Source organism: Triticum aestivum, chromosome 6A, assembly GCF_018294505.1.
Source record: "Triticum aestivum cultivar Chinese Spring chromosome 6A, IWGSC CS RefSeq v2.1, whole genome shotgun sequence".
Classification (NCBI taxonomy): Eukaryota; Viridiplantae; Streptophyta; class Magnoliopsida; order Poales; family Poaceae; genus Triticum; species Triticum aestivum.
In genome coordinates, this window is record NC_057809.1 from 24,038,966 (window position 1) to 24,111,054 (window position 72,089).

The window sequence follows — 72,089 nt, forward strand, 5'->3', positions numbered from 1 at the left end:
AACCTTCACAGACTTCGTTCACCGGCAATCCACAATTTCTCTTGGATGCTCAGAACGCGACGCCTAACCGTCTGGAGGATGCACAGTCCTCAAGTGTAATAAGTCTTCAGATCACTCAGACAAGAAGACTTAAGTGATGCCCAATTACTCTGGCTCTGGGTGGTTAGGGCTTTTCTCCTCCCTAGGGATTTTCTCTCAAAGGCTTCGAGGTGGGTTGCTCTCAAACGACAAAAGCCGTGCACTGAAATCTGAGCAGCCAACCGTTTATGGTTGTAGGGGTGGACTATTTATAGCCACTTGGCAACCCTGACCTGATTTGTCCGAAATGACCCTGGGTCACTAAGGAACTGACACGTGTACTAACGGTCGGATTTCGAACTCTCACGTCAACTTTACTTGGGCTGCAAGTAAAGCTGACTTGTCTGACTCTGGACAAGATTTTCTCTCATTGTCTTCACTCGAAGACATAGGATTTGAATTAGGCATCACTTTAGTCATCCTGACTGGTTCTCTTGGACCCCACTTAACAGTACGGTGGTTCCTATGACACAACATGAATAAAGTAAAACTACGAAGGATCTAAGTCTTCGAGTTCCATAGGCTTCATGGGGAGTCTTCATATGTCATTGTCTTCGACATGAATGTCTTCATGAACCACCATTGTCTTCAATGTCTTCGTACATTTTTAGGGGTCATCTCTGGTAACTAAACCGAATCAATGAGGGACTTCTACCTGTGTTATCCTGCAATTCTCACAAACACATTAGTCCCTCAACTAGGTTTGTCGTCAATACTCCAAAACCAACTGGGGTGGCACTAGATGCACTTACAATCTCCCCCTTTTTGGTGATTGATGACAAACCAGTTGAAGTTTTCAACGGGGAATATAATTTGTGAAATTGTAGAGGAATTGTCTTCATAAGCTGCAAGGGCTCCCCCTGAAGATGTGCATATAAGTGATTTGCTTCTGGAACGCAAATGCACATAGCAGGTTGTATTTGTGGGAATCCACTTCAACTTATGATGACAATCCATCATGCATGTAAAGATATATGAAGATAATGATATGCATAATGAAAAATGGACGTCTGCGAAATGATATAAGTGCGGAAATTATCGTCGTACATGCGGAATTTATCTTCGCAAAAACACAGTGGCAAACATAGTAGCAGACGACCATCAAGTTTAAGTGTTACAACTCAAAGAACCAAATGTAGCAAAACGAGAGTTGTAAGCACGAAGCAAAATGCAAAATATAAAGCACCCGCCCATATTATTGACCCGCTTGAAGACTATAAACATCATATGCTTCTCCCCCTTTTGTCAGTGATGACCAAAAAGGTTTGAAGACATAGAGTTTTCTACGCGTTCCCAGGCGCAGCAGGGTCGGTGGAGGCGTTTGGTGGTGCTGGCAAGCTTGGTGTAGTGACGACGCGCGCTGAAGACATTGGTGGTGATGTAGCGTCGTCTTCTTCCTCAATGATTTTTCCAGTCACTGTGGCAGCCGAGGAAGAGAACTCTGATTCTTCAAGCGGCGGAGTTCCGCACAGCACAGCTCTTCTGGGGGGTGTGGAGTCAAACTTAAATCTTTCTTTGAAGCCATCCTCTTGCAGTTCAGCTTCAGTGCACATCATGGTGAGGCCTTTCCAAGTTCGGCGACAGGTTTCATGTGCAACAAAACCATTCTTGGTGGCCAGATTCCTGATGCGATTGACGTCTTGCATGATACCGCGCATCTGCCTTTTGAGCCAGACGTGATGCCTATCTTGCTTTTGGTGCAGAGCAAGAAGAAGTTCACGATCAGTGAGCGTACGAGCGCATTTCTTGGGTCTCTGTGCAGCTGTGCTGTCAGTGGCTTCAGTTGATGCAGGGGCACGTGTGGTGCCAGCCATTGGATAGACTCTGGAAATGGCTTCGACACCTTCATCATGCTGAGTGAAGCTCTGGTGTTCTGCATTCTGAAGACTTAATGGCTGCTTGGTAGGCTCAGGATAAATCGCTTCAGCAGAGGTGTCTACATCAGGTAAGAAGATTCTGTGGTTGCGGGCAGAGGGTTGACAGGATATAGCTGAGTGGAGCTTGATGAGCCTCATAACCCATGGAGCATAAATCTTCAGACCAAAGAGATCTGAGCCAGACGCTGCAAATTGACGTATGAAGAGATCCTGGGTATTGAAGCATTTGCCATGCAGGATGCAGAAGATGAGAGTCTTCATGGCACCTTCAACCTTGGCATATCGAGAGTGCCCCTTAATGGGCCATAGAGTCCGCCTGACGATGTGATAGATAGTTCTGGGCAGGTACTCTAAGTCTTCAACGAAGAACTCGGTTGGGTACGGTGCATCAGGAAGCAATGGCTTCATCATTGAGAGCATCTGACTCATATTTGGCTCAGGTCGCTGAAATATGCTCTCAACTGCTTCAGCATGGAGTTGGCAGCCTTCTTCAAAGAGTTCGCCAGGAGTGGGTAGGCCGGTGAGCTCAATGATATCAAATGCATTGGCTTCATGATGGACATTGCCGGTCATCCACTCCAGGACCCAAGTCTTCGGATCTCTGTTGTAGCCTTTGATGTGCAGTGTGGCATAGAACTGGAGCAGAAGCTCTTCGTTCCAGTGCTCTTCATCTGTGACAAATGGCAGCAGGCCAACTTGCTTGAAGCAGTCCAGTGCTTCTTCCAGACCAGGCAGACCAGCAATAGCTTCAACCTCAAGGCGCTGGTGTGGAAAGATACAACCTTGGTTGTAGAGGACGCAGGAGTAGTAGCTGCACTACGGGTAGCTCCAGAACCTATCTGATACGATCCGTTCCCTTGAATAAGGGTTCTTGGAGCGGTTGAAGAAAGTGTTGTCTGCCTTGAAGCTATTGACATTAAAGGTGCCAGTAGCTGTTGCAGGACCTGGGAACCTAGGCAGTCGTGGGATTGGCTTCTGGACCTGGGGCCTGTGCGCAACATGATAGTTGAACTGTGGACCGGCAGCAGACTCAGGCACAGAAGGGTCGGAGGCAGTAGCTTCAGTATCTCTTGAAGCTGTTGGTTGGTTGGGCTCCACAAATGCTTCAGTATTGGGTGTGGCAGCCGCAATGGTGGCAGCCTCATCACGTGTAGTGAGAGGGATGGATTCAGGTACGTTCTCCTTGAGAACTTTTTCTTGTTAGTGCGGGGAGATGGAGCTTGAGGTTCTTCATCCTCTTCTTCATGGTCTTTGGCTGATGCAGCTGGAATGTCGTCAGCAGTCTGAGCCCTTGGCCCTTTGCGAAGCCTACGGAATGCAGGCGACGCTGGTGGAGTTGCAGTGGGCTGGGGCTCATTCTCTTCCTCCTGTGGGCGATCTGCCCATGATGCATCTTGGGTGATTGGCGTCAAGGGACGACCAATGCTGATCATTCCGCTCGTTTCGAGCTGAGGAAGGACTGCATCACCTTGCACATTGTCTTGGAGACCAATGTCTTCAGTAGCGTTGGGGTCGGCTGCTGGAATGTCTTCAGCGTGTGGAGCCTCTGTGAAAGCAGGCTCATGCACGGTCAGCTGACGATCTTCATTAGGAAAGCGAACGGAGAGGGGTTCGACTATCAGGGGCTCTGTGGGAGCAGCCCGAGACTTCTTGGTCTTGCGCTTCTTGATGGTGGGATCTGAAGGAGAGGCTTCAGGGTGTTTCCTCTTCCTTGCTTCAGCTTCGGCTGTCCTTGTCTTCTTAAGCTCTGAAGCAGTGGAGCGGTGCTTTGGCTTCGAGCCAGTCTTGGCAGTGGGGAAGACAATCGGAACAGCTTCTTGCCTTGGGGCCTCTTGTTCAGCCACAGTGGGCTTCTTCTTTTTCTGCTTCGGCTCCAGGGCAGCAGGAGCGTCATCAGACTCAGTGTCTACTGGAGGGTCGTTCACGGCAGTCCCCTGTACTAGAATGCGAGTGATGAGGCCTTCGAGATTGGCATACGGCCCGATGACATTGGGATTTGCGTCGCGTGTGCCATCTGCCCTTGGTTTGGAGGGACCAGGGTTGAAGTCCAACCCAAACGCCTTCTTGTTTTGCTTCGCAGAGTTCTGAGCAAATTGGAAGTTGCGCTTGAACAGAGTGTCATCGCGACACCAGAGAAGGGATGGCGGATGTGCGTCAGCTGGCTGTTGTCCCCTGACCATGCATGGAAAGAAGCCTTGAGCAATGGCTTCGTCTCTGGTTCGGGGTACAAGGTTTTTGTACAGTGCGTCTCCCCATGGTCTCTTGATGGCGCACTTTTCTGCATATTCCTTGGTTACGAAGCGGTATTGGAACCACTGTTCTGCCCAATATCTTCGAATCCATTGGATTCGTGTCTTGCGCTGACCATAGCTCTCTTCAGGATCAGTTTGGTACATTTCTGCCAAGTCTTCAGGCAGATCCTTAGACGTTTCACCACGTCTCTGTCTGCCTCCTGTTGGGGAACGCAGTAATTTCGAAAATTTTCCTACGCACACGCAAGATCATGGTGATGCACAGCAACGAGAGGGGAGAGTGTTGTCTACGTACCAACGCAGACCGACTGCGGAAGCGATCACACAACGTAGAGGAAGTAGTCGTACGTCTTCTTCCGATTCGACCGATCCAAGCACCGTTACTCCGGCACCTCCGAGTTCTTAGCACACGTTCAGCTCGATGACGTTCCTCAGGCTCCGATCCAGCAAAGCGTCGAGGAAGAGTTCCATCAGCACGACGGCGTGATGACGATCTTGATGTACTACCGACGCAGGGCTTCGCCTAAGCACTACAACGGTACGATCGAGGTGGAATTTGGTGGCAGGGGGCACCGCACACGGCTAAGGAACGATCACAAGGATCAAGTTGTGTGTCTTGGGGTGCCCCCTGCCCCCGTATATAAAGGCCAGGGGCAGGGGGTTCGGCCGGCTAGGAGGAGAGGGCGTAGGAGGAGTCCTACTCCCACCGGGAGTAGGACTCCCCCCCTCAATCCTATTCCAATTAGGACTCAAGGGGGGAAAGAGAAGAGAGGGGGCCAGCCCACTTCTCCTAGTCCTACTAGGACTTGGGGAAAGGGGGGGCGCCGGCCAGCTTGTGGGCTGCCTCTTTTCTCTTTTCCACTAAGGCCCATTAGGCCCATTAGCCTCCCGGGGGGTTCCGGTAACCCTCCCGGTAATCCGGTAAAATCCCGATTTCACCCGGAACACTTCCAGTGCCCAAACATAGGCTTCCAATATATCAATCTTTACGTCTCGACCATTTCGAGACTCCTCGTCATGTCCGTGATCTCATCCGGGACTCCGAACAACCTTCGGTACATCAAAATGCATAAACTCATAATAATTGTCATCGTAACGTTAAGCGTGCGGACCCTACGGTTCGAGAACAATGTAGACATGACCGAGACATGTCTCCGGTCAATAACCAATAGCGGGACCTGGATGCCCATATTGGCTCCTACATATTCTACGAAGATCTTTATCGGTCAGACCGCATAACAACATACGTTGTTCCCTTTGTCATCGGTATGTTACTTGCCCGAGATTCGATCGTCGGTATCCAATACCTAGTTCAATCTCGTTACCGGCAAGTCTCTTTACTCGTTCCGTAATACATCATCTCACAACTAACATATTAGCTGCAGTGCTTGCAAGGCTTATGTGATGTGCATTACCGAGAGGGCCCAGAGATACCTCTCCGACAATCGGAGTGACAAACCCTAATCTCGAAATACGCCAACCCAACATCTACCATTGGAGACATCTGTAGTACTCCTTTATAATCACCCAGTTACGTTGTGACGTTTGGTAGTACCCAAAGTGTTCCTCCGGTAAACGGGAGTTGCATAATCTCATAGTTATAGGAACATGTATAAGTCATGAAGAAAGCAATAGCAACATACTAAACGATCGGGTGCTAAGCTAATGGAATGGGTCATGTCAATCAGATCATTCTACTAATGATGTGACCTCGTTAACCAAATAACAACTCCTTGTTCATGGTTAGGAAACATAGCCATCTTTGATTAACGAGCTAGTCAAGTAGAGGCATACTAGTGACACTCTGTTGGTCTATGTATTCACACATGTATTATGTTTCCGGTTAATACACTTCTAGCATGAATAATAAACATTTATCATGATATAAGGAAATAAATAATAACTTTATTATTGCCTCTAGGGCATATTTCCTTCACCTCCCTTCCTTGCTGGTTTTTCTGTTGCCATGAAGCTTAACTTGGAAGGCTTCAAGAGATTCAAAGTCTTCAAAGACTTCCTTTTGCTTGACCAACAGGAACTTGCTTCGGGTGAATTGATGTGACGCTGTAGGAACTCTGCAAATGAATGCAGACTATGAGAACCAAAAGATTCTCCCACGGACATGTACCTGTGACAGCATTAAGGTGCGAGGGAAGGGGAAGAGGTCATATGCATTCTCAGAAGATTTTGAAGATAAATCAGTTTAGAAGATATTGACCTCATCATGCGAAGACATTCACTTTATAGAAAAGAAGTTGGTTCCAGATTTGTACGAACCCATAGATCAGTACAAGTGAGGAATCTAACTACTTCATGAAGAACAAGTGAATATACTAGGCAAGTTATGAGATGCAGATGAGAGGTATGAAACTTGTGCGAATGGAAACCTCTTTTGGCAGAAAGTGATGGAGCTATAGGATCAAAAGAGGCTGTAAAAAGACTTGTTATTTAACAGACTTGGAACTGCTAGACGAGGTGAGAGTTGAGGCCGAGCAGTTCGATCCTCCGTGCCCTAACTTGGCGATGAAAGACACCTACGGCGACGGCGGAGAGACTGATGTCTGCAGTCGGCGTGAGAACGGCGTCGGAGAGGTTGCGGCAGTGAAGCACTTCGTCGCCAGCGTTGTTGAGAGTTAGCGGTGGCGCTAGGGTTCGTGCGAGGGTGGAAGAAGAGATAATGACCGTAGTGAAACGTGTATTTATAGGGATATGGGCGGCACTGCGCTATTACTCAGGTGCCCCTGGCGATTCGCATCTGATCAGTACGTGGCCAGCATGCGGAATTGTGGGGGCAGTTTCACCCCACGCATGCCTTGTTTGTCGGGAGCCGTTCCTACTCCTCTGGATTTCTTGTTGATGGAAAAACATTGAAAGCTGTTTTAAAGTTTGTCTCTGTGTCTTCATCTGACAAGGATGCAGTGAAGACATTCGGCAGTTTCAATAGAATGCATATGACTTGGAGAGATAGAGTTTGAGGTAGGAAGCATGGAGAGGTTAGGGTCCGATCACATTCACTTAGTTCCAAAGATTCAATCAAGAAGACATAGCTATAAGTGAATGCTGTAGAGGACAGAACACCAGTACATATATAATCAACATAGTGAAGATAATCATGAAGACATGTTGAGATTGAAGCCAAACCAAATGTGAAGACATAGCAAATGTAATGCCATGAGTGAAACACTTCAAGCAGAAAATTTGGTGGTGGCGTTACCCACCGTACAGGAAGTATTAGACCCAGACACGGCGCACAATTATCGTGGCGCTCCGAAGTCAAATTCCACGTTAATGTATTCACACTTAGAATGTATGTCTTCATTACTTGAAGATATACGTTACTTCGTGTGTTGCACATCTAAGTCATCATCATGCATAAGTGTTAGGATGTGTGCCTGATCACAGGACATTTGAGGATTCCAAGATATTTAGCTCACACCGTAACTTGCAAAATCTCTTCTCATCCAAGGGCTTGGTGAAGATATCTGCCAATTGCTCTTCAGTGTTGACGTGTATGATATCAATGTCTTCCTTTGCAACATGATCTCTGAGAAAATGATGACGAATTTCAATGTGCTTTGTCTTCGAGTGCTGAATTGGGTTGTTGGCGATCTTGATGGCGCTTTCGTTTTCGCAGTAGAGTGGCACTTGCTTCAGATGAATGCCATAATCCTTGAGGGTTTGCTTCATCCATAGAAGCTGAGCGCAGCAGGATCCAGCAGCAATGTATTCAGATTCAGCAGTGGAGAGAGATACACAGTTCTGCTTCTTTGAAGACCAACAGACAAGTGATCGGCCCAGAAAGTGACATGTGCCTGATGTGGACTTCCGATCAACCTTGTCACCAGTGTAATCAGCATCCAAAAATCCAACCAGATCAAACTCTGAGCCCTTTGGATACCATAACCCTAGAGTTGGGGTGTGAGCCAAATATCGAAGAATTTGCTTCACAGCTAAGTGATGCGACTCCTTTGGTGCCGCTTGGAACCGAGCACACATGCAAATACTAAGCACAATATCTGGCCTAGATGCACATAAATAAAGCAAAGAACCAATTATGGAGCGCTATACCTTTTGATCGAACTCTTTACCATTGTCGTCAGGACCCAGATGATGTTTGGCTGGCATTGGTGTTGTGAAGCCTTTGCAGTCTTGCATACCGAACTTCTTCAGGCAATCTTTGAGATATTTCTCTTGAGATATGAAGATGCCATTGTGTTGTTGCCGTATCTGACGACCGAGGAAGAATTTCAGCTCTCCCATCATAGACATCTGATATTGCTCTTGCATCATATATCCGAACTCCTCACTGTACTTCTGATTAGTGCAGCCAAAGATAATGTCATCCACATATATTTGGCACACAAACAGTTCACCATCATATGTCTTCGTGAAGAGAGTGGGATCTAGGGAACCAGGTATGAAGCCTTTGCTCTTCAGGAAGTATTTGAGTGTATCATACCAGGCCCGAGGGGCTTGTTTGAGGCCATATAGTGCCTTATTGAGCTTGTAAACCATGTCAGGATGTTTTGGATCTTCAAACCCAGGTGGTTGTGCAACATACACTTCTTCTTCAATTTTGCCATTGAGGAAGGCACTTTTTACATCCATTTGATACAGAATGATGTTGTGATGATTTGCATAGGCCAGCAGTATACGGATGGCTTCAAGTCTGGCAACAGGAGCAAATGTTTCATCGAAGTCAATGCCTTCCACTTGAGTATATCCTTGAGCAACGAGACGAGCCTTGTTTCTGACGACTTGGCCATGCTCATCTTGCTTGTTGCGGTATATCCATTTGGTGCCTATTATGTTATGCTTTCGTGGATCAGGACGCTTAACCAACTCCCATACATTGTTCAGCTCAAACTGTCGAAGCTCTTCTTGCATAGCTTGAATCCATTCAGGTTCCATAAAGGCTTCATCAATTTTCTTGGGTTCAGTGATTGAAACGAATGTGAAGTGTCCACAGAAATTTGCCAGTTGAGTTGCCCTTGAACGAGTCAGTGGACCAGGTGCATTGATGCTATCAATGATTCTGTCAATCTGCACTTCATTGGCAACACGAGGATGTAGGGGTCGAAGACTTTGCTCTTGCTGATCTACGTTGTCATAGGGAGGAATGTCTTCAGGCTGAGCATTGTCTTCATGTGGATCAGGTGCTGAGATGATAAGTTCTTCTTCAGGATGAGCTTCAGAAGGTATAATTTCTCCAGTTCCCATTAGCTTGATTGATTCACTGGCTGGAACTTCATCTAGCACATCTGGTAGTTTCTCTCTTTGTGACCCATTGGTCTCATCGAACCGCACATCCACTGTTTCAACCACTTTGTAGTGAAAGAGATTGAAGACTCTGTAGGAGTGTGAATCCTTTCCATATCCAAGCATGAAGCCCTCATGTGCTTTTGGAGCAAATTTTGAGGTGTGGTGAGGGTCCTTGATCCAGCATCTTGATCCAAATACTCTGAAGTAACTGCCATTTGGCTTCTTGCCAGTCAGAAGTTCATAAGATGTCTTGTTCAGCAGCTTGTGAAGATATACACGGTTGATAGTATGGCATGCAGTGTCAATGGCTTCAGTCCAGAATTTTCTTGGTGTCTTGTACTCATCTAACATTGTTCTGGCCATCTCAATGAGTGTTCTGTTCTTGCGTTCGATGATGCCATTCTGTTGTGGCGTGTATGGAGCTGAGAATTCATGAGTAATGCCCAATGTATCAAGATATGTGTCAAGGCCAGTGTTCTTGAATTCTGTGCCATTGTCACTTCTGATGTGCTTAATCTTGGCGCCATAATTGTTCATAGCCCGATTTGCGAAGCGTCTGAAGACATCCTGCACTTCAGTCTTGTAAAGGATTATGTGCACCCAAGCATATCTAGAGTAATCATCAACAATAACGAAGCCATAAAGGCAAGCAGTAGTGGAAAAAGTTGAGTAGTGAGTGGGACCGAAGAGATCCATGTGAAGCAGTTCGAAGGGTTGAGTAGTGGTCATGATTGTCTTCGAAGGATGTTTTGCCCTTGTCATCTTCCCAGCTTCACAGGCACCGCATAAGTGATCTTTCTTGAACTTGACGCCCTCGATGCCTATGACATGCTTCTTCTTTGCAAGGGTGTGGAGGTTCCTCATGCCAGCATGCCCAAGTCTTCGATGCCAAAGCCAGCATTCTGAAGCCTTTGCGAGAAGACATACTGCAAGCTGTGGCCCTGCTGAGAAATCTACCACGTACAAATCATCTTTCCGATACCCTTCAAACACTAGAGACTTGTCAGATTCCATTAGTACCAGGAAACGATATTTTCCAAAGATTACAATCATGTTCAAATCGCAAAGCATTGAGACAGACATTAAGTTGAAGCCAAGGGATTCAACAAACATGACTTTATCCATGTGTTGATCCTTTGAGATTGCAACTCTACCTAAACCCAGTACCTTACTTTTACCAGTGTCAGCAAATGTGATGTGGCTCTTGTCAGATGGACGTAAGGTTGAGTCCATAAAGAGACTTCTTTTGCCAGTCATGTGATTTGTACACCCACTGTCAATAATCCATTCTGAAGACTCTGAATTCACTGGTGTCGTACCCTACAATGCAGTTAGGGGGATAGGCTTCACCAAGAGTAATGTGAAGCAAAAACATTTGACGAACCAGTGGGTTATGAAAACTTAAATCCATGTTAGGGTAAGTAGGGAGAGTAGCATGTGATTCAGGTATGAAATACATAGTGATGCCATTCGGGCATTTGATCTTGCGCCCCACAAGATTTTTAAGGTCCCCAGCAATAGCGTCAGAAGATTTTGGTTTTCTGCTGGAGACCTTTCCCTGCAAAAGAGAGTTAAGCTTTCTTAACCACCCACATCTTCAAGGGTGGCTTAGAAGCAATAAGTCTAAGTGCAGCATCTGAGAATTTTGGCTTTGGAGCCCTAGCAAACAATCTAGCAGGTGGGCAATAGTACTCATAAGAATAGGAAGAATAGTTCGCGGTCATATGAGAATGACGGTTTGAAGAACCGCTCTCATATGCCTGACCATGGTTTCCCTGCAAAACATTTATGTTAGTGCGACTCAAGTGAGTCCTCTGCCTGTATGAAGCCTTTGGTCTGAGGTTTGTCTTCTTCATGTGAGGTGTCCTGAAGACATTCACAGGAAGATTCTCAAGACACATTTTTGGAACCCAGATCTTCTTCATAGGCGGTCCATTCCTGCAGTTAGTACCAATGTACCTGGCAAATACTTCACCATTCTGATTCTTAAACAGTTTATAGTTTGCATCAAAGGATTCATCAATGATAATAGGATTAGCACAAGTGAAGCCAGATAGATTGGATGGATCTGCTGAGGATTTCTTTGCAGCAACCCATGTGGTTTTGGGGTACTGCTCAGGTTTCCAGTAAGAGCCATCTGCATTAATTTTCCTCACGAACCCAACACCCTCTTTCCTAGGGTTTCGGTTCAGAATCTGCTTCTTGAGGACATCACATAATGTCTGATGTCCTTTGAGACTTTTGTACATCCCTGTTTCAAGCAATGTCTTCAACCTAGCATTCTCATCAGTAATAGCAGTGGTATCCTCAGCAGAGGGGTTAGTTACCACTTCAACAGTTGAAGATATTGCAACAAGTAGCAGTGGAACATTCAGCAACAGAAGTAGCATTATCACGCCCAATGCATTTAAGGCATGGTGGTTCAAATCCTTCCTGAGCAGAACTGATCTGTTCGGCTCAAAGTGACTCGTTTTCCTTTTGAAGATCTTCATGATCCGCTCTCAACTTCTCAAGATCTTGCTTCTTTTGAAGATAATCATAGGAAAGCTTTTCATGAGTAGTTGAGAGAGTCTCAAGACGATCTTCGAGTTCCTAATACTTAACATGAAGATTTTTTATGTCTTCAATTAAGGAATCAGAACGAGTCATTTCAGCACCCAACAGATCATCGCTTCTGTCTAACAGTTTTTGAATATGTTCCATGGCCTTTTGTTGTTCAGTTGCAATTTTAGCAAGTGTTTTGTAGCTGGGTTTTGAATCACAATCAGAGTCATCGTCACTGGATGTTTGATAGTGAGTAGTGCGTGTGTTTACCTTGGCACCACGTGCCATGAAGCAGTAGGTAGGAGTAGAGTCGTCCTTGTCATTTGCATTGGTGTTGGTGATGGAGTCATTGTCTTCAGTGTTGAAGATGGACTTGGCGACGTAGGCTGTAGCCAGACTCGCAATGCCTGAATCAGACTCCTCCTCAGACTCCACCCCTGCCTCCTCAGAAGTGGACTCCTCCTCTGAATCCATTTCCTTGCCAACAAACGCACGAGCCTTGCCAGATGAACTCTTCTTGTGTGATGAAGACTTTGAGGAAGACTTGGACGAAGACTTTGAGTATTTCTTCGTCTTCTTATCGTTCTGTTCTCATTGTCCCACTGTGGACACTCAGAGATGAAGTGTCCAGTTTTCTTGCACTTGTGACATGTCTTCTTCTTGTAGTCATGAGCAGAAGCTTCATCATTCCTTGAGCTTGATCGTGAAGACTTTCTGAAGCCTTTCTTCTTGGTGAATTTCTGGAACTTCTTCACTAGCATTGCAAGTTCCCTTCCAATGTCTTCAGGATCATCAGAACTGCTGTCAGATTCTTCTTCAGATGAGGACACAGCTTTTGCCTTCAAGGCACGAGTTCGCCCATAGTTTGGACCGTAGATATCTCTTTTCTCAGAAAGCTGAAACTCATGTGTGTTGAGCCTCTCAAGTATGTCAGACGGATCGAGTGTCTTGAAGTCTGGACGTTCTTGAATCATCAGGGCTAGGATGTCAAATGAACTGTCAAGTGATCTCAGCAGCGTCTTGACGATTTCATGTTTGGTGATCTCAGTGGCGCCGAGGGCTTGAAGCTCATTTGTGATGTCAGTGAGCCGGTCAAATGTGTGCTGGATATTTCTCATTGTCATTTCGCTTGAAGCGGTTGAAGAGATTGCGAAGAACACTGATTCTCTGATCTCTCTGGGTTGAGATGCCCTCATTGACCTTGGAGAGCCAGTCCCAAACCAGCTTGGATGTCTTCAAGGCACTCACACGGCCGTACTGTCCCTTGGTCAGATGACCACAGATAATATTCTTGGCAGTGGAGTCCAGTTGAGTGAACTTCTTGACATCAGCAGCAGTGACACCTTCTCCAGCCTTGGGAACGCCGTTTTCGACGACATACCATAGGTGGACGTCAATGGCTTCAAGATGCATGCGCATCTTATTCTTCCAGTAGGGATATTCAGTTCCGTCGAAGACGGGGCACGCAGCGGAGACTTTAATTATCCCTGCAGTCGACATAGCTAAAACTCCAGGTGGTTAAACCGAATCACACAGAACAAGGGAGCACCTTGCTCTGATACCAATTGAAAGTGCGTTATATCGACTAGAGGGTGGGGGGTGAATAGGCGATTTTTATGAAAGTCTTCAAAACGTGGAAGTTATGAAGACAAACAGAGTGGACAAGCCTATCACTATGCAGCGGAAGTTAGATTACACAACGCAAGCCATAGTCAAGTATACAATATAGTGAAAGCACAGTGACAAACAGCTTCAGTGTAATGAGGATCAGGTTGGAAGAAGTTATGAAGCCAAACAGATCATACAGTCAAGTTGTGAAGACGGAAGATAAAGCAAGCATGCAATAGCTTCACAATGTATACTGGTAAGTAAAGGGAGGTGAAGATGAAACCAGTGACACGTTGAAGACAATGATATGTTGGACCAGTTCCAGTTGCTGTGACAACTGTACGTCTGGTTGGAGCAGCTAGGTATTTAAACCAAAGGACACACAGTCCTGAACACGCAGCTCAGGACACCCAGTCCTCACCGTTTTCTCCTTGAGCTAAGGTCACACAGACCTCGCCCAATCACTCTGGTAAGTCTTCAAGGTAGACTCCCAAACCTTCACAGACTTCGTTCATCGGCAATCCACAATTTCTCTTGGATGCTCAGAACGCGACGCCTAACCGTCTGGAGGATGCACAGTCCTCAAGTGTAATAAGTCTTCAGATCACTCAGACAAGAAGACTTAAGTGATGCCCAATTACTCTGGCTCTGGGTGGTTAGGGCTTTTCTCCTTGCTAGGGATTTTCTCTCAAAGGCTTCGAGGTGGGTTGCTCTCAAACGACAAAAGCCGTGCACTGAAATCTGAGTAGCCAACCGTTTATGGTTGTAGGGGTGGACTATTTATAGCCACTTGGCAACCCTGACCTGATTTGTCCGAAATGACCCTGGGTCACTAAGGAACTGACACGTGTACTAACGGTCGGATTTCGAACTCTCACGGCAACTTTACTTGGGCTGCAAGTAAAGCTGACTTGTCTGACTCTGGACAAGATTTTATCTCATTGTCTTCACTCGAAGACATAGGATTTGAATTAGGCATCACTTCAGTCATCCTGACTGGTTCTCTTGGACCCCACTTAACAGTACGGTGGTTCCTATGACACAACATGAATAAAGTAAAACTACGAAGGATCTAAGTCTTCGAGTTCCATAGGCTTCATGGGGAGTCGTCATATGTCATTGTCTTCGACATGAATGTCTTCATGAACCACCATTGTCTTCAATGTCTTCGTACATTTTTAGGGGTCATCTCTGGTAACTAAACCAAATCAATGAGGGACTTCTACCTGTGTTATCCTGCAATTCTCACAAACACATTAGTCCCTCAACTAGGTTTGTCGTCAATACTCCAAAACCAACTGGGGTGGCACTAGATGCACTTACATCAGCTTATTTCGGTTCAAGCAAACATGTCCGGTGCTTGGTAGACAGGACCTACTACTGCCCCGGGGCTCAACTAAACTGCGAGGAGATAAGTCATTATGTTTCATGGCTTGAGGATCTTAATACTGTCAAGACAAATTTTTTTCCTGAACTTAGAAATGTTAGTACTCAAAACGTGCGACCAATGGTGATCGTATTGAACTACGGTCACATCTATAATCGAAAGATGGTAAGATTTTAACTATTTGTCCTTAATTAGTGCATCTTTTGCATACATTATTTTTGAAGCTAAACTTTCATTGCTTAGTATATTAATTACTATACGATGTTCTTCAACAGGGACTTCCGATGATAGTTGTGTTGGGGAACATAGCAGAAATTCAAAATTTTCCTACGTGTCACCAAGATCTATCTATGGAGAAACCAGCAACGAGGGGAAGGAGAGTGCATCTACATACCCTTGTAGATCACTAAGCGGAAGCGTTCAAGTGAACGGGGTTGATGGAGTCGTACTCGTCGTGATCCAAATCACCGGAGATCCTAGTGCCAAACGGACGGCACCTCCGCGTTCAACACACGTACAGCCCGGTGACGTTTCCCATGCCTTGATCCAGCAAGGAGAGAGGGAGAGGTTGAGGAAGACTCCATCCAGCAGCAGCACAACGGCGTGGTGGTGGTGGAGGAGCATGGCAATCCTGCAGGGCTTCGCCAAGCACCACGGGAGAGGAGAAGGACTTGGGAGAAGGGAGAGGGCTGCGCCAGAACTTAGATGTTGCTGCCCTCCCTTCCCCCACTATATATAGGGCCAAGGGAGAGGGGGGCGCAGCCTTGGCCCTTCCTCCAAGGAAGGGTGCGGCCAAGGGAGGAGTCCCTCCTCCCCAAGGCACCTAGGAGGTGCCTTCCCCCTTTAGGACTCTTCCTTTCCCTCTTCTCTTGGCGCATGGGCCTCTTGGGGCTGGTGCCCTTGGCCCATATAGGCCAAGGTGCACCCCCTACAGCCCATATGACCCCCCGGGGCAGGTGGCCCCACCCGGTGGACCCCCGGGACCCTTCCGATGGTCCCGGTACAATACCGATGACCCCGAAACTTGTCCCGATGGCCGAAATAGGACTTCCTATATATAAATCTTTACCTCCGGACCATTGCGGAACTCCTCGTGACGTCGGGGATCTCATCCGGGACTCTGAACAACATTCGGTAACCACATACAAACTTCCTTTATAACCCTAGCATCATCGAACCTTAAGTGTGTAGACCCTACGGGTTCGGGAGACATGCAGACATGACCGAGACATTCTCCGGTCAATAACCAACAGCGGGGTCTGGATACCCATGTTGGCTCCCACATGTTCCACGATGATCTCATCGGATGAACCACGATGTCAAGGACTTAATCAATCCCGTATACAATTCCCTTTGTCCATCGGTACGATACTTTCCCGAGATTCGATCGTCGGTATCCCGATACCTTGTTCAATCTCGTTACCGGCAAGTCTCTTTACTCGTTCCGTAACACATCATCCTGTGATCAACTCCTTGATCACATTGTGCACATTATGATGATGTCCTACCGAGTGGGCCCAGAGATACCTCTCCGTCACACGGAGTGACAAATCCCAGTCTCGATTTGTGCCAACCCAACAGACACTTTCGGAGATACCCGTAGTGCACCTTTATAGTCACACAGTTACGTTGTGACGTTTGGCACACCCAAAGCACTCCTACGGTATCCGGGAGTTGCACAATCTCATGGTCTAAGGAAATGATACTTGACATTAGAGAAGCTTTAGCATATGAACTACATGATCTTTGTGCTAGGCTTAGGATTGGGTCTTGTCCATCACATCATTCTCCTAATGATGTGATCCCGTCATCAACGACATCCAATGTCAATGGTCAAGAAACTGTAACCATCTATTGATCAACGAGCTAGTCAACTAGAGGCTTACTAGGGACATGGTGTTGTCTATGTATCCACACATGTATCTGAGTTTCCTATCAATACAATTCTAGCATGGATAATAAACGATTATCATGAACAAGGAAATATAATAATAACCAGTTTATTATTGCCTCTAGGGCATATTTCCAACAGTCTCCCACTTGCACTAGAGTCAATAATCTAGTTCACATCGCCATGTGATTAACACTCACAGGTCACATCGCCATGTGACCAACATCCAAAGAGTTTACTAGAGTCAATAATCTAGTTCACATCACTATGTGATTAACACTCAATGAGTTCTGGGTTTGATCATGTTGCTTGTGAGAGAGGTTTTAGTCAACGGGTCTGAACCTTTCAGATCCGTGTGTACTTTGCAAATTTCTATGTCATCTTGTAGATGCAACTACTACGCTACATTTGGAGCCATTTCAAATAACTGTTCTACTATACGAATCCAGTTTACTACTCATAATAATCTGGATTAGTGTCAAAGTTTGCATCGGCGTAACCCTTTACGACGAACTCTTTTACCACCTCCATAATCGAGAAAATTCCTTAGTACACTAGTTACTAAGGACAACTTTGACCGCTGTCCTGTGATCCATTCTTGGATCACTCTTGTACCCCTTGACTGACTCATGGCAAGGCATGCTTCAGGTGCGGTACACAACATAGCATACTGTAGAGCCTAGGTCTTAAGCATAGGGGACGACCTTTGTAACACCCTCGATGCGACTATATCTCCCACGTGTCGAGGCACGACTTAGAGGCATAATCGCATTGAAGGCATATGTTGCAAGTGAGGTAATCTTCACACAACCCATGTAATATAATAAGGAATAAGAGATACATAGTTGGCTTACACTCGCCACTTCACACAATTACATGAATAAACATTACATCAATCAAATGCACCCATGGTCCGACTACGGAACCAAAATAAAAGAAGAACCCCAAATGCGACAAAGGTCCCCGATCGACCCCAACTGGGCTCCACTACTGATCAACTAGCATGAAACAACATAAAGGACAAGATCTTCATCGAGCTCCTCCTGAGCTTGGTTGCGTCATCTGCTCAGACTCATCGGCACCTGCAATCTGGTTTTGGAAGTATCTGTGAGCCACGGGGACTCAGCAATCTCGCACCCTCACGATCAAGACTATTTAAGCTTATGGGTAAGGTAAATGTATGAGGTGGAGCTGCAGCAAGCGACTAGCATATATGGTGGCTAACATACGCAAATGAGAGCGAGAAGAGAAGGCAAAGCACGGTCGATAAAAGTATGATCAAGAAGCCATCCTAGACTACCTACGTCAAGCATAACTCCAACAACCGTGTTCACTTCCCGGACTCCGCCGGAAAGAGACCATCACGGTTACACACGCGGTTGGTTCATTTTAATTAAGGTCAAGTTTAGGTTATCTACAACCGGACGTTAACAAATTCCCATCTGCCCATAACCGCGGGCACGGCTTTCGAAAGATCAAATCCCTGCAGGGTGTCCCAACTTAGCCCATGAAAAGCTCTCACGGTCAACGAAGGAATAGACCTCCACCCGAGACGTTCCGATCAGACTCGGTATCCCGGTACAACAAGACATTTCGACAGGGTAAAACTAAACCAGCAACACCGCCCGAATGTGCCGACAAATCCCGATAGGAGCTGCACATATCTCTTTCTCAGGGCACACTCAGATTGTCTTAGGTACGGGCAAGCCAGCCCAGAGTTGCCCCTGGTGGCCACCGGCAGCTGACAGGTGGACCAACACTCAAAGGAGCACTGGCCCGGGGGGGGGGGTAAAATAATGATGACCCTTGAGCCGGCCGACTCAAGGGAAGAAAAAGGCTAGGTGGCAAATGGTAAAACCAATGTTGGGCATTGCTGGAGAAGCTTTACTTAAGGCGAACTGTCAAGGGGTTCCCATTATAGCCCAACCGCGTAAGGGACGCAAAATCCGGGAACATAACACCGATATGACGGAAACTAGGGCGGCAAGAGTGGAACAAAACACCAGGCATTGGGCCGAGCCTTCCACCCTTTACCAAGTATATAGATGCATTAAGATAACATAGCAATATAGTGATATCCCAACAAGTAAATAAATGTTCCAACAAGGAACGGTATCTCCATGTTCCAACAAGGAACAAACTTCAAACTTCACCTGCAACTAACAACGCTATAAGAGGGGCTGAGCAAAGCGGAAACATAGCCAATCAACGGTCTGCTAGGACAATGGTGGTTAGAGGCTGAACATGGCAATTTGGGAGGCTGTCAAGCAAGTGGTAGGCATCGTAGCAATGGCATAGCAAAAGAGCGAGCAAACTAGCATAGCAAAGATAGTAGTGATTTCGAGGGTATGATCATCTTGCCTCAAATCCCGCAAGGATGAAGAACGAGTCCATGAGGAAGACAAACGAACGTAGTCGAACGGATCCTCACAACACGACGTTATCGGAACCAACCCGAAGAAGCAACACCGGAAAAGAAGCACACAACATAGTAAACAACCAACACATCAACATGGCATGATGCACAACCAAATATGATGCATGTCCGGTTTAAGTATGCATGGCATGGCAAAGGGCACAAACAAGACTGCAAAATTAAGTGGAGCTCAATATGCAACGAGTTGCATATTGATGAAACACCACATCAATTATTTAGTTCGATCTCGTTTATGTACCCAACAATATTAAATGTTGTTAAGCATGGCAAGAGATGAAACATAAAGGGATTATCTATCTAAACAATTTAAATGGGGCCGGATATAGCAAACAACAAATCCGGTAATTCCCCATAAGCATGAGTAATTTGGTGCAACAACAAATTAAACATCTTAATGTTGTTAACATGATGCAGATGACATGATCAAGTTTATGCAATTTTTATGAAAAAATGTTGATATGAGAATGTGAAGCATATGTCACCGTGGTGGAAGGAATAAGGGGTGCCACGGCAACGAATCCGAAAATGATGCCACGGCAACATATCGGTTCCGGTAACCCGATTGAGATCCCGGTGCAAACGGAAGTGCGGCGGGAGCGTGACAAGCGATAGAAGGTGGGGTGATCCCGGATACCGGGTTCCCACAAGATGGTGGCAAGGCAAAAGAGGGGCAACGTGCACCGAACAACTCCGACACGGAGCAAACACGAGCATCTCGTACAACATGCATTCATTCACGGGCATCGTTCCGGCGGTTATACCTTTGAAGCGAGCATTATCAAAACGGATCGAGTTCGGCGGTAGGGGTACACGTGTCGACGGGGAATTAGTTGTTCACGGGGTCGTCGTGGGAAGTAGGGGTACATGACGACGTAGAGGTACTCGCGACGGTAGTCGTTCATGTTCACGTTACACGGGTCTTCGGCGACGGTCGTCGTACATGGTTCGGAGTGGTACTTGCGACGGTAGTGGTACACGTTTCGTAGACGTTCGAGCCATATCGGTAGCGGTACTTGATGAATCCCGAAACGGACTTGGCGTCGTTGTGCATAGGGGTACTTGGCGTTTCCGGAGACGACGGTAGAGGAACACGTTTCGAAGGGGTACTTGGGGCCCTCGAACTTGCCGATCTCGTCATCTCGAAGGGGTACTTCACGTCCAAAGCGTTCATCGGTAGTATAACTTGGCGGTCTCGACGGTCGTCGTGGTACTTGACGTAATCCACGCAAACGGTGCCTGTCCAAGCATCGATCTTGACGAAGATGTACTTGACGAGTTACCCGAACGCGTTAGTCCTCGGACTTGGACTCCAGAGATGGTGTCGTGGTGGTCCTGCAGCCATAGTCTCCGCAAGGGCGTTGGGGAAGGAGATGGTCGTGACAGAGGACGAAAACAAGGAGCAGTAGTGCGAGGAGGGCCTTGGCGGGCGTCGTGGTTGAAGGCCCGAGGTGGGTGCAGCTAGAGCAGCGTCGAGTCATGGTGCTGGATTCACCCGAGTCAACATGGCCGCATGGTGGCGAAGCAGCAGCTGCAAGGGCAGAGCGAGGTCGGCGCTGCGGCGCAGCTCGACGGCGGCAAGGCGGCAGGGGGAACTGCGCAGGAGGAAGGAGAGGCCGGCGACTGCGGTACAAGAAGCAACCGAGGCGCGGCTTCGGGCCATGGCGACAGCGAGGCGGTGGCGAACTTGGAGGCGGGGCGGCGTCGGGGCACGCAGGAAGATGGCGATGTCCTTCGGGACCTGGACGGCTTGTCACCGAGGAGGGGGCGCCATGGCGGCCAGGCAACGAGGATCCGGGCAAGGTCTCCACAGCAGAGGCGCAGTGCAGGTCGCAGGGGAAGGAGAGGCCGACGCGGGGTCCTGCATGTGGGGTCGAACGAGAGGAGGAAGGAGATCGGGAAGAGGAGGTGGATCGAGCAAGTCTCCCTGGCTCGATGCGTGCGTTGTGCGGCGGCGCCGTACAGGAACGAGAGGGAGAGATGGGGATCGAGTGGAGGCCTAGGGTTACGGGGGAAGAGGACTGGGCCTTACGGAGGCCGGCCCAGGGAGATGGAAGGCTGCGCCTAGGGAGGTTTGGGCCTGCTGGGCTCTCTCTCTCTCTCTCTTAATCTCTCTTTAACAGAAAGCAAAGAGAGGAGAGAAGAAAAAAAAGGAGGGGTTAGAGAAACAATTTGGGCATGCGGTTAAATATCCCGGACTCATAAAAATGAGCTTGACCCAAGAAAAATGAAGTGGGCAAGATTGCAAGAATTAAATTCAAAGTCATTTGAATTTAATTAAAAAGGTTTGCACAAGGACTAGGATTTAGAAGAGTCCAAAAATGTTGAGAATTTAGGAGGAGCCTCGATAAATGGGAAAAGAAATGTTGGCAAAGTTTGGGGACCAAACTTGAAGTAGAAAGGGAGTGGGGATTTTTGCAAGTGTGTTATGGTGATTCCAAAGAATGGATTTTATTATAATAGCTCCACTAATATCGGGAGGATATATTATAAAGAGAACTCACCATGTGAATTCCCTCAATTTAAATGGACCGAAGATCCATACGATTTATTTAGTTGAGATGCAAAAGATTATGACATGATGATATGATATGCAATGCATGACACGCAAGCAATGACAAGGCAACAACAGCGAATAAGCGGAGGACACCTGGCACATCGGTCTCGGGGCATTACAACACTCCACCACTACGAGAGGATCTCGTCCCGAGATCTGGAATGGCACCGGAGGGAAAACGGAAGAGAAAGAGAAGAGGTAAAACTAAGTTGCTCCTGACAAATGAGTGAAACCAAAGAACCTTGCGAGGTTGAACAAATTCGAGAAAAGAATACACGAAGGTGAACTAGGTCGAAAACACTCCATTAGAAACGAGGGACAAAGAGCATTGCGAAACCTTGAGGTTGAAGGGAAGATATATATAGAAAAACACTCCGGTTAAGGGAGGGGATCAAGGAAGACCAAAATTCGGGCAGCACTCCGGTTGGAAAGAAAAAGAATTGAATAAGGACTTGATAAGATGAGAAGATACTTGATGAAATCACAACACACAGCCACCGGAACTATTGAATGAATGGAACAAGGGGTAAGAAATATCTCGGACAGCACTCCGGTTGAGAAGGGAGTCAAAATTTGATAGGATGAGAGAATTGGCATGAAAACACAACACTCCGGTTAAATAGATAAGCATGACAATAACAAGATCCTAACAAGAACAATAAGAAGGTTTGAAAAGAGCAACATCACAATGCCTCTGGAACGAAAAGAATAGAAGATAGATAATTGAAATAAAAGAATGAAGAAGAAAAGGACAACTTATGCCACAAAAGAGCTTGAGAAGGCATTCTTTAGGAGAAGGGTCGAACGGAATTGTTGGAATTCCAACAACGAAAAGAGTAGCTTGATATGGGCTTAAGGAATACATCTCAAATTATGAGGTGACAACCTGCCACTCGCGGGAAAAGAATTGGGTTAGAATGAACAAGGAGACGGGAACTTATATCACCGGGAGGATAGATGAAGAAACTTGGATCATATATAAGCACCATAATAACAACCATCCTTAGGGAAGGCTTAAGGTGAAATATAACCCAAAATAACTCCAACGACGAGATTGATGGATTCAAAATATCCCAATCTTGACAACATGTGAATCATGAAAACATGAACTCAAATTATTAAGAATGACACAAAACCACCTCCGGTAATATGGTAGAAAGGATTGCACTCCGGATTGCAATATGAAGAAACTTGAGCTCCTTAGAAAAGAATCTTGATGAAAACTTCGAGAAAGAATTAAATCCTTTATGAACCAACATGTAGAACCTCCATGAAGAACTCCGGTAATAAAGAATGAACAAAAGAAAGAGAAGTTGAGAACATAAGGTGAATCCTTGTAATGATTAGATGGATCTTCGCGATGAAATAAATTGAGAGAGCCTGGAACTCCGGAAAAGAAAAGATGAAACAATTGAAACCAAGAATTTTGATGAGGCTCTGGAATAAGGAATTAAATCACTTGGATGAAACAAGAGTAAGAATTACATTATGCTTATCCTTCACCAACTAAATTGATGACAAGCAATGGAATTGGCATACTACTTACTCTCGTAGAAAAGATTAAGATAGATATAGCACAACTTGAGAATGTCTTGAACGAATCGCCGGTCGGGTTGAAACAGCGATTGAATTGATATGATAAAGAAAGAAGAGAAAACTCTTGAACGAACCACCGTAAGAATTGATTATGAACAAAGTAAAGATAAGGAAACACCGGGAAGAATTAGCACATGGACGAAGATGCTTGAGATAATTTAGATACATGAGAACGAGGAGCTGACGAGCCGATTAAAGATTACTTGAACGAAGCACCGGTAAAATTGAAGAACGAGAGCTGAAAGCTGAGAATGAATAAATCTTAGATGATGGACTCCGGATAACAACTGAGAAGACTCTTAAATTGCTCCGGATGGTTGAAAGGAATTCTCACAATCGAAAAATCATTATGAGAGGATGGCAACAAGCTAGAATCACGAATCTTGAAAGAATGGAGCAAGATTAAAGAGAAACTCTTCTTCGGTCTTCAAAATCCAAGAATAATGACGAGAAACACCACCAGGAATTATTTAGACACTCCGGAAGAATCGAAACAAAGAGGTTGATCCAACGATGAAAAGAATTTGACAGATCTTGGAGAAAAGCATTTGATTGATGATAAATCATTCTTACGTCAAACTTCGAAAAGAATTTAGGATAGCTCTGGGAAAATTAGAAGAGTCGGGTAAGATCCTGGGAAAAGACCTGTGGGTTAGGGCCCACTCAAAAGAAAACATCGTTAGAATGATTACAAAGAGAGATTGCACCGGTTGAAATTAAATGGCTTGAAAGAGATAACATCCTCGAAATAGCTTGAATGAAAGGAGAGTGGATACGCGAATCTTCGAGATATCTTCAGCACTCAGGAACAATTAAATAGCGAGAAGTGAATGAATATGAGGTGCACCGGCATGAGAAGGTATTTGAAACGAGGAAAAGGATATGATCCACAAAGTTTGACTTTGTTCCATCGGAGAAGAAAAAGAATGAATAATGGTGCACTAGAAACTCCATTAAAATCTTCATGAGAATCAACGGATAAGAATATTGATAGAAAAGAATGGATAGACTTCACATCAATAAGAAGGATACTCGATTAAGAGATCTGAATCCTTGGAGAAAAACAAAGGGAGGGAGGGCGGGAAAACAAAGGCAACTTGGAGACGGATGGAACAAACACCGTTGAGAAGAAGTGATAATTGATCTTGCGGAAGTTGAAATGAACGGATCCACTTGAAGAGAAACACGCCGGTGAAAAGGATTGGCAACACAATCTCGATGATCGAGAAGGATTAGTATCCACATAGGAATATGAGAACACCACTTAAACAAGGGATGGAATCAACATTTGACTTCGAAGCAACTCGAATACCACAACTCAAAACAAAAACAAAGGAGTGGCTTGCGGAATAAGCCGGAACAAACATATGATAGAGATTTCGTCCGAAGTTTTCGTGGTGGGATCTACACGGGCTCGATCGTACAGCACCATCATGTACAAGGCAGTGCACATGACATACGAAGCGTCCCCGAGTCAGCATAGCCAAGGACTCTTTAAGACACAATGAGACCACTGTAAAAACGACCGTGAATAGGCAAACCACTAGATGTCGAACCCCAATTTCATATCATACATCTGTCGGAAAGATATCCTAAGAGCTACTTGAATTCCCACCTATGAAACTCCCGAAACTTTCCGGTTATGCAATCAGGTGTTGAGGATACAAGGGAAGCATAATATCTCACCCAAACTAGCAATACCTACATCCAGCTGTATCCATCCTTCAACACATAACCAAGAAACCTTCGGAAACCGTCTATCTCAACCTTCGAAAAGCATCCGTTATACAAGTTATGGCGATACTCCCGAACTCCCGCCCCAGTACTGGGTGGCATCGAGGTTATCTCACCAACGAACTGCATAAAGGAGATTTTCGATGTCGCGAACATATCTCAAGTATACCAGAATTGCAACGATAAAATTATGATGACAACACCTCAGAGCTCAACTCCCCGGGACACTTCCACTAAACCCCTGACAGGAGGCACCAAGATAGTATTCTCATCATAAGTCATCGTAACAAATCCAAGATACTCGCGTGATCCTAAAACTTTTTTTAGGGAAATTTGGGAAGAGAAGAGTCAAAACTCTACGTCAGGATGCCTTACCAGAGCGATGAGGAGACTGGGAAGTAAAAAGAATTCCTAAGCTCTCCGATATATAATTCCTAAGGACTCAAAACATTTTTCTAGACACAACTCGGCCGCTAAAAACGATCAAGCAATGGGGCTCCTAAGGTCGGGGAAGGCTCTGATTACCAACTTGTAACACCCTCGATGCGACTATATCTCCCACGTGTCGAGGCACGACTTAGAGGCATAATCGCATTGAAGGCATATGTCGCAAGTGAGGTAATCTTCACACAACCCATGTAATATAATAAGGAATAAGAGATACATAGTTGGCTTACACTCGCCACTTCACACAATTACATGAATAAACATTACATCAATCAAATGCACTCATGGTCCGACTACGGAACCAAAAAAAAAAGAAGAACCCCAAATGCGACAAAGGTCCCCGATCGACCCCAACTGGGCTCCACTACTGATCAACTAGCACGAAACAACATAAAGGACAAGATCTTCATCGAGCTCCTCCTGAGCTTGGTTGCGTCATCTGCTCGGACTCATCGGCACCTGCAATCTGGTTTTGGAAGTATCTGTGAGCCACGGGGACTCAGCAATCTCGCACCCTCACGATCAAGACTATTTAAGCTTATGGGTAAGGTAAATGTATGAGGTGGAGCTGCAGCAAGCGACTAGCATATATGGTGTCTAACATACGCAAATGAGAGCGAGAAGAGAAGGCAAAGCACGGCCGATAAAAGTATGATCAAGAAGTGATCCTAGACTACCTACGTCAAGCATAACTCCAACAACCGTGTTCACTTCCCGGACTCCGCCGGAAAGAGACCATCACGGTTACACACGCGGTTGGTTCATTTTAATTAAGGTCAAGTTTAGGTTATCTACAACCGGACGTTAACAAATTCCCATCTGCCCATAACCGCGGGCACGGCTTTCGAAAGATCAAATCCCTGCAGGGTGTCCCAACTTAGCCCATGACAAGCTCTCACAGTCAACGAAGGAATAGACCTCCACCCAAGACGTTCCGATCAGACTCGGTATCCTGGTACAACAAGACATTTCGACAGGGTAAAACTAAACCAGCAACACCGCCCGAATGTGCCGACAAATCCCGATAGGAGCTGCACATATCTCTTTCTCAGGGCACACTCAGATTGTCTTAGGTACGGGCAAGCCAGCCCAGAGTTGCCCCTGGTGGCCACCGGCAGCTGACAAGTGGACCAACACTCAGAGGAGCACTGGCCCGGGGGGGTAAAATAATGATGACCCTTGAGCCGGCCGACTCAAGGGAAGAAAAAGGCTAGGTGGCAAATGGTAAAACCAATGTTGGGCATTGCTGGAGAAGCTTTACTTAAGGCGAACTGTCAAGGGGTTCCCATTATAGCCCAACCGCGTAAGGGACGCAAAATCCGGGAACATAACACCGATATGACGGAAACTAGGGCGGCAAGAGTGGAACAAAACACCAGGCATAGGGCCGAGCCTTCCACCCTTTACCAAGTATATAGATGCATTAAGATAACATAGCAATATAGTGATATCCTAACAAGTAAACAAATGTTCCAACAAGGAACGGTATCTCCATGTTCCAACAAGGAACAAACTTCAAACTTCACCTGCAACTAACAACGCTATAAGAGGGGCTGAGCAAAGCGGTAACATAGCCAATCAACGGTCTGCTAGGACAATGGTGGTTAGAGGCTGAACATGGCAATTTGGGAGGCTGTCAAGCAAGTGGTAGGCATCGTAGCAATGGCATAGCAAAAGAGCGAGCAAACTAGCATAGCAAAGATAGTAGTGATTTCGAGGGTATGATCATCTTGTCTGAAATCCCGCAAGGAAGAAGAACGAGTCCATGAGGAAGATAAACGGACGTAGTCGAACGGATCCTCACAACACGACGTTATCGGAACCAACCCGAAGAATCAACACCGGAAAAGAAGCACACAACATAGTAAACAACCAACACATCAACATGGCATGATGCACAACCAAATATGATGCATGTCCGGTTTAAGTATGCATGGCATGGAAAAGGGCACAAACAAGACTGCAAAATTAAGTGGAGCTCAATATGCAACGAGTTGCATATTGACGAAACACCACATCAATTATTTAGTTCGATCTCGTTTATGTACCCAACAATATTAAATGTTGTTAAGCATGGCAAGAGATGAAACATAAAGGGATTATCTATCTAAACAATTTAAATGGGGTCGGATATAGCAAACAACAAATCCGGTAATTCCCCATAAGCATGAGTAATTTGGTGCAACAACAAATTAAACATCTTAATGTTGGTAACATGATGCGGATGACATGATCAAGTTTATGCAATTTTTATGAAAAAATGTTGATATGAGAATGTGAAGCATATGTCACCGTGGTGGAAGGAATAAGGGGTGCCACGGCAACGAATCCGAAAATGATGCCACGGCAACATATCGGTTCCGGTAACCCGATTGAGATCCCGGTGCAAACGGAAGTGCGGCGGGAGCGTGACAAGCGATAGAAGGTGGGGTGATCCCAGATACCGGGTTCCCACAAGATGGTGGCAAGGCAAAAGAGGGGCAACGTGCACCGAACAACTCCGACACGGAGCAAACACGAGCATCTCATACAACATGCATTCATTCACGGGCATCGTTCCCGCGGTTATACCATTGAAGCGAGCATTATCGAAACGGATCGAGTTCGACGGTAGGGGTACACGTGTCGACGGGGAAGTAGTTGTTCACGGGGTCGTCGTGGGAAGTAGGGGTACATGACGACGTAGAGGTACTCGCGACGGTAGTCGTTCACGTTCACGTTACACGGGTCTTCGGCGACGGTCGTCGTACATGGTTCGGAGTGGTACTTGCGACGGTAGTGGTACACGTTTCGTAGACGTTCGAGCCATATCGGTAGCGGTACTTGATGAATCCCGAAACGGACTTGGCGTCGTCGTGCGTAGGGGTACTTGGCGTTTCCGGAGACGACGGTAGAGGAACACGTTTCGAAGGGGTACTTGGGGTCCTCGAACTTGCCGATCTCGTCATCTCGAAGGGGTACTTGATGTCCAAAGCGTTCATCGGTAGTAGAACTTGGAGGTCTCGACGGTCGTCGTGGTACTTGACGTAATCCACGCAAACGGTGCCTGTCCAAGCATCGATCTTGACGAAGATGTACTTGACGAGTTACCCGAACGCGTTAGTCCTCGGACTTGGACTCCGGAGATGGTGTCGTGGTGGTCCTGCAGCAATAGTCTCCGCAAGGGCGTTGGGGAAGGAGATGGTCATGACAGAGGACGAAAACAAGGAGCAGCAGTGCGAGGAGGGCCTTGGCGGGCGTCGTGGTTGAAGGCCCGAGGTGGGTGCGGCTAGAGTAGCGTCGAGTCATGGTGCTGGACTCACCCGAGTCAACATGGCCGCGTGGTGGCGAAGCAGCAGCTGCAAGGGCAGAGCAAGGTCTGCGCTGCGGCGCAGCTCGACGGCGGCAAGGCGGCAGGGGGAACCGCGCAGGAGGAAGGAGAGGCCGGCGACTGCGGTACAAGAAGCGACCGAGGCGCGGCTTCAGGCCATGGCGACAGCGAGGCGGTGGCGAACTTGGAGGCGGGGCGGCGTCGGGGCACGCAGGAAGATGGCGATGTCCTTTGGGACCTGGATGGCTTGTCACCGAGGAGGGGGCGCCATGGCGGCCAGGCAACGAGGATCCGGGCAAGGTCTCCACAGCAGAGGCGCAGTGCAGGTCGCAGGGGAAGGAGAGGCCGACGCGGGGTCCTGCGTATGGGGTCGAACGAGAGGAGGAAGGAGATCGGGAAGAGGAGGTGGATCGAGCAAGTCTACCTGGATCGATGCGTGCGTTGTGCGGCGGCGGCGTACAGGAACGGGAGGGAGAGATGGGGATCGAGTGGAGGCCTAGGGTTACGGGGGGGGGGGGGAGAGGACTGGGCCTTAGGGAGGCCGGCCCAGGGAGATGGAAGGTTGCACCTAGGGAGGTTTGGGCCTGCTGGGCTCTCTCTCTCTCTCTTAATCTCTCTTTAACAGAAAGCAAAGAGAGGAGAGAAGAAAAAAAGGAGGGGTTAGAGAAACAATTTGGGCATGCGGTTAAATCTCCCGGACTCATAAAAATGAGCTTGACCCAAGAAAAATGAAGTGGGCAAGATTGCAAGAATTAAATTCAAAGTCATTTGAATTTAATTAAAAAGGTTTGCACAAGGACTAGGATTTAGAAGAGTCCAAAAATGTTGAGAATTTAGGAGGAGCCTTGATAAATGGGAAAAGAAATGTTGGCAAAGTTTGGGGACCAAACTTGAAGTAGAAAGGGAGTGGGCATTTTTGCAAGTGTGTTATGGTGATTCCAAAGAATGGATTTTATTATAATAGCTCCACTAATATCGGGAGGATATATTATAAAGAGAACTCACCATGTGAATTCCCTCAATTTAAATGGACCGAAGATCCATAAGATTTATTTAGTTGAGATGCAAAAGATTATGACATGATGATATGATATGCAATGCATGACACGCAAGCAATGACAAGGCAACAACAGCGAATAAGCGGAGGACACCTGGCACATCGGTCTCGGGGCGTTACAACCTTCGTCCTTTCTCTCTATTCTGCCGTGGTCAAGCTTTAAGTCTTTACTTCATACCTTACAACTCAGGCAAGAACTCCCTCTTTGACTGATCCATCTTGAACACCTTCAAGATCATGTCAAGGTATGTGCTCATTTGAAAGTGCCATTAAGCGTTTTGATCTATCCTTATAGATCTTGATGCTCAATGTTCAAGTAGCTTAATCCAGGCTTTCCATTGAAAAACACTTTCCAAATAATCCTATATGCTTTCCAGAAATTCTACGTCATTTCTGATCAACAATATGTCAACAACATATACTCATCAGAAATTCTATAGTGTTCCCACTCACTTCTTTGGAAATACAAGTTTCTCATAAACTTTGTATATACCAAAATCTTTGATCATCATCAAAGCATACATTCCAACTCCGAGATTCTTACTCCAATCCCTAGAAGGATTGCTGGAGCTTTGCATACTTATCAGCATCTTTCAGGATTGACAAAACCTTCCGGTTTGTATCACATACAACCTTTCCTCAAAAAAATCGTCGAGGAAACAATGTTTTGACATCCTATCAGCAAGATTTCATAAATAATGCAGTAACCGCTAATATAATTCCAACAGACTCTTAGCATCGCTACGAGTGAGAAAGTCTCACCGCAGTCAACTCCTTGAACTTGTCGGGAAAACATCTTAATGACAAGTAAAGCTTTCTTAATGGTGATACTTACCATCATTGTCCGTCTTCCTTTTAAAATCGATATGTACCTAACAGCCTTATGACCATCAAGTAGTTCTTCCAAAGTCTACACTTTGTTTTATATATGGATCCTCTCTCGGATTATATGGCCTCGAGCCATTTTGGAATCCAGGCCCACCATCGCTTCTCCACAGCTCATAGGTTCATTGTTGTCTAGCAACATGACTTCCAAGACAGGATTACGTACCACTCTGAAGTAGTACGCATCCTTGTCATCCCACGAGGTTTGGTAGTGACTTGATCTCAAGTTTCATGATCACTATCATAAGCTTCCACTTCAATTGGTGTAGGTGCCACAGGAACAACTCCCTGTGCCCCGCCACACACTAGTTGAAGAGACGGCTCAATAACCTCATCAAGTTTCCACCATCCTCCCACTCAATTCTTTCGAGAGAAACTTTTCCTCGAGAAAGGACCCGATTCTAGAAACAATCCCTTATTGCTTTCGGATCTGAGACAGGAGGTATACCCAACTGTTTTGGGTGTCCTATGAAGATGCATTTATCCGCTTTGGGTTCGAGCTTATCAGCCTGAAACTTTTTCACATAAGCGTCGCAGCCCCAAACTTTTAAGAAATGACAGCTTAGGTTTCTCTAAACCATAGTTCATACGATGTCATCTCATCGGAATTACGTGGTGCCCTATTTAAAGTGAATGTGGTTGTCTCTAATGCCTAACCCATAAACTATCGTGGTAATTCGATAAGAGACATCATGGTATGCATCATATCCAATAGGGTGCAGTTATGATGTTCGGACACACCATCACACTATGGTGTTCCAGGCTGTATTAGTTGTGAAACAATTTCCACAATGTCTTAATTCTGTGCCAAACTCGTAATTCAGATATTCATCTCTATGATCATATCATAGATATTTTATCCTCTTGTCACGATGATCTTTCAACTTCACCCTGAAATTGCTTGAACCTTTCAATAATTCAGACTCGTGATTCATCAAGTAAATATACTCAACATCTACTCAAATCATCTGTGAAGTAAGAACATAACGATATCCACCACACGCCTCAGCACTCATTGGACTGCACACATCAAAATGTATTACTTCCCACAAGTTGCTTTCTAGTTCCATTTCACTGAAAACGAGGCTTTCAGTCATCTTGCCCATGTGGTATGATTTGCATGTCTCAGGTGATTCAAAATCAAGTGAGTACAAAACGGTCCATTTGCATGGAGTTTCTTCATGCATATATACCAATAGACATGGTTCGCATGTCTCAAACTTTTCAAAAACGAGTGAGCCCAAAGATCCATCAACATGGAGCTTCTTCATGCGTTTTATACCGATATAACTTACGTGGCAGTGCCACAAGTAGGTGGTACTATCATTGCTATCTTATATCTTTTGGCATGAACATGTGTATCACTACGATCGAGATTCAATAAACCATTCATTTTAGGTGCAAGACCATTGAAGGTATTATTCAAATAAACAGAGTAACCATTATTCTCCTTCAATGAATAACCGTATTGCGATAGACATAATCCAATCACGTCTATGTTCAATGCAAACACCAAATAACAATTATTTAGGTTTAACACCAATCTCGATGGTAGAGGGAGCGTACGATATTTGATCAACCTTGGAGATACTTCCAACACATATCGTCATCTCACCTTTAGCTAGTCTCCGTTTATTCCGTAGCTTTTATTTCGAGTTACTAACCGAACCGGTATCTAATACCCTGGTGCTACTAGGAGTACTAGTAAAGTACACATCAACACAATGTATATCCAATATACTTCTATCGACCTTGCCAGCCTTCTTATCTACCAAGTATCTAGGGTAATTCTGCTCCAGTGGCTGTTCCCTTATTACAGAAGCACTTAGTCTCGGGTTTGGGTTCAACCTTTGGGTTTCTTCACTAGAGCAGCAGCTAAATTGTTGTTCGATGAAGTATCCCTTTCTTGCCCTTGCCCTTCTTGAAACTAGTGGTTTTACTAACCATCAACGATTGATGCTCCCTTTTGATTTCTACTTTCGCGGTGTCAAACATCGCGAATATCTCAAGGATCATCATATATGTCCCTGATATATTATAGTTCATCACGAAGCTCTAGCAGCTTGGTGGCAATGACTTCGGAGAAACATCACTTTCTCATCTGGAAGATCAACTCCCACTTGATTCAAATGATTGTTGTACTCAGACAATCTAAGCACAAGCTCAACAATTGAGCTTTTCTCCCTTAGTTTGCAGGTTAAGAAAATCGTCGGAGGTCTTATACCTCTTGACGTGGGCACAAGCCTGAAATCTCAATTTCAGCCCTCGAAGCATCTCATATGTTTCGCGACGTTTTAAAACGTCTTCGGTGCCTCAACTCTAAACCGTTTAACTGAACTATCACATAGTTATCAAATGCGTATGTCAGATGTTCGCAACATCCACAGACGATGTTCGAGGTTCAGCACACTGAGCGGTGCATTAAGGACATAAGCCTTTTATGAAGCAATGAGGACAATCCTCAGTTTACGGACCTAGTCCGCATAATTGCTACTATTAACTTTCAACTAAATTTTCTCTAGGAACATATCTAAGCAGTAGAACTGAAACGCGAGCTACGACATAATTTGCGAAGACCTTTTGACTATGTTCAGGATAATTAAGTTCATCTTATGAACTCCCACTCAGATAGACATCCCTCTAGTCATCTAAGTGATTACATGATCTAAGTCAACTAGGCCGTGTCCGATCATCACGTGAGACGGACTAGTCAACATCGGTGAACATCTTCATGTTGATCGTATCTACCATACGACTCATGCTCGACCTTTCGGTCTTCTGTGTTCCGAGGCCATGTCTGTACATGCTAAGCTCGTCAAGTCAACCTAAGTGTTTTGCATGTGTTCCAAGGCCATGTCTGTACATGCTAGGCTCGTCAACACCCGTTGTATTTCAACGTAAGAATCTATCACACCCGATCATCACGTGGTGCTTCGAAACTATGAACTTTTAGCAATGGTGCACAATTAGGGGGAACACTTTCTTGAAATTTTAATGAGGGATCATCTTATTTACTACCGTTGTTCTAAGCAAACAAGATGCATAAACATGATAAACATCACATGCAATCAAATAATAGTGACATGATATGGCCAATATCATATAGCTCCTTTGATCTCCATCTTGGGGCTCCATGATCATCTTGTCACCGGCATGACACCATGATCTCCATCATCATGATCTCCATCATCGTGTTTTCTTGAAGTTGTATCGCCAACTATTACTTCTACTTCTACAGCTAACGGTTAGCAATAAAGTAAAGTAATTACATGACGTTTATGTTGACACGCAGGTCATAAATAAATTAAGACAACTCCTATGGCTCCTGCCGGTTGTCATACTCATCGACATGCAAGTCGTGATTCCTATTACAAGAACATGATCAATCTCATACATCACATATATCATTCATCACATCCTTTGGCCATATCGCACACATAGCATACCCTGCAAAAACAAGTTAGACGTCCTCTAATTGTTGTTTGCATGTTTTACGTGGCTGCTATGGGTTTCTAGCAAGAATGTTTCTTACCTACGCAAAACCACAACGTGATATGTCAATTGCTATTTACCCTTCATAGGGACCCTTTTCATCGAATCCGATCCGACTAAAGTGGGAGAGACAGACACCCGCCAGCCACCTTATGCAACTAGTGCATGTTTGTCGGTGGAACCGGTCTCATGTAAGCGTACGTGTAAGGTTGGTCCGGGCCGATTCATCCCACAATGCCGTTGAATCAAGATAAGACTAGTAACGGCAAGATAATTGACAATATCGACGCCCACAACTACTTTGTGTTCTACTCGTGCATAGAAAGTACAAAATAGACCTAGCTCATGATGCCACTGTTGGGGAACGTAGCAGAAATTCAAAATTTTCCTACGTGTCAGCAAGATCTATCTATGGAGAAACCAGCAACGAGGGGAAGGAGAGTGCATCTACACACCCTTGTAGATCGCTAAGCGGAAGCGTTCAAGTGAACGGGGTCGATGGAGTCGTACTCGTCGTGATCCAAATCACCGGAGATCCTAGTGCCGAAAGGACGGCACCTCCGCGTTCAACACACGTACAGCCCGGTGACGTCTCCCATGCCTTGATCTAGCAAGGAGAGAGGGAGAGGTTGTGGAAGACTCCATCCAGAAGCAGCACAACGGCGTGGTGGTGGTGGAGGAGCGTGGCAATCCTGCAGGGCTTCGCCAAGCACCACGGGAGAGGAGAAGGACTTGGGAGAAGGGAGAGGGCTGCGCCAGAACTTAGATATTGCTGCCCTCCCTTCCCCCACTATATATAGGGCCAAGGGAGAGGGGGGGCGCAGCCTTGGCCCTTCCTCCAAGGAAGGGTGCGGCCAAGGGAGGAGTCCCTCCTCCCCAAGGCACCTAGGAGGTGCCTTCCCCCTTTAGGACTCTTCCTTTCCCTCTTCTCTTGGCGCATGGGCCTCTTGGGGCTGGTGCCCTTGGCCCATATAGGCCAAGGCACACCCCCTACAGCCCATGTGCCCCTCCGGGGCAGGTGGCCCCACCCGGTGGACCCCCGGGACCCTTCCGGTGGTCCCGGTACAATACCGATGACCTCGAAACTTGTTCCGATGGCCGAAATAGGACTTCTTATATATAAATCTTTATCTCCGGACCATTCTGGAACTCCTCGTGACGTCCGGGATCTCATCCGGAACTCCGAACAACATTCGGTAACCACATACAAACTTCCTTTATAACCCTAGCGTCATCGAACCTTAAGTGTGTAGACCCTACGGGTTCGGGAGACATGCAGACATGACCGAGACATTCTCCGGTCAATAACCAACAGCGGGATCTGGATACCCATGTTGGCTCCCACATGTTCCACGATGATCTCATCGGATGAACCATGATGTCAAGGACTTAATCAATCTCGTATACAATTCCCTTTGTCTATCGGTACGATACTTTCCCGAGATTCGATCGTCGGTATCCCGATACCTTGTTCAATCTCGTTACCGGCAAGTCTCTTTACTCGTTCCGTAACACATCATTCCAGGATCAACTCCTTGATCACATTGTGCACATTATGATGATGTCCTACCGAGTGGGCCCAGAGATACCTCTCCGTCACACGGAGTGACAAATCCCAGTCTCGATTCGTGCCAACCCAACAGACACTTTCGGAGATACCCGTAGTGCACCTTTATAGTCACCCAGTTACGTTGTGATGTTTGGCACACCCAAAGCACTCCTACGGTATCCGGGAGTTGCACAATCTCATAATCTAAGGAAATGATACTTGACATTAGAAAAGCTTTAGCATACGAACTACATGATCTTTGTGCTAGGCTTAGGATTGGGTCTTGTCCATCACATCATTCTTCTAATGATGTGATCCCGTCATCAACGACATCCAATATCCATGGTCAGGAAACCGTAACCATCTGTTGATCAACGAGCTAGTCAACTAGAGGCTTACTAGGGACATGGTGTTGTCTATGTATCCACACATGTATCTGAGTTTCCTATCAATACAATTCTAGCATGGATAATAAACGATTATCATGAACAAGGAAATATAATAATAACCAATTTATTATTGCCTCTGGGGCATATTTCCAACAAGTTGTGCCTTAGTGGATCGAGACTAAAGGTGACATGTCAATGGTTAGCTTACGGCCAAGATATCCTACATTGCACATGAGTGCATTCAGGATTTTTGAAAGCGAAGAATGCTTAATAGTGAAAGATTGGAGCAAAATTGTTAACGATCGCAGAGAAGTACTAGGAGGCAGCAAGGAGAAGCGCAATCCAAGATTAGTGACCACATTTTAATGCCGGTTATGGAACCGGCACTAAAGGGCCTTACGAGCCGGTGCTATTGCCCGGTTCTGCACTAGTGTACTGGAATCAACCAATCACACACGGAGGAGATATTTGCTTTGAGCGTCTAAATGGTCCTAGTGATCCTACCCTCCCGACTTTATCCCATCATGCAGTACAGCGGGAAACATCGATCTGGACGGATGGGTTTAGTTTTGTTGTCATGCACCTTGGCTGCGACGAATCTCCACCTCCATGTTCCTCGTCAAGTTTTAGTCAAGCTCGTGCGTCTACTCGATCGGTGCCGATCGATTGCTCCTATCGATCTACCATTTGTTTCTCTTTTATTCCTATCGGTTCACTGTCGAATGATGGCAATGTTTGTGCGCGTGCTTGCCTTTCATTTCGATGGTAAGAAGCTACTCCGGATATCCGTTTACTTTTCAGGAGCACTGTTTGCCTAAACATGACAGATATATGGAGTGTTATTTCAGAAAAATGAAATCTCATAGCTATCCAAGTGTGTGATTGCCTTTCATTTTGATGGTATGCAGCTAGCGCAAGCGTGTCAAGATAGTTGGCGGAAACGACGGCATGCTGCATTATTGACGTTTGCTTGTGTATGCGTCAAAACTCAGATCTTGGCAGCTTGTATTCAAGTACACAGGTCATGTGCTGCTCCAGTAGGTGCACCGTCCATTTGACACCTCCTTTTGTACTGAGATTTCTCCATCGATGAATACCGCTAAGGCGCTAACTAGCTTCCAGGAAAATCGTACAATTATTTCGGTGGACCGAGAAAAATACAATGATCATAGAGTACCTTGACAAGCAACTAATTTTCATGATTTTGTAGCATTATTTTACAAATTAGCTCCTCCCTTTACTGTTTGATTCATGCTTCGCACTTGTTCTTAGCCATGGATAATTCTATGCTCAGACTCACTGTATTCATTTATAGGATAATACTGTGAATAATCAAATTATATATGTACATAGTCATATATACCTTAGCATTTTGGAACAGGGTTTTGAATAGAAATAATATATGAATCCCTTTTCCGCGTGTCCGAGAATTCTACTGCAATATTAGGATAACCACACCGAGACATGTGTGCACTTTGTGCTTCAACTTAATTAAGCTCCTTAAAATAAGACAACTCATGCATGGTGAGTGACACAACCCGTTGCTTAAATTCAGTAACAAGTTACTTTCCTATCTAAATATTGCATGTTCAGGAAGAAAAAAGAGCGCATGTGATGCTTTTGTGCAGACATATATAACCTAGCACAGTAGTACAACTAACATCACACCAAATAAGCCATGTCCCCTTGTCCATGGCCCCTTTGCATCTATTTTCAGTAAAATAAAAGAAGGTGTTTTAATAATTCATTCAGGTATAGTAATTCGACAACTACATATGCCATGATGTGGAAATGTAGTTTTCCAACTTTTCCAAAAGTTGTCTAGCGATTTGGGAGACCGATAAGATTGTTAATTCTTGGTGGATTAAGTGGCTCTCGATCGGTACAAGAAAATCAACCAAAGGTGTGCCTTGTCATTTGATTATCATTAATGATTCACAAACAGACTGAGTACCTTATACTTTGTTAATTAAAATTGTACTTTGATTGAGACACGTGACCAAATTTTACTCGATGGCCTTTTTTGTCAATAACCACATCGGTTCTCTTCCCCCCGAGCATCTAGAAGGTGGGAGAGTCCATGATAAATGTAAGATCCTGCGTATGAAGTTTCCTGTGTGAAAACTTGATGTGTTTGTTGTTGTTTTTTTATGAAGAGGATGTGTTTCTAGTGTTCATTTCAATCAGTTTCTTTGATCCCTTCCTTTTCCTTGTCCCCTGCTTTTTTTTGTTTGGGTAAAGCGGGCATTGCGAGACAAGTAATAGGGGTAGAGTAATTGGACAACTACATTTTGCCACGTTGCAACAAGTAGCTTTTCTACTTTCTGAACGATGCATATCAGTTAGCATTGTTTAATTCTTAGTTGATAATTAAGTGTCTCCATATGTATAGGAAAAGTCAGCCAGAGAGGCACGTGGTGACTTGATTATCACTAACCTCGTCACCAAGCACTACCACCATGTGATTTGTTTATTAAATATCATGACATGCGACCAAATTTAAGTCCAACCAAAGAGTTAATTAGCGCAAAAAACCCTAATCACCGTTGTTTTCTCACCAATGTTCCCGCTTGTTTTGTGCACCGAGAATGTGGGGGAAAGGCCACTAATCAACGGTGGGTGTGCATATTAAGTTTTCTTGTTTGTCCTTGTAAGAGCTTCATGCGATTATTTTGTAATTACCGGGAATTCAGTTACTCGTGTTTATTTCAGCTTTTTCTCATTCATTGATGAAAGAAATTTGTTTGCTATTCTTTTCAATGCAACATGGTTTCCGCCTGGCGAATAAAAAGAGAAGGCATCCTTGTAACATGCTTGTATCACCAAAAGAGCTGCTTTCCGTAAAAACAAATGTGATTTTTCACCTAAAATCATAATTGGGCTCAAGGAACTTACTTTTCCGACGAAAAAAATCTAACATGCGGGGACAAGCTTATCATTATCCATGGCTAAGCTGAATCACCGATTTTTACACACACACACACACGGCATTCCCTCGCAAATTTCACTACTCCCTCTAGTGATCTAAACAATCTTATATTTCTTTACAGAATGAGTAAATTACGTACACTGCATTCCAAAAATAGTGATCTACACTGCATTCCTAGCATTGAGCCGCGGTGGGTGAGTGCAACGGATCAGGCAGAAGAGATATTCGTGCACATGCACGCACAGGCATAGGCTTAGCAGCCGGTTTTGTATTTGCACGGAACCGGATGACGATGCAGCGACGAGTGACGCGGCTGGCCCACGCCGCCTTATCCTCTGCTTGTCCTCTTGCAGGCCGACCCGTCCCTTGCAGCCTGTCCTATGCCCCACCTGTCAGAGCCTCGTCGCGGCAGCCGGGCGGTCACGCCACCTCACCCCTCGCCGTTATTTAAGACCGGCTCGAGCGAGCTCAGGCAGAGCAGAGAGCAGTGCAGTGAGAGTGAGTGAGCTCGCCACACTCCCCCCAGCTTAGCGGAGCTACCTCACTCAAGAGAGGAAGGATGGATCCCTGCAAGGTAAGCAGACACGATCAGACTAATCCTATGCTACTTTACAGTCCATGGTGTTCTTAATTCGTTCACATAGATTCTACCGATTATAGTACGTGTGTGCGTGTGCTGATTAATTAACATCGAGCTCTGTGTGCGTGCGTGTGCATGGCGTGCAGTTCCGGCCGTCGAGCAGCTTCGACACCAAGACGACGACGACCAACGCCGGGCAGCCGGTGTGGAACGACAACGAGGCGCTCACCGTCGGCCCGCGCGGCCCGATCTTGCTGGAGGACTACCACCTGCTGGAGAAGATCGCCCACTTCGCGCGCGAGCGCATCCCGGAGCGGGTGGTGCACGCGCGGGGCGCCTCCGCCAAGGGCTTCTTCGAGTGCACCCACGACGTGACGGGCTTGACCTGCGCCGACTTCCTCCGCGCGCCGGGGGCGCGCACGCCGGTCATCGTCCGCTTTTCCACGGTGATCCACGAGCGCGGCTCGCCGGAGACGATCCGTGACCCGCGCGGGTTCGCCGTCAAGTTCTACACGCGCGAGGGCAACTGGGACCTGCTCGGCAACAACTTCCCCGTCTTCTTCATCCGCGACGGCATCAAGTTCCCCGACGTCATCCATGCCTTCAAGCCCAACCCAAAGTCCCACGTGCAGGCAAGGTTTTATTTATTTATTTCGGAAACAAGATAATTTCTAGCCTCATCCAAATATGCAAATTTTCGAAAATGAATTCTAGCATAACTTAAATTTATTTTAAAACCAGTTAATTTGAATCTTCCGTGAAATTTCAGGGTTAAAAATGTTCCTGACCTCACTGAAATATACTAAATTTTGGAAATTTCTTTGGATTTTTTTAACCTTGTGTGCAGGAGTATTGGCGCGTCTTCGACTTCCTTTCCCACCACCCGGAGAGCCTCCACACCTTCTTCTTCCTCTTCGACGACGTCGGCATCCCGACCGACTACCGCCACATGGACGGCTTCGGCGTCAACACCTACACCTTCGTCACCCGCGCCGGCAAGTCCCACTACGTCAAGTTCCACTGGAGGCCCACCTGCGGCGTCAGCTGCCTCATGGACGACGAGGCCACGCTCGTCGGCGGCAAGAACCACAGCCACGCCACCCAGGACCTCTACGACTCCATCGACGCCGGCAACTTCCCCGAGTGGAAGCTGTTCGTGCAGGTCATCGACCCCGACGACGAGGACCGCTTCGACTTCGACCCGCTCGACGACACCAAGACATGGCCCGAGGACCTCGTCCCCCTCCAGCCCGTCGGCCGCCTCGTGCTCGACCGCAACGTCGACAACTTCTTCAACGAGAACGAGCAGCTGGCCTTCGGCCCGGGGCTCGTCGTGCCTGGGATCTACTACTCCGACGACAAGATGCTGCAGTGCAGGGTGTTCGCCTACGCCGACACGCAGCGCTACCGCCTCGGCCCAAACTACCTGATGCTCCCCGTCAACGCGCCCAAGTGCGGCTTCAAGAACAACCACTACGACGGCGCCATGAACTTCATGCACCGCGACGAGGAGGTGGACTACTACCCGTCCCGCCACGCGCCGCTCCGGCAGGCGGAGCCGGCCAGCTTCCCTGTGCCCACGCGGCCCGTCGTCGGAAGAAGGGAGAAGACGAGGATCAAGAAGGAGAACGACTTCGTGCAGCCCGGGGAGAGGTACCGCAGCTGGGCGCCCGACCGCCAGGACAGGTTCGTGCGCCGCTTCGCCGACGCCCTCGCCCACCCCAAGGTCAGCCACGAGCTCCGCGTCATCTGGATCGACTTCCTCTCCAAGGTAACTAATTGTTGATGCATGAACCCATGGATGTACGCTCAATGTTCTTCAGTTGGTGATGAATGATTAACTCGGTTGATTTGTGGATGGATGCAGTGTGACAAGTCGTGCGGCATGAAGGTGGCGAACCGTCTCAACGTGAAGCCAAGCATGTGATGGATGGACCGTTCTGTGTAAACTTTGTGCTATATCATGGACCAGCAATAAGAGACCATGCCAGCTATAATGTGGATCATGTGGTCGATTACCTACTGTGCTGCTACTAATAAGTTACTATCATTTTCTTTTATGTCGCAGTAACTTACCTGTAATCCAGCAAATGAAATTAAAGTGGGTGCTTTGGAGCTTATGAATCCAAACGTGTATTCGTCTTTGCCTCAGATGATATTTGCTGTTCTGGATGGAACAAGATGGCTCTGTTTTCGGTCTGCTAGCCACATCAAAGTTTGTTTTGCACGACCTTCTGTGACAACTTTGAGTAACAAAGAGCGGAAATTAGAAAGTGCACCCGCTCCCTGCCCCCAAAGAACAATTCCCCAATGTAAAAAGATACTACATCGATCCGTCTCAAAATACTTGCCATGGTTTTAGTTTAAATTTGAACTTAAGCTAAAACAACGACAAATATTTTAAAACAGAGGGAGTAGAAGGGGAAAGAAATTGGATGCCATGGCTCTCTCGGGCCATTTGATCTCGGACAAGTGGCCCGGACCATCCCTGTCGATGGCATGCATGACTCGTGGTCCCTGTCGCGTGTCCTGGCTAGCTAGCAATCAGTGTGGTTACTGCTGCATTATGTCAGGAACCTGACTTTGGGGCAACGCCAATGATTTTAGTCCCACCTCGGATACAGGAGGAGGCTAGGACCTTTTCATAAGGGAGTGTGCCAAACTCTCTTCAAGCCAGTCTTTTCCAATGTGGTGGACTCTCCGCTTGTAGTGGAGTGCCCGATGAGTATCTGAAATGTCCGAACATATGCCAATGTATCGAGAGCTGGACCTAGTTTGCTAACAAGTAGTATCAGAGCTCGGCCCAAGACCAAGCATCAAGTGCTTGGGTCTGCATGCTCGAAGTGCACAGGCTGTGTTAGTTAGCCCACGAAATTAGCATCTTCCGTTGTAGGCTAGGGCCCTTACATGATTTTTTTTAATTTTACGATCTTTATTTTTTTTGTTCTGTTAGCGTCTGTATAAGTGGTTGGCATTGTAGATGCCCCAAGGGAGAGTGCCACATTTCTTTCAGGCCAGTCTTTTGGGATGTGGTGGGCTCTTCGCTTGTAGTGAAGTGTCTGATGCACATCCGAAACGTCCGTACGTATGCCGATGTATCAGGAGTTGAGCCTGAGTTGCTAACAAATTATCTATTATATTATTATTACAAGAGACGAATAAGACACCATGTTCATCCACACAGATTAAATTATCATGACCATTGAATCTTTTTGCCGCAGTAACTTCTACACACACAAAAATTTACATGTAATCTTTTTTTATGGGTGAACTTACATGTAATCAAGCCAAAAAAATGCAGCGCCTGGACGCTTTCGAGCTTATGAATCAAACATGCATTCTTCTTTGGTACTGTTAATTCTTAGTTGCCTGGATGTCGACCACCTATAATTAGTTGTACTCTTCAAAATGTGCACCTTCAATGTATATGACTTGGGGTTGAATAAAATTTCAAACGGGATTGTTAAATCTTAGTTGAATGAGATTTAATCAAGTCTCAGTCAATGTTATATTCGTTAAATTTTACTTTGAGATCCATGCAAAAATTTCTTTTATAATTTTATTTCTTTTTTTTTTGTATGTTGTATCACTTGAGTGAGACTTAGTTAAATCTCAGTCGACTGATATCTGACGACACCCAATTTCAAACAGCTTAATTATAAATAAGAGGCTACTGGATATATTTATTCTGAGTATATGTTTACAACAAGTTCGTAGCTGCCATGCGAGTTACGTTTTGATTCGTAGTTAATCCATGAGGCAAGTTCTTTATTTTGGTCGGGAAGTCAATCGTACCATTTTTGCTATTCTGACGATGGAGCAAGATGAGTCTGTTGTGGGTTTCCTAGCTACATGAATTTTGCATTTTGCAAACTGATGTGAGAACAATGACCACTGACCAAGGTAGGAAATTCTAAAATGCGGCTGCTCCCGGATGAAAATAAAATATGTCCTTCACATAATCAGGAACAAATATTTAATAAAAAAACACACTTATCGATGCTTGAGATTTCCAAGTCAATAATTTTCTGTTCCAAAAACACTCAACAGTTTTTGAAGAAAAACTACATATAACCCCAAATAGCTTGCAAATAATTTTATATTATGGGACGGAGGGAGTAGGCTTATGGCGGGTCACTCTTCCTTCTTAGTAAGATTGATTGAAATGACTCGGATGCCGCGGCGCTAGCCGTCAGTCATTGTGACTGCTGCACGTACGCTGCACTCTTCGTATGAAACAAACAAACAAAACGTCGAAGACGGGCACATCTAGACTCTCGTGCCACTGGAGTGTAGATGACTGAGCTCAACGTCCTTGATCACTGAAAAAATAGCATGCCGTCGCCATGAATGATCCACCACATGCCGGGCACCGTGAGTCCCGTTCTACCATACTCCTGGGCTGGGCTAGATGTTAAGCCAAGATTCATGATATAGGGGACAACTCACCTAGTTTGGCTCAAGAAAAAAAGAACCTACTACTAGTACTATGAATAGACCCGTAAAAACAAACTAGTAGTACTATGAATAGAGAAGGGCTCTTCATCGAAGAGAAAAATTAATGTGCTTGACGTTGCCACACAGTGCTGCAGGTTTTTCTGCACTTTGGCGAGAGCTCCATCGTCACGCGCTCATGCACGACTCTGCAAAGATTTCTCCTTTTCTCCTCTCCCCATCGGTGTTTATAGGGAAATTTGGTTCTATACCACTAAAGGGACTTTATGAAAATAGCATCCCAACACCGTTAGGGAAATTTGGTTCTATACCACTAATCACTTTGTTTTATAATTATTTTTTCCTTCCTTTTTCTTCATATGCTCATTTGGGGGAAGCAAGAAGGTTGGCTACTAGTTTATTTTAGCGCTAGGTAGTTCAAATGGTTAAGCATGCTACTAGTCTACTTGCTTCATTTGGCGGAAGCTACTTCAAACATTGGATTAGTAGCCTTCCGCCAAAGGTAAACAAGAGGCTACTAATTATAAGCTTCATTTGGTGGAATCTTTGAATTAATAGCTTTACTTGGCAGAAGCTTTAGGAGCCAAAGCTTTAGTAGCATCATTCGTCATCCAAGCATAGTCGCATATATTTTGCCAACAATTTGAGCTAACCGAACGAAATTTACATAAACCAATGATATTTTGTTTTACAAAAAACTATATTAAAAAACACTAAACCCTATATCGGGCAACCATTACGTAAGCGTGGCCGCCCTGTACTGCTGCACCGACATCGGCGTCCGTGCCGTCGTTGTCGTCGTCATCGTCCCTCCAGTGGCGCAAGGATGCCAGAGGGCCGCGGCAGCCTCCTTGATATTATGGATTTTGATATATTTCTCTACAAATTTGATCAAATTTAAAACGTTTGACTTTTTAAAAAGAAAATACATCTTATATTTTGAACGGAAACACTGATTATTTTTTGAAAAAACCCAACAACACTGAAGAAACAAAACGACACCAACGACGCAGCAAAGCGCCCCCAATTTAACATAATACAAACACAAACACCCACATACATATACATATATATACATGCTCGTATGAACGCAGGCTGGGGACGCATTTATTCGTCGTCGTCGTTCATAACCATGTTCAAGCATGAACGGAGGACGCCGCAAGTGGCCAGGACTGCGAGTCTCCGGGTATTCAACGATAGGACTGAAATATTGCCCCGGTCACCTGACCTCGAGGAGGCAACGCGTCCGCGGCTGCTTCATTGCTTAGAGCATCTTTAGCCGCGTATCCAAAATGGTCTTTTTAGGTGATCTTTTTGCGTCGGCACCGAAAAAACGGTTCAATCGCGTTTTTTTTGCCGGTTTGGGCTGAAATCACTGCCGGCGGACCTAGGTCGAACCCGACGTGCCGGAGGGGGCGCCCGGGGGCGCCGGGGCGAATGTTTTGGCGCGAAACAGCCATGGGCCTGCCGAGTCAGCGAGACAGCCGCTATGTCGACCTCATCGCCTCGGTTCCCGCGGGAATCAATGCGAAGGCTGCCGCGCCGGTCGGCCTCCATTGATGCCTCACGGGCGGCGCAGTGAAGACGACATCGACGCACGTCCCGCCCGCATGCGCCACACGTCCGCCCGCATGCCGCCCCCGGCCACCCCGCTTCTGCTATAAAAGGTGCCCCTCCCCGCCGGTGAGCGCCACAGCCTGCCCCTCTACCTTCAGTGAAAGCCTTTTCCCCACCGGCGAGCTCTCCCACCACTCCCCTGCCCGCCGACGAGCGAAACAATGGCGGAGAGATACCTAAGCGACGGTGCAGCGGCGAACGGCTTCGGCCGCCGACACCTCCAGGAGCCGGAGGCGCGCCTTTTGTACGAGGCCGAATACCTGGCGCCTCCCGACATGCGCGTGCCTGGTTTGTGGAGACTGAGCGCCGGCGGCGTCTCGGTGCTGTCGGTGCCCGAAGGGGCGGCACGGCGGGCGGAGATCGCCCGCATCCGCTCCTCGTTGACAGAGGAGCAGCGGAACGAGCCGAGGTACGCGCCCGACAGCGAAACCTGTGGACGATGTGCTTCCAGCGCCGCTGCGAGGAGCATATCGCCTCCGTCAATGGCATCATTCCCCGCGGCCGCCTCAACTCCGAAGGACGGCGCGAGTGCTGGGGCGTCCCCGGCCGCACACTCGACGCCGTCCTCGAGCACATCGAGACCGGCAATGTGCCGCGGCTGGAGTACTCGACGCGGCCCTCCTTCTCTCGCCGCCGCGGCAGTTCCTGGATGCCGCTGCGAATGGAGCCGGGGTCGTCCTCGTCGTCGGGCTCCGGCTCGCCGGCCCTCTGCCCGGTCAAGCCCGAGCCGGAGAAGACACCGCTCGGGCGTCGCGCTCGCAGCGGCGCCCTTGTCATCAACGAGCCCTCGCCTGTGAGGGCACGCCGGCATGGTGGCCCTCGATGACGAGTCCGCCCTCAAATGGGCGAGCGAGGACTACGTCCGCGAGAAGGTGCACCGCCAGCGTCGGGCGTACCTGGAGACCCAGGCCCGTAGCCGAGGCCGGGCCGGGCCGAGGCGGCGTTATCATCATCGACAGCGACGACGAGGACGAGGCCGGGCCGTCAAGTGCTGCTGGCGACCCCGGCGAGGGATGCAGCAGGGACGCCGCAGGGGAGGCGCACGACGGTGACTACACCCGCTTCTAAAATTTTGTTTTTTGGGCGCCGCACTGCTCCAGCAGATGCTGTAGCGCTAAAAGTTTTTGGGCGCGCGCTGAAAAACATTATCGCGCGCACCATATTTTGGGCTCCGGATTGCGCGCGCTTCACAATTTGCACTGTGTGCTTTTTGTACGCGCGTTTTTGGGCATCTGTAAAAGCGATGTTCGTCCCGGCACACTAAAAATGCTAAAGTGACGCGCTATAACTTTTATTGGGCTTCAAATTTTTATGCGGCTATTGGAGATGCTCTTAGTTGTTAGGGTACTAGTACTACCAAACAGCGAGAACACGATAACATCATTGAAGGTAAGAAAAAAAAGTTGTACTAGTACATCCAATCCAATCCAATCACTTACGAATGAACTATCGAGAAGCATTAACGTGCGCATAAGGGACGCCTCCTGGCGCTAGCCACGTCGAAGATTTTACTGTGGCAGGTATCTACCCCAGAAAACACCTTCCCCCGTTAAATTTTTTCCCTTTCTTCCCCACGTAGGCAACCCAACACACGACCTTTCCTTTCGCTCTCGTTTCCTCTCCATGTAACCCGCCGCCACTAGCGTCTCCCCTGTCAAGCCGCCGCCTCCTCTCCCCTCGTCTTCGACAGCCGCACCCGGAGGAGGTCACCGACGCCCGCATCCTCAGCTCCCCTCGTCTTCCATCGTGATTGACGTCCACCTCCAACGACCTGCAGGACCCATGATATGGCGACTCCCAGGGCGCTGCCGCAGGGACAACCGAGGAAATCGACCCGAGGTAAGCCCCCAAATCGTCTCTTCTCCATCTATGTCGAGGTATGGATTTGCTATCCACCTCACAAGGCAACCCTGCATTTTAACTAAGAGCTCCATATTTGAAATCAAGTAAAAAATCTTTAGAGGTCAAGTGTTCAAACAACCGTATCATCCAATTTTCTGACTGGTACCGAGGTAAAGATGGCAGGTGGAGCAGCTGGAGAGGATAGAGTACAAGCTGTGTGCTCTGAGAAAAATGGATGGTTGATTTGTGGAATTTATGATAGCTTTAATGAGATGCAGCTGATTTTCTGGCAGTAACTCTATATGATAACATAGTATATTACCTGTACTTGTTAGAGTGTCATATCAAGCAACAAGATGGCCTATATAGCTCATCAGAGAACTCCCTTAATTAATGGGGTTAAAAGTGAATTCACATTAGCCATGGAAATTGCAGAGAATGAAGATGTAAAACTTTCTGAAAGTTTTCAAGCTGGTGTGCTGAATTGCCTCACTTCTACCGTTGAGAAAGCTGAGAATGATTTCTTATACATGGTTGAACAAGATATGGATGATAGACTAGATATAGTTTCAGTTGTATTTTGTGTCCTGGTTGTGCTTCTTGAGGGGACAGATTTATGCATTCTAAATCTCGAGGATATATAGTGGGGTTGTGCTTGCTTCCATGCCATGAATACTCTGTTGCTGTTGTTACACTTTGTTGTGCTAATTGCATATTCCCGCAGGTGAATCTCTTATGGTTATTGTTCATTTTTCATGCCCATTGGTATTCCAAGAGTATCTGTTATTATATTCAAATTCATGCTCAAATAGAAAATGTCACGGCAATGGAATTCTCCTCCTGGGTGTTTTGTATGCGCCCGCATTGTAGGAAGACTTCTACCTCAACTTCGTGGATTGGTCTTTGCACATTGTCATCTCGGTCGGATTGGGGAACTGCGTCTACCCGTGGAATGCAGTAAGAAGATGTGGGCAACCAATGTTATCCAATTTCTATTTTAAAACTCTAAGAGGGATCCTAAACAAATTTTTAACTCCACAAGGTCAGCAAGCTCTGCGATTTGGGGGCGGACCACACTGTTTGTTCAGTGAGTTGGGCGCAGCGTGGCACCCACCTATTTGTATGGACTAACCAAGGCACCGTTCAGGTTTTCATCTTGCTCCCGTCTGAAATTGATCAAATGGCATGTTCAGGGTCCATCAAAGTTTAGGATGATACTTCAGTTTATTTTTACCCAAAGCTTCAACTCAAACAACAAATAGTACATAGTACACGCTTGGTTGTGAGAATGTCACCCGGTTGATACGATATGAAGTATATATTGTAGAAGTAGAACAAGCAGGAATTTGATTCATCAACTTATATATGCAATATGAAGTATATATTGTAGAAGTAGAACAAGTGGAAATTTGATTCATCAACTTATATATGCAATATAAAGTATATATTGTAGAAGTAGAACAAGTGCTGCCATGTTGAATTTGTTGTGACATAGAGGCTGAAATATATACCCGTCGCTATCCTTTGAAATAATGCCGACTTAGGAACTCCGTACTGAAAAATATATTCGTCGCTATCCAGCTGAAGGTTATATAATGTTTTGAGTTCTAGCGCTTTAGATTCTGTGGTTCCAGCTTCTTTGTGTAAGATCTCCACTTCCTCATTGTCATCTGTGCGGCAATCAATTCTGCTCTAGCAGCACAGGAGTCCAGCCGTAGCCTTTTGTAACTTTCCATGGCCGACTCTTGCTCTCTGAGCGCAATAAGCCCTTTGCAATCTTGTATATTGTCAGTGGTTGCTGCGATATCCTTTTCTATAACCTCCAGATCACTACCAGCTTTATCCAACGTCTTATATTAAGGTACCGAGGGACTAATTGCCAACATAGTTCAGGTTTTCCCTTACAGTATCTTTTCTATCAGAATTTGTGGTTTTAGTTCATATGTCATCTGTTAGAGCAAAAAACATGAGGTTATTCAGGTTGAGTCCCACTCAAATTGCTTGATTTTAGGTTCTAATTATGGGCATGGACAAATTCAAAACAGATAGCTTGTTAGAGGAATCCCACATGGACGATGTAACACATGTATGCGCATTCTATAGAGTTTTACATGTGCATGTGGTTTTACAGTGGAAATTAGTGTTATCACATACTTTTGTTTTGTTAACTTTTTTGCTGGCATTACTGTCTAAAATATTTAGATGTTGGTCTGGAGCACCACTCAGAGGCCTTGTCGAGTGGGAGGATCAGAAGTAGTGGGAGGTGATGCCGAGTATTGTCGTATATTTTGCCTTTTTCATGTCATTTTTGTTTAGCAGATGATATATTGGTAATTGCTCGATGACTATTTGGATCACTGAAATGGCTAATTACTTCATGTATATGATTTATTTGTTGGTCTCATATAATCCCTTTCTCTGTTTCAGATTTCTTTGGGAGGGGGGCCTGGTGGATGTGTGCTATTTTGCGGATGTAGGCTGAGGTTGGGATACCTCGCCGATCATGCCGTCCTTGTTATTCTTACTCCTCAGTTTCTAAGGTTCGTGGTTCGTGTGTGTGTGTGTTACGGGAGTATTTGTATCTGCCATGGTTGGGGTGGAACAGATTGACTTGGTTTTCAGGATTTTGTGATCCGGTCAGCCGATCTGCTGCATAAAAAAATATTGGACCATTCTATACTCTTGGCTGCTTCTCCTTCGGAGTCTATGCAGGTCAAATCTTTTGTCCTCCGCGTTATATTACTTGCGTGCACGTTTTCCCCTGTTTCTGTTTCTGTTGAGAGGGAGTATGCCAAGTAAAAAATTGTCAAATTATATTTCTTCTTCTATTTTAGCTATGAAGTAACGAACACATGTGTGTTGTGCCATGCCTACAAGAAAATAGTTTCAGTTAATTTCTCCCATTTGTTCCTGTGCCTTTATGGCCAGCAGGCTAAACTCTTTTGACTGACAACCTCTTCACTGCTAGGTATAGAGTTTATAGTTAACTGAAATCGGATAACAAAGAATCGCAGGTTCAGTTTTGACTTATGCTTTGGTTTGCTGTAGTGTGGTATCCGAGCCAGCGTCAGGTGCACCAAGCTCGCCGTCCACACGCCTCCTCTTCGTCTGCATCTGCAGTGCCAAATCGCTCCCCATCCGAGCAGGTAGCACCCAGTTCCCACCTTGGAACCGTTCGCTTTTATTCTGTTCGTGTATCCGTCCTCTCATCTTTGTAGGTGGGTCAGGCCTCGGTTGCTATTGTTTGATTCTGTCGGTCAAAACTATGTCATAGGCACTTCTATTACTTTGGGTTAGTCCCTGTTTTAGGTGTTTTAGGATATATGGTAGTGGTTTAGGGATACCTCTTGCCAAGGTTATATTATTTTAGGTTTTGGCGACAGGCAAAAATATACAATATTTAAATGAATCTGAGTTCATCACTGAAATAATCATGAATATCAATCCAGTAAAGGTATGATCTACTCATAAATTTCTTCTTTATCTTTGGTGTTCAAGATACTTATGCCACCATGTAAAATATTTATCTAATAACTTCTCTATTGCCATGCAGCTATATCTTAAATTCTTGATAATGCAGTAGATGAGGTTTGTAATATCTTCTAACATCTTCTATGAACTAGATACTCACTAATTTAAATTGTCTGATAATACCCAAATGTCTGAAACATGGAGTATTCTGTTGTAAGCTGAATATTTGAAATTTCACATTCCTGTTTCTGGAAAAACCATGCTATACTCCTATCTAACACAATGCTCTGTTGATCAGTGTGTTAATAACTTCGTGTCTGTTGACGAAAAACCATGCTAAACTCTAAAAAAACATGCTATACTACTATCACATTTGTTGTATTGGGTGGTTACCAGTTATTGTTGTGCTGATTTATCACTCTTTGTTGGACATGTTCGATTTGCCCCAAACCAGCAGAGTAAACTCATTTCTACGGCAGTGGAACGATTAATGTGTGTCTTCGGCACATATGCTGATGGCCACCGCAACAGCGGGCAGCACACCGATCAACACTGAGTTGCTGACCATAACCAAGGTGGGCGAGAAGAAGAGCTACACCGTGAGGGAAGCCGTTGGCATGAACGGATTCGGATAAGGTCGCCTCGTCTGGTCTAGTGACACCACGCGGTAGCCAGCCTGACCCTGGTGATGTGGACCCGACTGTTGTTTTTGAACCAATATCATGTATGCCATCTCTCATGTAAGCTCTAAGACTGCTCCCTGCAGGTTGATACACACTTGTTAATATCTATGATGTCAGAGCTCTTGTTTATTGTTCCAGTTAGAAACTTGTAGTGTTGTACTTTCAGTCTCATGCAAAGTAGAAATAGGAAAGTGAAAGGGGCGAGTCTTACTTGGCACCGCCGAGATTCCTCTCAGGCGGTGCGCCATGGGCGCGCCCCAACCCCTAGTTAAACACATTCAGCTGCGCATCCGGGGCGTGCTCTCATGCAGTCCACGTCGGATTAGCTAGAGACAAAAAGATCGGCGGTTTGACCTTTGCTGCCCCAACACGTTGTTTGCTTCGTCCAGAAGAAAACAAGAGAGGAAGAGGAAATCGCCCCCACCCGTTCTCCCTCCGCGCACGCTAGGGTTGCTGCCGCCACTGCCTCGCCCCATCGGCCCATGGCCAGGTCCTCCGACGCCAGCCACCGGAGAAGGAAGCAAACTCGACATCCAATCGTCCAGACCTTCTCTCGACCCAGGCAAGTCGCCTCCTTTCTTCCCCTTCCCTTACCCCCCGACCCCTCTCTGCCACCTCGTGTCCTACCCCTTTCTCTTCTCAATCTGAATCCATGGAGATAGTCGGCAGGGAGGACGAGTATGTGTTGGAGGGCGCTGCCGGCGGCGCCAAAAGTAGCTCAACAAGAACCACCGTCACGTGGAGGCAAGACACTATCGACACGGATCCGCTTCGTCTGCGCCGGCAAGGGCCAGCCATTCTAGATCCGACCAGGTACGATGCATCCTACCTTTTCCAACTGCCGAATACTTCTCTAAATCATGGTGGGCACTGTCCATGGAGGTTCATATGAATCAATTTACTTTGAGCAGTGCAGTGTCATAATAGCAACTCTCCCTTTATTCCTGGCATGTTTTATAATCTGCATATTTTGTTGTAATGGCTGCAGTAAGGAGTAAGGCAGTAACAGTGTTGAATCACTCAATATATGCTACCATAGGGCATGTATTAGACTGTTAGTTGATGCAGGGGAGTTGCAGCAATAACAGGTGTTTACTTAGATTCAAAACTCTGAATTTTACTGATTCCTGTCTTAGCCCTCTAATCCCTTGATAGATTTGTGCCTAGCCACCTAAACTTTTTCTGGCGAGTTTACTGATTTGGACATCAATTTCGAGCTTTCTTGGGAATGTTTAGAAGTCTCAAAATCAGCCTGGGTCACCTGCAGCAGTAAAAACGCAACAAATATAACATTATGCAGTGAGCTGTTGCTTTTTGAGCAGAATATCAAACTATCAGCTTAAGTTAGCGAGAACAATATATCAGGCGTTCAAGAGCCTCATTCACAAGGTATAGCCGAATACCAATCGGTGACAAGCAGATGTCAAGATGCAAGATTAAATGGTGGATATAAAAGTAGTTTCAACAGACTGTGCAGAGAGTTCACTTTGCAGATGGTAAACTGTAGATATCCTGCTCCATCCCCCCTCCGTAAATTAGAGGGAAGGTTTTTGACAAAGTAGCTCTAGCTTTGATCTACAAGACCAGGATCGATGCCACGCCAAACGCACAAGGCTGAATAGATTACACCACAACTATGCAAAGCTGTCTTATATCCGACCTGGTATGACAATGCATGATGTATTTTGATCAGAAACTCATAGACCATGTAGCATGCTTGGCTCTAGGTATGGATTATCCTTTATTTGAAACTCATGATGCCGGAAATCCACAAAAAATAATCAGTTTTTGGATGGAGAGCGATACTACAGGAAGACATCGTTCTAATTAACTTAATTGTATATGAAGCTTTGAGAAATTTACAATGAACAGAAAGCCTTTACGACGCTATAGAATCATTATAAGAATTCTACAATGGTATAAGACAGTTTAGCAGCTGAAGCAGAGGTTCAAGTAGACCTAGATTCTGACGAATGCAATGTCACAAACAGAACCTAAATTACTAATCATATGCCATGCCATGTTTCAACCAAATTGAACGTAATCATATTACCATAATAGAGTTTTGGGCTCACAGAAGAAATAAAAGAAATAATGATGACACACGGTAGGAATCTGCACACCTTCCTTTGGATCTCCTCTTTCTTGTCATTGATGGATAGTGGCTTTTGCTCGCAGGGCCAGTTGCTGCTTGTTATAAACCAGAGCACTGATGTCTGCTTCCAGCTGCTGGGCCATGGGCTCCTCCATCTGCTCCGCAAGCTCATGATCCGCGATTTCCTTCTGAAGCTGCATGAGAGAAACAGAAATGCAACATTCACAATGCAGTGATTGTTCCTGGTTCTAGAAAATATTGCAAGGAATTTTTGCTATGTATGAACCAAGAAATGCGGCATTTAGATATGTGAGCAACCATCTATAAAGTACTGTGTGTACGGAACTATTAATGAAATTATCATCTTCTAACCTCCCTATTTTGCAGATTTTGTATGCTCCCCGCCCGGGTTGAACGGCTGCATCCACCTGTTGTTATGGTAGTGGAACCCCTCCAATTATATCAAGAAATATAGTTCTTCGTTTATCTGATAGGGATCCTAATTGTAGCACCCTAGCCTGGACTTCTCAAGGGTGAACATACTGATGGATGGAAACCAACCTAATGATTGATGGTGTTATCACCAGGAGGCAGTGGACTAGCGGTGGCGTGATTCAAAAGTAAGTTTAGATAACCTCGGATACTGGATTCTTCTTTTGAATCTAAAATATCAGTCTGTGTTGTATACAATCTATTGGATTAGAAATAGTTAACTATCACATGATTTTGATTCCACACTGTATAATGGACGTAACAATATTAGGTACTTAGGTTGGTCAATATAACTCATTCTGGCATTTTATTGACTATAACCATTAATTATGATTCATTTCGATCCTGTTTATACGAAACTTATGTTGTACTTAGATTAGGTAGTCATCTGTTGTTCTCATGTCATGTAACATACTGACTGTGCTTCTTTTCTTTTACATAGCTATTGCTGATTCTGCATTTGAGGATTTCATGAAGCCAAGTGATCCTCTTGTGCTCTGAGGAGCTCTGATGTATACATGCATCTGGTATGATCGCATGCCTTAATTCATACATAGGAGTTAGTATTGTAACTATTAAGTAGCTCAATAATCTGTTGGCAATAAAATAAGTTGGTATATACGATGAAGAAGTACTGAATCTCTTAAAGCATAACGCCATAAAAATCAGCATGCACTAAGGCCCAAGCACAAAGTAAAAATGTTCTAATTTGAAAAGATTAATTTAGTTTTGGTAGGGGTGCATAGGTATAAACAATGAACCATCTTTTCCAAAAAAAATAAACCCTGGACCATTCTGCATCCAGTATATTGACATATTAGTTGCTCTCTTGTTTCTGAACATTTTTGAACCAGCTGAGAAGTACTCAAAATCTTAAAGCATAAAGTCATGAACATCCTAGGCACAGAATAATCATGCAGTGAAGATACTTTATTACAAACCATGTATGATATAACACCAACACCAAATCCTTGAAGCAGACATCCCATGTAGAGAAGTGATGAGTCATGTGGATTAAACATCGATTAGCAAGCATGAATCTCGTATCGTCGCGAGAAGAGAAATGGCAGAAAATAAGCTTGGGAAACATGTGGGTGCATCATGCCATACATTCGTGAAGGAGATGGCGAGCCAACCGATGATGTTCTGAATCGCCACCATCGTTAACGACTGAAAATTCAGTAGGCATGTCCATAGTATAAAAGATTAAAACTTTGGTGTAGTCAAGAATTAATTTGTTGCAACTTGCAAGCATATGACATGAACAAAATAATGAACCTTTTAAGAAAAAGTCTTCACCTACACATTGTCTGCAACACCAATTTCTCTTCTCTGATTATCGTATCAAATGCCACGCGCAACTAATTAAATAACTCATGAGATTTGAGACTAATACAAGCTCAACTCTTAATTTTCATTCGGAGGGAGGGAGGGGTCAAGATTTTCTCACCCCTTTCTGGCCAATGTGCTCGGCCATCTGGCCGCTGGCGATGGCCCCGACCATGGCGCTGACTTGGATAGCGAGCCGAACGCCAAGAACTGACGTGCAGGCACGAAGTTACTCGACATCTTTAGTCCAAGAAGAAGTCGAAACAGAGCAAGCATAGAGGCTCCAGGCACTACCTTCTCATAGTTTTCAATTTTTTTTTACTTATGTTTTCAATTTTTTTATAAATTACTTTCAGTTCAATCTGCTTCTCATGATTTCCGCAATCTTCAAATTCAACTTGTGTTAGAGGCTTCAGTTCTTACAACATATGATACTCGCTTGATCATCATATACATTGTATAAACATAAAGTGATGCACTGAATGCACTATGCTCTTGTCCATTGTTATTGTGTTTATTTCCTATCAGTTAAGATAAATATATAACTCTCAAAGTTTTAACTATGGGTGTTGGAGGAGATAGATCGGGCAGAACTACAACCTGAGGTTGTGCAGGTTTACGGATACGTCTTGCCAAGGTTATATTATTTTAGGTTTTGGCGAATAAAAAAGATATATAGTAGGTAAATAAAGCTCAGTTCACCACTCAAATAATTATGAATACCAATGCAGTAAAGGTATGATGTACGCTTTTAAATAACATTTTATAATTCTTTGGTAACATCAGTGAAAACTATTGAATTGTGTTCTCTAATTAATTATAGTTAGCTTTGTTTCAGATTGGGTGTTAATAGAAAACATATCCATGCATTGATGAATTCACATTTGAAGGGAAACTGCTGAAAATGAAAGGTGACATATTCGATGGTTTTTTCTCTCATTACTCACAATCTGAACTAGGTTCGGAAGACAAAATCTGGAGCCTTACTTTGAATGTCCAAGGAGGTGGAAGCACCAACAATGCCCTCAACATAGCTGCTCGATCAATTGGATCTGAATCCAAGGATGACATCCAACAAAAGGTACCCAACTTCCTTTATTGCTTTAACCATACTAGAGTAGCTGTATATGGTGCACTTGGCAGGGATATTATCAAGGAATTCCAAGATGATGGCTGCATTTTGCACTGAAATTGGGAGGTGAGGCTCAAAAAGATACAGCGGATACCGACGGCGGCGGCGGCGGCGAAGACTAGCCCGGGATCTGGGACAGTGGATGCATTGAGCACGAGGTGAAGATAAGCCACTCCATCCGCGGTCACTATTTTGTTCATTCTTTTTTTGGAGATGATTTCAGTACTCTATCAATGTGATGTTAGAGCCAAGATGCATGTGTCACTTGTTTCATCAAGTGTGTAATGAACTTTAAATTTTGTTCATGATGATCTTAAATCCCTGGTTTCTCCTGGCTACTTGCTGCTTAATATGCCTATTATGCAATAACACTGCATACTATAATAAGTAAAATGGAAGGGGTGCCTCCCACCTGGCACCGCCTAGCTTCCTCTCAGGCGGCGCCACCGGGTGGCGCCCCAACCACTAGTTCTACTGCTAGCTGGACGATATCCTCTATAACATATCCTCCATACCCCCTCCGTCCCGCCCTGCCTCTGGAATTCAGCTTATCTTGGAGATCTCCTGCAGGTAAGTTCAAAGATCAAAGTGTAGGCATAAACTTGCCTAATTTCAACCGCCAAATTAGCCTTTCTGTTTTTGCCTCAATTTGTGCTCGGAGTCACGGCTAGAAGCCTAGAATCCTACGATACCGGTAGACAGAGTTGATCTTTTATGTGTGCTGCTTCCTGAGTTTCTTGGAGGACTTCCCTTAGAGCTTTTGCAACAAGTAGTTATCATGCTCTTTGCAGCCAAACTTGCTCTGTTATGCTAATTTGTTGTTTATTTTTGTTTTGTTTTCTATGTTAAAGCTCTTGTAAGCTGGATGCGGGTTTCTTTTGTGGAGATATTAGATAAGCGAGACACCACCTGCTTTCATTTTCTTTCACTAGGTTTTCTGGAATTCTTCATCTTCTGGCTCTTCTGGCTCTGTTTCTCGACGCGCATGCACACTACAGGTGTGTTGGATCTTCCATGCCCAGCCTACCAAAGATTTCTAGCTCGCACAAGCTACAGCCCTCATTGGCTAGGTTATTTATTTGATCCGTTTTTTCTGCCGGGGATTTATTTGATTCGTTTACCTAGTACAGTAGGTAAATACGAGCAAAAAGTGGTGGTAAATGTTGGAAATATTAGCACTTTTCTGATTAGACTTATCCACGAGTAAACAGTAAGCATGGCATAAAAAGTATGCATCTCATAACGATACCTAAGCATACTAGCACGTGCAGAGCATAGAATCGAACCTTCTATGAACAGCACATATACGGCTAGTATAAGTACGTTGAGATGTACCAAACTTGACGGCAGATTCATCGATCTGTATCAGCTGAATGAGAAGGGGGCGATGACAGGGGCGACTGGGGCGACTGGGGCGACTCCCCGGGTGTCTCCCCGGGAGACCGCCGCCGCGCTGTGTCCTCCCGCCACGGCTGCTCGGGCGGGCATCGGCGGCCGCTTCTGGGCCCTGTTGGCTACGGATGATGAGGAGGCCGACGGAGATAGCGACGACTCAGAGGGTTCGCCGCCGTCGCCGACGCCTTCGGATCTTATTTGTGATTTGTTTCATGCAGGGTATGACGAAGATGAGGTGGCCACTACCGTAGACACGGTCGTGCCGGTGGAGGATCCGGCGAGGGTTGGGCTGCTTCCGGACGAGAGGAAGGAATTAGTTCACCGCGTCGTCCACCGGAGAAATGCGGCATCTGCGGTCAGACCATGGAAGGGACCTCTACCTAAGGTACGTCTTCCCAACCTCACGGTGTTCGATCTAATCCATCCGAATTCATGGACGATGGTTAAGAAGAGAAAGGCTGCTCGTCGGTCGAGAGCCGGACCTCCGGCGGCGGCGGCTGTGGTGCCATCGAAGCTGCCGTGCGGGATCCGAGAGGCTCGCGAAGAGCGCTTGAACGAACTCCTGGGCCGATGTGGGCCGGTTCCTAATTGCGTTAACGAACTGCAACATGGGCCGGATATGGCTGGGTATGAGGCCCAGGCCATACCGGGCGACACATGCTCATCATCCACCGCTGCATGCACGGACGTAACCCCTTACGCGTGCGTCTCGGCTACCTCGATTAGGGTTCGTCGGCGCGGAACGCCCGTGCTTCCTCCGTGTGGCCCGGGTCGTGCTCGCCGGATTCCGCCGCTGCGTGCGATGGTTGGTCCAGGAGCGGGTGGGCCGCCGACGGCGCAGCCCCAGGCATCTGAGAGTTCGGCCGGGGCCGGTATGCCGCCGCCGCCTGGGCGGGCTGGTCGAGGGGCCCCTGGCGCAGGGTTCAGCGCAGCCGGCGCTGGGCGAGCGATAATCGGGGCCGGGCGTGGCGCTCCTGCCCCCTCAGGACGGGGGGGGGGGGGGGGGCAACCATGGGGCACGGCCGCCTGTGCCTACGGCGCCTCGGCCGCCGATGGTTCCTACGAGCAGTGGAGGCTCTGCTGGTTCGCGACCCCCGGGGCCAACGCCGGCCAGGCCACCGGCCTTACCCGCGGGAAGAGGAGGCCCGGTAGGGCCGCGACCCCGGGGGCCGTCGCCTCAGGTGGCCTCTGCCTTGGGTCGTGGCGGAGGTTCTGGTCCTAGACCTGTGGTGCCGGCACCGGGTGGTGCCGGCACCGGGTGGTGCCCCGCCTCGGGCTGCTCCGCCGCCGCACTATGCCGCGAGGCCGACTCAGTTTCGGTCTGGATCTTCGATGCCTAGGAAGGAGGTCGCAGTTCAAGAGTCATTTGAGGCGCCCCGAGGTCAGTGGGGAGATGATGGGGTTGATGCGTACGGCGATGGACAGCACCGCGGTTCCTCGTCTACCGGTGGAGGCCGAGGCTATACGTGGCAGAGTGACGGGTCTGCTGAGAGACCTTTCCTCGGACCTCCTGGTGGCTTTGTCGAGGGGGCCTCCAGTCCGGATCACCGCCAGAGAGGTGGATTCCGTGGACGTCGGGGTGGTCGGGGAGGGGGCCGTGGGAGGTTTCGTCGGCAACCTCCGCCCCCGGTTGCTGTTGACCATGGGGCTACTACGGTTGAGACAGATAATGCCCAGTCCAAGGATATTACCACTCGGGCTATGGAGGTGGTAACGGCACTGGCCAAGGTTGATGTTCCAGTGCCTGGGGCTGTGGGGGACACATCAGACAGGTCTGAATCCGAGAGGGCGGCCAAATGGGCGCGCAAGAAGGAAAGGATGCTGTGTTACAGGTGTGGTGAGAAGGGCCATTTTATTGCAGAGTGCATTGCAGAGCTGTGTGACTCGTGTGGTAAGCTTGCACATGATTCGGGAGATTGCCCATTAGTGCGTGACCAGGCTCCATCTCTGACTATGTATGGGTTGTACTGTGCGGAGTTATTGTTCTTCGAGTCCCCGGCCGCGAGGGAGATCCCCGAGGATACACACTGCTTGACTACCGGGATTGTGAAAACAACTCAGGGCGAGGTGACTGAGGCCCAGATTATCCAGAGGCTTCAGGAGTTGGCACCGGGGGACTTTCAGTGGGAGCTGGTCAGACTCGAAGCTAATGTCTTTAAGGTGGATTTCCCTTCCGTGGAGGATTTACAAAAACTGCTGAGTTTTGGCTTGTGTAGAGTTCCTGGTACTACATGTATTTTGGAGTTTCACGAGTGGTTGCGATTTTCTGGGGCCCCATCTAAGCCTCTGCAGGACGTTCGAGTTGTAGCCAGTATGGGTATCATGGTTGGAAAGACGGAGAGAGTGGATATGGCTTTTACTCGGGCTCATGGAGTGGCTCGGATATTGGTGAGTGTTCTGAATGTTGACTTCGTGCCTGGTGTTGTTCACTGGACCTATAGGGGAGAGGTTTACCCGCTCGACATTGAGTTTGAGGATGTTGAGATGTTCGCTGATGAGGTCGCTGGGGATGATGTTGATATGCACGAGAGTGATGGTGGTGCAGGAGCCAAGGGGGCGCCAGATGAGTCTGCTCGAGAGGAATCGACCGGAACTCGTACAGATGCTCAGTTGCCTGGGGAGGGGGCCGGAACTGGGTCGACACCATCGCCGTCGGTGCCCACGACGACTCTGCGTTTTGGGTCCTTCGAGCCTGCTTCTGCGCCTCCCAAGTTATGGAGCGACAGGGTAGACACGGATGATGAGTTTGAGCATGCGCTTCCTTCTTTGGATTTTGTGGGGACTGCACTTCGGGAGGTAGAGCCGGAGGTGGCTCCTATTTCTCCTGCTGTACCGGTTGAGGTGGCTCCGGCGTTGGCATCTATGACCGAGGAGGGCCTTACGGGACGGGGGTCAGGGCAGATGGCCTTATCCTCTTCCCTCCCTATACACACGCCGGTGTCACCGGCCACGTCGGGGGCTGCCAGCGTTAGGAGCGGGAGCCCGAGGCAGGTGGCCTCGGCTCTCTATCCTCAGGCCCTGGCAGTGGCGCCAGCATCCCCCGGAACGTTGGGGGAGGAGAGGTTGGGGCAGGTGGCCCTAGACTTCCCCTCATCGTCTGCGGTCAGGAGGACCGCTTTCTCGGCGACTTCGACGCTCCGCTCTGAGTCGGTGGGCGGGGCAGGAGGAGGGAGTGGGCAGGCGGCCCAGTGGTCCCCTCTCTTGCCATACCTGCCGGGCACTTGTCCGAGGGCATCAGGAGCCCGCAGCTTCCTCATTCTGTTGAGGAGGTTGTGGCCTTTGGCGGTATTCCCGACCCGGTCTCGGCGGGGAGACGGATGAGTGCTCGCGTTCTGGACCTTCCGGAGGTGGACGATATGCAGCAGAGGTGCGCTATGAGGGCGGCCAAGCTTCATGATGCTGCGACATCTTCTGGTATGTCCGTTAACATTTCCAATTCTTTATTGCATTTTGCGCCCGAGGAGATTGTTACTAATGCAAACCAATTAGGAGTTTCACTAGGCGCTAATGATACTGAAATCTCCAATTCGGTAAATGATATGTTAGATTTAGAGGCGGAGCGGGCCTTAGAGACTATTCGTAATCTTGCTGCGGTCAAACCCATGAATGATGAGGAAATTGATGCTTTAGGGGTTAGAGTGCTAGATAATCTATGCGCGGACCTAGCACCTTCTAATCAGGAGTCGGAGGGTGATGATGCGCCCGTAGTTGTCGAAGGGATCCGTTCCGTTCAGTCCGGTTATGAGGACCGGGTGAAGGAGCACACTACGCCAAGGTGTAAGTGGAAGCGAAAGATTTATCCCGACTCTGCGGTTCGTAGGAGTGCTAGGGTTCGGACTGCTAAAAAATTCCATGATGAACTATGAAATGAAGGAAATATGCCCTAGAGGCAATAATAAAGTTATTATTTATTTCCTTATATCATGATAAATGTTTATTATTCATGCTAGAATTGTATTAACTGGAAACATAATACATGTGTGAATACATAGACAAACAGAGTGTCACTAGTATGCCTCTACTTGACTAGCTCGTTAATCAAAGATGGTTAAGTTTCCTGACCATGAACAATGTGTTGTTATTTGATTAACGAGGTCACATCATTAGTTGAATGATCTGATTGACATGACCCATTTCATTAGCTTAACACGCGATTGTTTAGTATGTTGCTATTGCTTTCTTCATGACTTATACATGTTCCTATGACTATGAGATTATGCAACTCCCGTTTGCCAGAGGAACACTTTGGGTGCTACGAAACGTCACAACGTAACTGGGTGATTATAAAGGAGTACTACAGGTGTCTCCAATGGTAGATGTTGGGTTGGCGTATTTCGAGATTAGGATTTGTCACTCCGATTGTCGGAGAGGTATCTCTGGGCCCTCTCGGTAATGCACATTACACAAGCCTTGCAAGCATTGCAACTAATGAGTTAGTTGCGAGATGATGTATTACAGAACGAGTAAAGAGACTTGCCGGTAACGAGATTGAACTAGGTATTGGATACCGACGATCGAATCTCGGGCAAGTAACATACCGATGACAAAGGGAACAACGTATGTTGTTATGCGGTCTAACCGATAAAGATCTTCGTAGAATATGTAGGAGCCAATATGGGCATCCAGGTCCCGCTATTGGTTATTGACCGGAGACGTGTCTCGGTCATGTCTACATTGTTCTCGAACCGTAGGGTCCGCACGCTTAACGTTACGATGACAGTAATTATGAGTTTATGCATTTTGATGTACCGAAGGTTGTTCGGAGTCCCGGATGTGATCACGGACATGACGAGGAGTCTCGAAATGGTCGAGACATAAAGATTGATATATTGGAAGCCTATGTTTGGACATCGGAAGTGTTCCGGGTGAAATCAGGATTTTACCGGATTACCGGGAGGTTACGGGAACCCCCCGGGAACCATATGGGCCTTGTTGGGCCTTGGTGGAAAGGTGAAAGGGGCAGCCCAAGGTGGGCTGCGCGCCTCCCCCCTCCCCTAGTCCTATTAGGACTAGGAGAGGTGGCCGGCCCCCTTCTCTCTCTCTCTCTCTCTCTCTCTCTCTCGGAATCCTATTAGGAATAGGATTGAGGGGGGGAGTCCTACTCCCGGTAGGAGTAGGACTCCTCCTGCGCCCTCCTCCTTGGCCGGCCAGCCCTCCCCCTTGGATCCTTTATATACGGGGGCAGGGGCACCTCTAGACACACAAGTTGATCATTGAGATCGTTCCTTAGCCGTGTGCGGTGCCCCCTGCCACCATATTCCACCTCGATCATATCGTTGTAGTGCTTAGGCGAAGCCCTACGTCGGTAGAACATCAAGATCGTCACCACGCCGTCGTGCTGACGGAACTCCTCCCCGAAGCTTTGCTGGATCGGAGTCCGGGGATCGTCATCGAGTTGTACGTGTGCTAAGAACTCGGAGGTGCCGGAGTAACGGTGCTTGGATCGGTCGGATCGGGAAGAAGGCGTACGACTACTTCCTCTACGTTGTGTCAACGCTTCTGTTGCGATCTACAAGGGTACGTAGATCAGACTCTCCCCCTCGTTGCTATGCATCACTATGATCTTGCGTGTGCGTAGGAAAATTTTGAAATTACTACATTCCCCAACATGAAAGGCATCTTTTGGAATAGCAGAGGTTTGAAAGACTTGGCTAAAAGAAGGTTTCTTGCTGAAACTTCTCTGGAACATCGGTTAGATTTCGTTGCTTTATCGGAAACCGGTCGAGATAACTTTGCGCCGCAGTTTCTTTCCTCTCTTGTGGGTGGTCTTGATTTCGATTGGCATTGCCTCCCGCCACGAGGTAGATCGGGGGGCATCTTACTGGGTGTGAGATGTGATTCCCTTGAAGTCCGGAGTGTAGTAATGGGTGACTTCGCAGTAAAGTTTCGAGTTAGGTCTAAAGTTGATGGGTTCAACTGGGCTTTGGTAGCGGTCTATGGTGCTGCCCAACCCGAGCTTAAACCGGAGTTTCTGGCGGATCTTGTTCGGATTTGTGGGTCTGAACAACTCCCGATGTTGGTCGGGGGTGATTTCAATATCATTAGAAGGAGAGAGGAGAAAAACAATGATAACTTCGACGGCAGATGGTCGTTTATGTTCAATACCATTATTGAAAGCTTAGATCTAAGGGAGATAGAGCTTTCTGGTAGACAGTTTACCTGGGCTAATGCTATGCCAAACCCGACATATGAAAAGCTTGATCGGGTCCTCGCCAGCGTGGAGTGGGAACAGAAGTTCCCTCTTGTTACGGTGCAAGCTCTCACGCGGGGAATCTCCGATCACACACCTTTGTTCGTAGACTCAGGGGAGCCGAACCATATAGGAAACAAGAACACCTTCTCTTTTGAGATGGCCTGGTTCGAACGTGAGGGATTCTTAGACATCATAGCCAGGGAGTGGGCTAAGGGTGTTGGAGGAAAGACGGCGGTCGAGCGTTGGCAGAATAAAATTAGGCATTTGAGAAGTTTCTTACGGGGTTGGGCTAAGCATCTCAGTGGGGTGTATAAGATTGAGAAGGATAGGCTCCTCTCTCTTGTACAGGCCTTGGATGTAAAAGCTGAGTCCGCGTTGTTGCTGCCCGCCGAAGTTCAAGTTAAAAATGAGGCGGAGAAGAGGCTGAAAGAACTTCTCCGCGAAGAAGAATTGAAGTGGGCTTTGCGTGCCAAGGTCCGCAAAGTAGTCCAAGGGGACGCGAGTACTCAATTTTTCCACCTCATTGCTAATGGTAAACACAGAAAGAAGCGGATCTTTCAGCTAGAGTAGGATGAGGGTACTATCATTGGGCAGGATAATCTCAAAACCTATATTACCGAATATTATAGACAGCTTTTTGGACCGCCGGAGGACAATTGTGTGTCCCTTGATGAGTCAAGGGTTGAGGATGTGCCTCAATTAACTAATGCTGATAATGATATCCTGGCTGCCCCGTTCTCTGAAAAGGAAGTGTTCGATGCTATTGCACAAATGAAAAACAACAAGGCTCCCGGTCCGGATGGGTTCCCGGGTGAGTTTTATAAAAAGTGTTGGCATATTATTAAGGGGGATCTGTTACCTATGTTTCATGATCTTTTCTCTGGACAGCTTCAATTATTTCACTTGAATTTTGGAACTATTACATTGCTTCCGAAGAAAACGGATGCTGCGAGGATTGAGCAGTTCAGGCCGATCTGCCTACTCAATGTTAGTTTCAAAATCTTCACCAAGGTTGGGACTAACAGGCTCACACAGATTGCGCAATCTGTGGTGCAGCAAGCCCAAACTACTTTCATGCCGGACATGAACATCCTTGAAGGGGTGGTTGTCCTTCACGAAACGCTCCATGAAATCCATTCCAAAAAATTAGATGGAGTAATTTTTAAGGTGGATTTCGAAAAAGCGTACGATAAGGTTAAGTGGCCATTCCTCCAACAGGCATTGCGTATGAAAGGTTTTGATGAAGCCTGGCGCCGACAGGTCGAATCATTTACGCAAAAAGGGAGTGTGGGAATCAAAGTGAATGACGACATAGGTCATTATTTCCAGACACATAAAGGCCTAAGACAAGGAGATCCGATGTCCCCTATCCTGTTTAACATTGTGGTGGATATGTTAGCAATTTTGATAGGCCGGGCTATGGAGAATGGTCAAGTGGAGGGGTTGGTTCCTCATCTTGTTGAGGGAGGTGTTTCCATCCTTCAGTACGCCGATGATACAATCATCTGTATGGAGCATGATTTGGCCAAGGCGAGAAATATGAAGCTTCTGTTATGTCTATTTGAACAATTGACCGGGTTAAAGATTAACTTCCATAAGAGCGAGTTGTTCTGCTTTGGTAGAGCCAAAGACGACCAGGAGTCTTATAGGCAATTGTTTGGGTGCGAGTTGGGGAGTTTACCCTTCTCTTACCTTGGGATCCCGATTCACCACCGTAGGCTAACGAACAGAGAATGGAAGTGCATCGAGGATCGATTTGAGAAAAAACTGAGCTGTTGGAAAGGTAAACTCATGTTATACGGAGGCCGTTTGATTTTGATTAATTCGGTACTCACGAGTATGCCTATGTTTCTCTTATCTTTCTTTGAGGTCCCAGTTGGTGTTAGGAAAAGATTGGACTTCTATCGGTCGCGCTTCTTTTGGCAGGGTGATGAACTTAAAAGAAAATACCGGCTTGCTAAATGGGACATCATCTGTCGACCGAAAGACCAAGGGGGTCTTGGTATTGAAAATCTGGAAGTTAAGAACAGATGTCTTCTTAGTAAGTGGTTGTGGAAGCTATCTTCCGGGACTGAGGCCATGTGGGCGCAGATCCTCCGCAACAAGTACCTCCAAACTAAAACATTGTCCCAGGTTGCAGTCAGGCCAACTGATTCTCCTTTCTGGAAAGGACTAATGAAAGTCAAACAATCTATGTTCAATAGGACGAGATTTGTTATTGGAAACGGTACAAGCACCCGTTTCTGGGAGGATACTTGGCTTGGTGAATCACCTTTAGCCATTCAATATCCGTCTTTATATCGGATTGCTCAACAACGGGAGGTGTTCGTGGCAACGGTATTCCAATCTATCCCCTTAATATTCAGTTTAGACGGTCGCTAGCGGGCAATCGGTGGGAAGAATGGCTTCATCTAGTTAGGAGACTTATGGAGGTTCAACTTTCTCACCGACCCGATATATTGCGTTGGAAGTTGACTAGTTCTGGAGTATTTACAGTTAAATCAATGTATATTGATGTTATTAATTCGACTGCTATTCCAACTTCCAAGTTTGTTTGGGTTGCCAAGGTGCCTTTAAAAATTAAAGTGTTTATGTGGTTTGTCCATAAACAAGTCATTTTAACAAAGGACAACTTGATTAAACGCAATTGGACAGGACCTACTAGGTGTAGTTTCTGTGATCGGGATGAGACGATTAGGCATTTATTCTTTGATTGCCCGCTGGCTAGAGTTCTTTGGCGGACGGTCCATATTGCTTTTAATCTTACTCCGCCGACTTCTGTCAATGCTTTATTTGGGACATGGTTTAATGGGGTTGAGCCTGGTCTCGCACGACATATTCGGGTTGGAGTTTGCGCCTTCTTATGGACTGTCTGGAATTGCAGAAATGATTTGGTTTTTAACAGAACATCACGGATTCATTTTTTGCAGGTTATTTTCCGAGCTACGGCCCTGATCCATTCGTGGTCGCTACTCACTCCGATGGAGGCTAGGGAGCATTTCGTTACTGGATCTATCCGCTGGGAGATGGTTGCTCGGGATATCTTCAACCGGTTTGGATGGCGGTCATGTAATAGGATAGGCAATTAGTTTCCCTATCTTTTGTTAGCCAGCCGGTTGTGGCATCTTTTTTTTGGCTAGGTTGTGTTTCTAGCCGTTTGTAGCTCTGTGTGAGCTGCATTTCTCTTTTTTCCATATTGTTGACCTGGAGCCTGTGGAACCTTGTTGGCACTTTTGCCTTTTTTGGTTAATAAGATGGCTGTATGCATCGCTCTGATGCAGAGGCCGGGGAGCCCCCCCCTTTTCGAAAAAAAAGTACGAGTAAACGAGGGATGAACAGATCATACCCTCCGGTTGGCCAGGCCAACGCGGCTGCTGCTGCAGCAGCCTCGGCATCGTCTGTGGCCTCCTTCTTAGCGGCGGCGTCGTCGGCCATGGCGTCGATGCAGAGGAAGTAGTGGAAGCAGAGGCGAACAGAGTTGGGGACGGATCAGGAGCAGTCGCGTCGAGACGCTCCCCAAAAACCTTATTGCCATTCTCCTGGGCCGGATCTCAAACGACAGGGTTCCGGAGGCACCTGCTCTCCCGACCAGCCATGCACGCGGTCGTCGGGATGGGATCGCCGGAGGCAGCACATAGTGATGAACAGTAGATGATGGCTAGGTCACGCGAGAGGGAGTGAGTGAACCAAACTAGGTTACTTCACTGGCCAGAGCCTTCTTATATAGTCCGCAAGGAAGAAAGTCGTGGGCCTTGTCGAGGCCCACGACCGAGTCGGCCCACTCCCGGCAAGGGTTGCACTCCCGGCAAGGGAGTCGACGAATACGTGGGTCCCGGCAAGGGCCGCATCCCCAGCAAGGGAGTCGTTGAATCTCGGCAACGCAAGTCAGCCCACAGTCCAACGTCTTGAACAGTGGCCCACCTATTAGCGACTCGTTAATTGATCCCCGATTAATTAATTCATTCCTGAGCGGCAAAAATAAGCTTCGGCTCGTTCCCGCAACCCGCGGCGCGCGCGCGCGTCGTGACGAGGCGAGGCGGGCGGCGGCGGAGGAGGAGCATGCATGTACCATTCCTCTTCCCAAGCTCCCAATGGCAAGCGGTAGAGCAGCCCTTATAAAGGGGTCTCAACTCTCCTCAAGTAGCAAGGTGGGACTAAACTTCCCACCACCTGCCATCTCATACATGGGCCTCAAGATTAACCAGGGATTGGTGTCTTATATGGGCCTAAGCCCATCCATAATCCAACAATCCCCCACCAGATCTCGAGGCACATAAGTTTGTCAACTATTCCAAACAATGTTTGATATACCGGAATTTTCAGTGGAGACTGTTAAGTTGAACTTTCACCTAGAGCAACAGGATTAGACTTCTTCACAACTGAACAATGGACTATGCCTTGAATTGTCAGTTTGGCGTGCATAAGTTTCGCCTATTGTCAGCTGATACATGGCTGTCGAAGGCTAAACCCCACGGGTGGAGCTTATTAGTCATACTCCGTACCTTCTCATGAGCTTAATAGAGATTACCCAGTCTCATAGACTGTGACCAGCAGTCGGGCTCACATAGGTGTGTTCCTCCAAAAAATGCTCTGTAGGTTAGCATCTTGCTTACACAAGCTTTGGAACACATTAAGACAAAAGTGAGCCTACCTTACAGAATTTAGAGTATTGTGCATCTCCACCGGAGTGGGTTAATTAAGGATACTCTCCTCAGTTGACCGTTGGATTGTTTTCCCAGGTCCTAATTCACGGGATCTCCGATCACATAGGTTGGGTTACCCCCATGGCAACTTACGTGGGTCTCATACCCATCTCCCTCGATGCATTTTCTGTCGCAATCCGTGATAGCCCTTTCGTAAAAGGGTCTGCCAGATTCTTAGCCGTCTAGATGTAATCCAACGCTATTACTCCGGAGTTTCTTGATTTTCTGACAGATTTCAATTTTCTTCTTATGTGCTTTGTGGATTTCCTGTTGTCCTTTGAACTCTTAGCCTTGGCAATCACTCTTTGATTGTCACAGTTCATAAGGACAGCTGGCACTCGTTTATCAACCACCGGCAAATCCATCAAAAGCTCTCGAAGCCATTCTGCTTCGACGCATGATGTGTCTAATGCTGTGAGTTCTGCTTCCATAGTCGATCTGGTTAAGATCGTCTGCTTGCAAGACTTCCAGGAAACAGCACCACCACCAAGTGTGAAGACATGTCCACTAGTGGCTTTCATCTCATCAGCATCAGATATCCAATTCGAATCACTATACCCCTTAAGTACCGTCGGGTACCCAGAATAGTGAATTCCATAGTTCGCAGTACCTTGCAAATAACACATCACTCGCTCAACAGCATGCCAGTGCACATCTCCCGGATTGGAAACAAACCGGCTCAGTTTGCACACAGCAAATGAGATGTCAGGACGAGTAGCACATGCTAGGTACATCAGTGAACCAACCACTTGAGAATATCTCAATTGATCTACAGACGTGCCTTCGAACTTTCGAATCCGCACGCTAGGATCATATGGTGTTGCAGAAGGTTTGAAGTCCGAATATCCAAAACGGCTCAAAATCTTCTCAACATAGTGGGATTGCAATAGTGTAATTCCACCCTCAGAATTTCTCAGTAGCTTGAAGTTCAGGATAACATCAGCCACACACAGGTCCTTCATCTCAAAGTTGTGAGATAGAAAAGACTTGACGTCCTCAATGACCTTGAGGTGGGTCCCAAATATCAGTATGTCATCGACATAGAGACACGGTATAACTCCTTCGCCCCAACCATAGCGATAGTATACACATTTGTTAGCTTCATTCACAACAAAGCCAGCAGATATCAGAGTAGTGTTGCACTTCTCATGCCATTGCTTAGGCGCTTGTTTTAGGCCATACAAAGATTTCACTAGCTTACACACCTTTCCTTCCTGACCATTTACTACAAAGCCATCCGGCTGTTGCATGTAAATTTCCTCGTCTAGCTCTTCGTTAAGGAAAGCCGTCTTAACGTCCATCTGATGAACGAGAAGACCATGCGAGGCAGCCAAAGCGAGTAACACTCGAATGGTTGTCAGTCTAGCCATGGGTGAATAAGTGTCAAAGAAATCTTCTTCTTCTTTTTGGGTATAACCCTTGGCCACAAGCCTAGCCTTGTACTTCTCAACAGTACCATCGGGCCTAAGCTTCCTTTTGAACACCCACTTATATCCTAATGGTCGACAACCATAAGGACGATCAGCGATCTCCCACGTCCCGTTAGCCAAGATCGAATCCATCTCACTACGGACCGCATCCTTCCAGTACTCAGCATCCGGAGATGCATAAGCTTCTGAAATGGACCTGGGAGTGTCATCATCCACGAGGTACATGAGGAAATAATCACCAAAGGACTTTGCAGTCATCTGTCTCTTGCTCCTAACAAGAGCTTCCTCGTCATCCTCCATGGAACTCTTATCACTTTTATGTTCATAATATTCCATCGGAATAGCAGGTTCAAGAGTCTCATCAGATTCCAGTCTAGAATTGCTTTGCATATCTCTCATGGGGAAAATATCCTTAAAGAATGTAGCATCCCTAGACTCTATAATTGTACTGACCTTCTGGTCAGGTACCTCAGATTTCACCACTAGAAATCTATAGCCAACGCTATGCTTGGCATAGCCAAGAAAAACACAGTCAACGGTCTTTGGTCCCAACTTGCGCTTTTTGATTATTGGCACGTTGACTTTCGCCAAGCAGCCCCAAGTGCGCAAGTAAGAGAGTGTAGTTCTCTTCTTTTCCCATTGCTCATAGGGAGTAGTCTCATTATCCTTTGTGGGAACTTTATTCAGAACATGACAAGATGTCAATATAGCCTCCCCCCACCATGCCTTGGATAAACCCGATGTATCTAACATGGCGTTAACCAAATCAGTTAGAGTACGGTTTTTCCGTTCGGCAACCCCGTTTGACTGGGGTGAGTAGGGAGGCGTCCTCTCATGAATAATGCCATGTTCCACACAGAATAAATCAAACTCATTAGAAAAGTACTCTCCACCACGATCAGACCGGACTCGTTTTATTTTCTTCTCAAGTTGGTTCTCAACTTCAACCTTATAGACTTTAAAGTAGTGTAGAGCCTCATCCTTAGTATTTAACAAATACACATAGCAGAATCTAGTGGAATCATCAATCAGAGTCATGAAGTATTTCTTTCCACCTTTAGTCAACACCATTCATCTCATAGAGATCTGAATGTATGAGCTCTAGAGGTGCCAGGTGTCTCTCCTTCGCAGGCTTATGAGGCTTACGAGGTTGCTTAGCTTGCACACACGCATGGCACCTAGAGCCTTTGGCTAAAGTGAAACTCGGGATTAAATCCATCTTAGCTAGCCGCGTCATACAACCGAAATTTATGTGACAAAGACGTGAGTGCCAAACCTCAGATTCATTCACATTAGAATGAATTTGGTTCACGACTTTATTACAGAAATCCTCCAGGGAAAGGCAGAACAAACCACCACAATCATATCATTTTCCAACAAATAGTCCATACCGA

The 72,089-nt window shown here is 46.5% G+C and overlaps 1 protein-coding gene and 2 long non-coding RNA genes across 3 annotated transcripts; all 3 read left to right on the top strand.

The window, feature by feature from the left end:
* The first annotated feature begins 39,683 nt into the window (after positions 1–39,683).
* On the top strand, positions 39,684–41,982 carry LOC123131745 (catalase isozyme 2). The gene is made up of 4 exons (XM_044551419.1): positions 39,684–39,852; positions 40,005–40,490; positions 40,706–41,629; positions 41,726–41,982. Exons 1-4 carry the CDS (start codon positions 39,838–39,840, stop codon positions 41,783–41,785), a joined length of 1,485 nt encoding a protein of 494 aa, XP_044407354.1. The 5' UTR covers positions 39,684–39,837; the 3' UTR covers positions 41,786–41,982.
* A 5,644-nt stretch (positions 41,983–47,626) lies between these two features.
* LOC123130081 (uncharacterized) lies at positions 47,627–51,046 on the top strand. The gene is made up of 3 exons (XR_006463733.1): positions 47,627–48,729; positions 48,815–50,484; positions 50,821–51,046. It is a non-coding gene; the product is annotated as an uncharacterized lncRNA (long non-coding RNA).
* Positions 51,047–52,351: 1,305 nt separating this feature from the next.
* LOC123130082 (uncharacterized) lies at positions 52,352–57,361 on the top strand. The gene is made up of 3 exons (XR_006463734.1): positions 52,352–52,739; positions 54,105–54,330; positions 54,409–57,361. It is a non-coding gene; the product is annotated as an uncharacterized lncRNA (long non-coding RNA).
* The last annotated feature ends 14,728 nt before the right edge of the window (positions 57,362–72,089 follow it).

What these genes read in the sequence shown, in the direction of transcription:
- LOC123131745 (XM_044551419.1), top strand. An exon ending in ACCCAAAGTCCCACGTGCAG is followed by an intron (nt 40,491 to 40,705) that starts GCAAGGTTTTAT and finishes CCTTGTGTGCAG; the next exon opens with GAGTATTGGCGCGTCTTCGA. An exon ending in GGATCGACTTCCTCTCCAAG is followed by an intron (nt 41,630 to 41,725) that starts GTAACTAATTGT and finishes GGATGGATGCAG; the next exon opens with TGTGACAAGTCGTGCGGCAT.